Here is a 60,198-nt window from a genome sequence, read left to right as displayed (position 1 = left end):
TGCAGATCATTATTAATTCCCCCTTCACAGTTGACTTGTAACATGTAGACACTAATGATGATGAAATAATTTAGCTCTTTAGCACAAAATGCTCATTTTGTAACAAACCAAAAATTGAAATTGTCTTTCATCATGATGAAACTGCCGAAAACTAATTCCTTGAATCCGTTGCAATTAACAGTAAGAGCATTGCTCCAGATAAAAAGCTTTGAAAAGCTATTGATGTATTCATTTTAGCATTATAAAATTAATAATCATAAACGAATTCCCGTCAGCCGTTAACGAGAGGCACTTAATGTACCCTGGGGACTCATGACTTCTGAACGCTTATATTGAAAAGGACAAATATTACAATTGCACGTTAATGATAAGCCTTGGCTGTTTTGAAATTTGAACTATAATTATAGTCACTGCAAGAATATTGAAAAGCCAAAGAATGTCTTTTCAGCAAACTCGGGCTGTGCAGGGACAAAGGGGTAATTAAGTTAGTTTGCCATAAAAACAAGTGAAACCCTTTAAGTTCTATCTTCATGCAAAACCCGTTTGACATGCATCCCGCCCCCCCCCCCCCCCCTGGAAGTACGACTCATGGACTCGAAATATCCAATTAGAAAACACTTTCAACATTATGATTGTGTACCCCCAAAAAATATCTTTCACAGTATAATATCTTCATAATTAAACGGCAAAAGTTTAAACGTAATTTGTTTAATCTTCTTTTGGTCAAACTACAGCCTCTCGTAAGATTATTAATTAGCTAAGAAAAAAGATGACTTCAACAATCTAAATCAAGTGTTCACGTTATCACATTGTACTGCACGCTGCGGTAACCCCTGGCACCCGTGTTAAAACAGGGATGGGGCATCTCATGTTTTAAGAGTGTAAATTCTTGCAATTATTTCTGACAGTGTTTTTTACCCCTTTTGTCTGTCTGTCCGTATATCTGTAAATGTTTTTGTCTGTCTTGTCCTGTATGGTATTCCAATGGGAGATTTTCCAACGCTAGGTGGCAGCAGACTTAGCTGGTAAACTTCCATTGTTTACGTAGTTCTAAACATGCGCATAATTATGAGAACAATGACTTTACCCGGTAAGTCTGCTGCCACCTATCGTCCCAGAAAGTCTCATATTCAAGCAAACGCTCACCGGGGATTGTTGTAATGTAAATCGTCATTTTGTATGATACCGACACACATTATTATGTGAAATGGAAATAAATGTTGTTGTTGAAAGGTACAATGTTCTGAACGGAGATGTCAAACACACCAAATCCGGATAAGTCCGTACTTTTCCGAAAGGTCGTTTTTTAGTCTCTTGATCCGGGAAGCATTTTGCTTTTTACACAGTGCGGGGTTTTGTGCGCTGCAGTTCCTGTCTTGAGTATAGGAGACTACGCTGCAATGCTTATTGAATTAATCCTCAAAAGGGGCAGGTGTTCATAACGGCGTTCTAATGATATATTGAACTCAGGCTTTCTTTCCATTTTTGAAATAATCCTCGAGCATAACGGCGTCAAATAAACGTAGTCTTTTCTCAAGAAAGGAAGAAACAAATCATCAAGACATTTGAGCTTTGACTTCTTGGATGATGTCCTTCCTCTCCAGACCAGGTCTGTCTAGAACCTCAAGTAGATCAGCCACTCTGTGACATCTTCTTCCATCGACCATTCCTTGAGGAGATTCTCACTGGGGTTGGTCACCCTTCACTGTCTGAAGCAGCTACGAAGTCATCAAGACATTTGAGCTTTGACTTCTTGGATGATGTCCTTCCTCTCTATAGACAAGGTTTTTGTAGAACCTCAAGTAGATCAGCCACTGTGACGCCTCCTTCCATCGACCATTCCTTGAGGAGATTCTCACTGGGGTTGGGCACCCGTTCACTGTCTAAAGCAGCTACGAAGTCATCAAGACATTTGAGCTTTGACTTCTTGGATGATGTCCTTCCTCTCCAGACCAGGTCTTTCTAGAACCTCAAGTAGATCAGCCACTGTGACGCCTCCTTCCATCGACCATTCCTTGAGGAGATGCTCACTGGGGTTGGTCACCCCTTCACTGTCTAAAGCAGCTACGAAATCCACATCTTTACCCAATTCACCTGAGGAAACAGAAATATGGATACTATCAAGGAGACTCTCTGTGTTCATGCAGAGTCTCTGTTTAGAATCAGGACAGTGATTTGTTGTGATTTATTTTCTATGAGATATCGCCCAACCTTACTAGGCCGGACGACTTCAAAACAAGGGCTTCACTTTTAACCTGTTTTAGACGTCAACCCAAATCAGCTGTCACCAGGGGCGCGTTGCCACCTACCCCTGGGCCTGGAACAGGGTGATACCCCATTCACAGTCCGTAAGGATGTAGGAATGGGTTTTTATCCTCTATCAATTGCCTAGTTGGTAGAGCAAAACGGACTTCCTTCACAGGTGTCCGGGAATCGAGTCCACACCGACAGTACAAGAGTTCGGGTCATGTGAACTAGACGGCTCGGCCAGGGGATGTGATGATCGGGGGGAAAATGAATTGTTCTTAAAACCAACGATTTTCATTTGAATGTTTCCACGAGAAATTTTACACAAGCCACGACTGTGTCCTCACCTGCCAGTGTCTTCCAGCTCCTCTGCCCCCTAGTGTTCAGGAAACAGCACACCTTGTCAAACAGGTCTGGTGGTATCTTGGTGATGAGCGTCTCCGGGCCAAAGACTACCCTCTGTGGTGGATGGGAGGTACTTGGAAGGTTCTCCTAAAGTGGTGAATCATAAAACTTACCCCTGTCAGTTTGAAAAGTAATAGGTTCTATCAGTGGTATAGGTCTCAATGTTTTAAATTTAAATAAGATTTGAGGCATTGCATGTTGATGTTTGCGGTAACACCATGTGTGTGCGTGTGTGTGTGTGTGTGTGTGTGTCAGGTAGTACTGTCTGCTTTATATTCTTCTACCACGGAGTAGATTTTCGGAATCTGGGAGACTTCTTAGTTCTGGAAAGAGCCGCATGCTTTTTAACTATCTGAGCGGTAAGGTAGAACTTTAACCGGGACTACTACTTTAGCTTAAAAGAGAGCGTTGATAAACTACCGCGGAGTGAGCTCTTCTTAGGTTAATTTTAAAGTTTGCACTTACCCTTGATTTGCTCAGTTTCATTCTGTGTCGCCTTACTCCACAGAACATTACGGTCGATGACCTTGTGGGAAATGACTTATCGTTTCCCGCCATTATCAAGACATGGATTGCCTCGTCGTGTTCCTTGACGTCCGTCAGTTCATTCGATGGACGAGGTGTTTCACAGAAAGGACACCGGGGTCCAAATGTAAAGTTAAGATGTAAATAATCCCGAGCAGTGATGTTCCTCACAGCCTCTACAAAAAACCCTAATAATTCTTGCCTGGAGTTCTCAGAGTCAAAAGTTAAAATGGCGACGGAAAGAAGCTGTTGTTGGGAGGATCTCTTCTCCAACTGGAGCTTGAAGATTAAACTAGTTCCAATGTAGAACCGAGAACGATCTGCAAAGATGAGCGGTTTGGAGTGAGGCTCGTCGTTGTCTCTGTTGGCGTGTGCTAAGCATCTTGTCAATAGACGGTAGTAGATAGTTGTGGGATCGAAGAAGCCAAAGTCAAAGTAGAAGACCTCCTCCTTGTCCTGTGATTCCCAAAACTTCGACCCTTCACACTCAAAAGGAGGCAACATGGCAGGCACCAAAAATGAAGGATGTGAGCAGCTTGGGCCTTGAGTGGGTTCCAATGAGCCAATGAGATCAAATGCTTGAAGAAGATTGATTAGCAATGGAATAAGATGAGGCATATCGGAGTAGATGTGGTGCAGCAACTCCTCGGAAATAATTCCGGTATTCTCGTAGTTTCTCCATTCAATGGCGTAGCGATGTGAGCGATGATAGGCTCTTGGGATGTCAACTAGCTTCTTCATGACGTCTACCAGAAACTGAGGATCAAGTACAACATGCTACCTTAGTATTACGTCTTCCGCTCTGTAGATGATCTCTCCTGCCTCATTGAAGTATCTCAACATTTTTTGCAGCTGCTCCTCGCCCTCTATGTTGCATGTGAGATTTGCCAGGTCTTGGATCTGTTGTAGGCTGGCTACGTTCTTGTCACAATCCGGCCCCTGGGCAAGCTTCCGACGGTTTTGGATCTCACGGTAAAAATGCAAATACTTGATGGGATATTTCTCCTGGGCGTACTCTGCAGTCTCGACACGCCGAAATATCTCTGCTCTCAGCTGTCGAAAGTCTTGATCAAAGGCATCCGAATTCTCCACCAGAAATAAAGGTTTATCGTCGGCCGGGTTGAGAACAAGCCGGTCGCAGAATTTGGCCGTGATTAGATTGTGAAGATTATCAGTGAAGCATTTTCTTTCTGCCTCTGGAACGCTAGTTTTGTGGGTACCGACAATCATGACTACAGCGTCTGGGTGCCGGGCGTGAGCACAGACAGAGTGAAGCCAGAAGAGAAGTTTCTGAAGTTGTACCTCTTCGTCAGATACAGCTGCCTCTAGGTTAAAGACAATGACGTACATGGCTCTGTCTGGCATAAACACATGGTGGGTATTGTGGTACAAAGTATCACCTGCGAAGTCCCACAGACTCAGTTTGGTCTCGAGAAGAGGTTGTCTCTGGATCAAAGCCTTCATTTGGTTACGAATCGTCTTCACAGGGAAAGTAGATTTTGTGTTCCATATCCTGAAGGCTGTGTAGAGGTCAAACAATGGGAATACGATTACTGAGAAAGTATAAAAGGCTAGCGATTTTAAAGAGGTACCCGGTAGTCTAAGGGTCCATCCACACATGCGCACAAGGTAAAAGCCGAAAATTAGGCCAATTGTTTTCTTAGTGATATATCGAGCCTCAAAACCATACTTCATCACAGCTCTGTGTCCGAACATAAACCCCCAAGCCATCCCTACTGTCATCACAAACGCATTCATGAAGATATATAGAAGTAGTCTGCTACCACACTCAACGTTAACGTAGACTGTGAACAAAAGAGTCATAAAAAAACACGAGGCAATGGTTCGTCTTCTGTGCAACCGGTCGTTCACAGTGCAATACTTGTAGGTTACCCCTCCCGATAAGCTACCAGCAAGCAGCACCAGGCAGATGGACGCAGCGTTCCAAAAAGAGACACTTTGCCATGCCGTGTTTCCGGAGCTATCCTCCCACGGCGGCACACTCGCTGAGAAGGCGACAGCTACACCTGTCCGAAATCCAAGACCGCACGCCGTGCCAAACATGGCCGTGTTAAACACATTCAATACGATATTCTGTAAGATAAACCAGTCCAGTGCAACGTAATCGTCGTTCCCTGTACAAGAAAGCTCTTTCTGATGTTCATTTCCTCTCGCCATGGCTTCGAAGAGGGCGAACGACACTGAGACACAAGTGGCACACCTGAATGCGACGTTGTAGTCAAGCACCAGAGTCATTAAACCTATGCAGCCCAACGTAAATGTCGCGTAACCAAGTTGACTCAGGCCAAAAAAGAGAGAAACCAGCATCACCACAGAGATCTCGAAAAAAATTGAAAGCTGTTTGCAAATGTTGAGTAATCCAGTCTCGACGGATGCTGATGAGAAGAAGTTATCAACTGACGATGGAGATGCCTTGAAGAAACTCTTTGTGGCGTCTTGTTTTTGGTGGGGTTCCTCCGATGAAGCTTCCTCAAGCACAGCAATAGCTGCGGCACATTCTTGGATATCATCTACCTTAGCACTACCTGCCTCGTTCCATTGCTTGTCCACATTGGTGACGTGACACATACGCGTCTCAATGCCGTGTGTCGGCTGCTCGTTGCGGTCAAACTCTCTCCCGAGTAGACGGTTAAGCAAGCTGGTCTTTCCAGCACGTGGCTCGCCTAGAATCAAGACTCTTGCCCGGTTGGTTGGAAGCTCTCCATCAGCCATTGCGGTAGAGTAGGCCTTTTGTAGAGGCTCATCGTTCACAAGTACGCTCAAGTTGAGACTCCTTTTGCCGAAGTCCGACAGCCCCGATAAGAACCGCTCCATCTTGCTGAATTTGTCGACGTTTCGAGAGGTCTCCATGATTGATAACCTGACAATAGAAACATAATCAGCAGACGTGTAAAGTTTATTTATTTCAGAAATGCACTATAGCAACTAGATTTATAGGAGATGGAAATTTGCCTCGGGGTTTAAAGAATATTAATTTTGGTTTTACCCATATTAACCGGTGAGTTAGGACTGTACACTCAGTACTTTCCGCGAGCTCTGTGAAAAACAAAATCACCGGCACATTATTCGAGTGGAATTCGAACCCATGACCCTTGCAATTCTAGATAGAGCAGTGTCTTACCAACTAGACCACCGAGATTGCCCGGTAGCTAGAGTAGTGCGAATCCTATATTTTAGCAGCTGGTACCGCAACGATTTAAGGCAGTGGACACTATTGGTAATTACTCAAAATATTTATTAGCATAAAACCTTTCTTGGTGACGAGTAATGGGGAGAGGTTGATGGTATAAAACATTGTGAGAAACGGCTCCCTCTGAAGTGCCATAGTTTTCGAAAAAGAAGTAATTTTCCACGAATTTGATTTCGAGACCTCAGGTTTAGAACTTGAGGTCTCGAAATCAACCATCTAAACGCATACAACTTCGTGTGACAAGGGTGTTTTTTCTTTCATTGTTATCTCGCAAGTTCGATGACCGATTGAGCTCAAATTTTCACAGGTTTGTTATTTTATGGATATGTTGAGATACACCAACTGTGAAGGCTAGTCTTTGACAATTACCAATAGTGTCCACTGCCTTTAATACAGTGAAATTTGCATCGGGAATAAAGAGTATTATTTTTGTGTTTTTACCCATGTACACCGATTTGTGTTACTATTGTATACTCATTGCTGTCCTGAGCTTTGTGACAATACTGACAGGTATAATTATTTATAGTGTTATGTATTTATAGTGTTTGTAATAACAAACACTTTGTGTACGGGTTTACTTTTTAGCAGGTTAATAATATATGTATCCCAGCTATTTATTGGCTGAGAGTCGGGCGTAGCGCGTACACTTGTGCACTTCTCCACTTTTGTTGACATCAAAAGATGATGGTCAATGACGTCATGTTACGATCCATCTATACCATACCCATAGGGTATGTTCCCATATTTAACACACTCATTTCCTCTTGAACAGTAGTAAGCCCCCCCCCCCCACCCTTAAACCCTCCAAAGAAAGGTTTTCATGCTGTAACAGTTATTTTGAAGTAACTCACAATAGTGTTAAGGGCCTTTAATTGGGCTGGCGCTTTCAATACAAGTTCAACCCAACGTCCAGTTAATAACAGTCTTTCTCTTGAAGACGAACAGAGTATACTGTTCGAAACGTCAATACCACACCGGCTCTTCTCAGAGCCAACACTCCCTCACTTCTGCTTTCTCCAGAAGGCAGTCAGAGCATACTGATTGAAACGTCAAGTTGAAACCAACGGTTCTTTTCAGAACCACTCCAACTCATTTAAAGATAGTCAATACATGGTGTTACCTTAAACCTTTTCATATATTATTTCCACCATGCAAAGTTTCAAATCCAACTTAACACTCCCTTAAAGGGAGTTAGTACACTCCCTTAAAGGGAGTTAGTACACTCCCTTAAAGGGAATTAGTACATGGTCGTACCTGCAAGTCTATTGTTTATAGTTTATTCCTATCCGTCACACCATGCAAAGTTTCAAACATACAAACACTTACCTTCACAGTGTACACCACTACACAAACGGGAAAGAAATGCCTTGAAATGCTATGATCTGTTATGCTTGCTTTGGTAACAAATAGACACCTCTCCCTTTTTTGAAGCCTTCAGTCTGTCTAGCTTAATACTTCAACTATTTTTGCTCACCTGGAGACAGTCTCACTTGCAATGTTTAGTGCTGAATAACTGCTGGATTAGGCTACCTATATATGAACTTAATCGGCCGGTCAGCGACTTGTTGTTGAACGGTTCAATTGCGTAGGCTGTCATGACATATTATTCTTTAAAAAAAAAATGATGTAGGTGTTTTAAAGCGTACTGTGTGATGTGGCTTTCCAATGTGCCACAATTTTACCTTGAACTGTTCCATAGACACTGAAAGCCGTATCCGAATGGATGTATATGGCTACGGCTAATATTACAGTTGTTGCTAAGGACATCCTATGCTTCAATGCGCGATGGTGTGGAGATCCGGCGCGACGTAGCCGAAGCCGCTCAGACACGACCTGAAATACTTTACAGCGTCAGCTCTTTGTGGATATTTTGAAAACCCAGGATGAGGTCTCTAATTTGGCATTCAATCGTCGTCATACTTTGTACATAGTTTGTGATGCCTATTGGCTGTGCAAAAGGCATCATGAATAATTATTGCAGCTCATTCAAAGTCATTGAAATGAAATGCTATTTATAACTGACGTGTGACACTGTCGTACAGAATATGGGCGGATCCAGGGTGGTCAGGTGGGGGGGAGGGCACATAGTGACAGACAAGCACATCTCGCGTGTTTCGCAAACGAGAAAACAAGTTTAACGGGCAATGTAATCTTTTATGATATCAAATCTTATTTATATTTCATTGCTAAGGTTTACTTTCCTAACAATGTTAAATAATTGTATACCCATTAAAACCCTCAAACGAGGTAGGTCGCCGACACATGATGGATATTGATATTTCAACTGTCTCAACACATCGTACACATTGGTCAGCTTATATGCCACACGTCTAAGAGGGGTGTCAGGCAACGTAGGATAGTATTTGGGTCAGAAAGGGCAGGACAAAACACTGCCAGCATCTTTTGTGTACAAAATCGGTCCGTCAATAATTATTTGAAAAACAAAATCGCGCACACGCTCAATGTTGATGGGAACAACTTGGTGATAAAACAATGGCTTCAGGAGCAATATAGAAGGCCATAGGAAAGTGTCTGTATTCAAGTATAAGTAGAAATGAAATAAATTATTTCCCTTAAAAAAACTGTTTTTCAAACAAAGCGAAAAGGAAAATCATTAGTAGGGAAACTGGGTAAACAACCCCCACCCTTCACAGCCACTGGCAAATACAAAGTAGGCCTTATGTTATAAACAATTAAAGTTTTATTGAAAGTGCTATAAAGAACAAAATCTACCTGACAAAATAGGTTACCGCAAACTACCATATTGATACCTCACATTGCAATGCCTCAAATACCACTATCATATATACACAGAAAGGAATGGCTTACACCAAAGACAAATTCACAGAACAACACAGTCTGTTTACCTTGTATGTTTTGGTATTATTTGGTAACATTCATACGGTCGAAAAGGATATAAACTACTAAATCATTCATTTTATGGGAGTAGGAGTGGATAAATTTACGTTGGTGTTGGCTTTAACCAACAGGAAAAGGATGTTGTATGAAATGAAGGGAAGTATTGCTAGTTCACACGTACGTCGGCCTTGGCCTTACATATTAAAGGGTTAATTACCTTTTTGGATAGATTTTTTTTTGCCATGACATGGGGGATTGAATTCCTATACTCACTGTGAATAAAGATGTATGCAATACAATTTACCTGTACAAGTTTCAGCTTCATTAGCCATCAAGTTTTGCAGAAAGAAATGTGAAAATCACAGAGCAATGTTTTCAGGAGAGTCACGTAAATACGTTGTACATGCTAAAATACATTGGATACTTTTAGTAATTGTCAAAGACCAGCCTTCTCACTTGTTGTATCTCAACATATGCATAAATTAATAACATACCAGTGAAAATTTGAGCTCAATTGGTTGTCGAAGTTGCGAGATAATAATGAAAGAAAAACACCCTTGTCACACGAAGTTGTGTGCTTTCAGATGCTTGATTGCGAGACCTCAAAATCTAATTCTGAGGTATCGAAGTCAAAATCGTGGAAAATTACTTCTTTCTGAAAAAATACGTTTCGTCAGAGGGAGCCGTTTCTCACCCATTTTATACTATCAACAGCTCCCCATTACCCAGTACCAAGTAAGGTTTTATGCTAATAACTATTTTGAGTAATTACCAATAGTGTCAAGTGCTTTAAATAATGTTCCTCCTTAGACGGAAATAACTTATTTCACTTTGTTTTACTCATTTCTCTACAGCACCTCCACAGCAAGTAATATTCTAAGGGAAGCTTTCTATCATCACTATCTTCTAATCCGGGTAAGTTTAAAGTAAATTTGTGTGTAATGCGTGCGTTTTGTGTCGTACAAAAAGAACCTAAACCGTTTAAAAACATTGTTCGGTTTGGATTTTATAATACAGAATACGAATTTCTTTTTGGACCGACAGTTGACTACTAAAAAATTGCAACCTACTTTATTTATCATCCCTAATTCTTTTTCTTTTCTCCCGAAGTTTAAAAATGTATTAACTTCTTGAGTATGCAAATAAATATCTTCATTTGACCATCCAAATGGCTGTGACGGCTAAAAACCTTTAAGCAGCCGTGGGGACAAAATACACGCTGTACCCACACTTGGCGCGATCAGGAAGGCAGATTGTATTACAGGTAAATGTGTTTTGGGGCAAAAATCTTGTTCTAATGGCGGTCTGAAAAGACGATTAGGTATTCCATGGATCCTCACAATAAAGATTGAAGCATTCTGAAAATTTAAACGTTGGTTCATTACTTATTTATAAAAAATTAAAAAAATAAAAAATAAAAAATCCGATTTGTTTGTGCACATTATAATGGATCCATAATTATACTAATCTACCACCCCACACTATGTCTACCACCTCTGAGTTTACCAACCAATAAATCATGAAAGAGTGATGTTTAAAGAGCGTTAAAGAATTTGTAAGAAACGAAAAATCGTGAAGATCACAGATTTACATAAAACTTACACGGTCTAGATGATAGTAGAAAACATCCCTTGAAATATTTCTGTCTGAAATTTCATATTTGATGAGAAATAAATAACCTAATTTCGCGCTTGGAGTTTATCGCTCAGTGAGCGTTTTATTCATTTTTGTTCTGGCATCGGTGAAATGCAAAATTTGTAATCGGTTTTTCACTAAACCCAGAGGGCCGATCGATCTCAAACTTCTACAGGTTTGTCGGTTAACGTATAGGGTGGATTACATAAAGTGCTTACACTGCCAGCAGCGTTTTTGCTAGCAAAACCAATTCTGTAATGTTCCTTTCCAAAAATAAATCACTAGCAGAATTCATCAACGCATTTTGTAATTATTAATGTTTAAGTATAAAGTTGTTCCTTACGCCCAACCCTCGGCAGCTCCGAGGGTTATACATGGGCAGTTACATTTATTACAATGAATTTTTCAAATCTGGGCAACCAAACCCTCTCAGGGGCAAGTCAATCGCACCGTTTATTGGTACTGTGGATTAATATACACATAGAACTTATTAACGATGTCACTTTAAGGCCAACATACACGAACTCATTTCATTAAAAGTTTATTGAAAGTCGAATTGCAATTCTCAGCTGCGTTGAGTGATCCAAGGAAACATTACACACACAATTAACTGTAAAACGAAACCAATCCAAACCAAACATTGCATGAGTTTTCCAAGATGAAATCAACACTATATCAAGGGAAAGAATCGGGGATTTCCCCATCAGTTTTTAACGGTTATTGTTGACGCCTGAGCCCGGTATTGTAACGGTTTGGGATCAGCAGACCGGTTAATAGTGTTGTTTCCTTTAACCCACGCGTGTGTTTAGAACTTGTTTGAGCACTGTGTACAATAACTAAAATTTGTAGAGTGGGGAGAGTATTTCTGTAACATAGTATTTTGAGGAGATTGGCGATTTGTTTAAACTTCGAAACGATTTGAACTTTATTTTAGAAAGGGACAAGTCGGAGTTAAAGGAACACGTTGCCTTTGATCGGACGAGTTGGTTTTATAAGTAGAATATAATGATCCACACAAGTATCACTCGAAATTGCACGGGTTTTGCTTGTACGTCGCGAAGTAACACGCGGCCGTTTTTCTTCGTGACGTAAAAGGAAAACCATGCAATTTCGAGTGATACTTGTGTGGACTGTGGATCATTATATTCTACTTTTAAATTATCTATCTAACCATTTGTATTTCTTAACAAACGATTCTTAACGCTTTTCATAGACCAACTCGACCGATCCAGGGCAACGTGTTCCTTTAATATAGGTGAAGAATGGCCATGTTGTGTTCTCAAAGTTGTCACTGCACTTTGATGGGAGTTTTAGTATTGTAGGCTTTTGCCTTTTAATTAACACCACATATCCATTTTCATTCAAGTGTTTGTCAAAGCTGTTTTTGAATTGATTGGTTGTCCTAGCATTGACCACTTACTCGCTGTGTGTGAAGAATTGGTGTTTTCTGAGGTTGAGCCCTTTGATTGGCCTTTTCTTGTCCTATGGTACTACTTTTGTGAGAATGTGAAAAGACTTCTGGTATCTATGTCCACAAGCCCCTTTAGGGAGAATCTTGAATGTTTCGATTAGGTCACCTAACACTCTTATTACTTCCTGGGGAAAGAGGTCGAGTTGTCCCTCAATCTTACTTCATACGCCTTCTCTCTTAGACTAGCTGGCTTTGAAGCCACACGTCGCCAATATATAGACCATGTGAACTTTGTTTCACTAAGTGTGACCTTGTACATTCTTTAGCTGGCAGGCAAGATACTGCACTGGTCATATTGGAAGGTTGACATTTTGTCTCATAATTTCCACATAAATCCAAGAGTTATGAAAGTAAAAGCTGGACAAGTTTTGAGATGTGCCCCCTTTCATCATGTCAAAAGTTGATAAGAATTGGAAAGTGCAATCTCCATTAAATATAAGATTTTATGTGTCCTTCCATTGGGCTGTGACAAGTCGTGCCTGCAGGAAGTCCAGGCTTGGTGGCTCTTTTGTAAACATGTGATGTCACAGGTCACATCGTCTATTGACTCGTCAGTAAGAAGATACTGTTAATGTTTGTTGCTTATGTTTTGTGTGTGTTTGTTACGCGATGTGGTGACTGATTTTTGAGAACATACAACGGTCCACACAAGTCCGGGTATTGAAACACTCTGTGGCGACATTACACAACCCAAATGAGTGGTTCGTGTGACGTCAGATGTTCAGGCTATGACCAATACCTAGCGTGAATTACGCCAAAGATCTGCCGTTGAGCCATACACCAATCCCCCTACCTCCATAATCACCTCTCACCTACATTCATTTCACATAGAGACTAGACTTGACTCAAGTCCCAATCCCGTGCCAACCCCAGGAAACTACTGTTTTGTGATGCTCTGCATTTCAAACCTGTTCCGCATTCTCGGGACCACATTTTGACGGCGAGCGCACACTGTACTGTCTACGTGTTGTTTTACAGTAAGTTGGGGGTATATGCTTAGGGACCTCTCATACGAGAATGGGACTTGAATCAAGTCTATACATGGCATGGATACACGCAGTAAAAGCCTATGTACATTGTTTATAAAACATGCGCGCTGCTGAATGCAGACGACCGAGAGTGCCGCTGCTATAAATCGTAACCTCGGACCAATCAAAACAAGTACAGATATAGAAAGCTTACGTCACTACACGTTTATCCAATGAAATCAATGCATCCAATTAAATCACTGGTTCTGTAAGACCAGTATATCTGTATCATTGCGGATGGAGACAGGGGACCAGTCTTACCAGTATCGCGTTTCCAAAGAAATCAGCCAATGAGCAACTGACTTTCGAGGGTGCCCAACCCAAATGACGTCATGTGCATACAAAGGTCCATTGAGAACTAAATAATTTTAATCTTAATAAATACAGTTAATTTAGTCTAATACGTAGACCTTCACGGCGAAAACATAGTATCTCCGTCGTGTTTTCTTTTTTTCGTCTTTTCGTGATATACGTTTTCGCATTTATTTTTTTGAAGTTTACAAAATGTTTATTAATTTTGACAGCTATATTGAAATAAACTCTTTGCAATAACAACACTGCTAAAAAGCAGTCAGCCCACTTTAACAATATTAAAATATACTATGTGCAATAATAACATGGCTTTTGTTCGACAGTAAGTCTGCTGAAGCATTTGTTTTTTTCTCGGCCTAATAAACTAAACTACCGCCAAAATAATTTACTTCCACTTTAAAGCTGCTCACTTTACAATCGTTTTATAAGGACGTTATTGAGTTGTCCCTTTCAACTTCTTGCATGGGCTGGAATGCAGGATTCCTGTAAGCAAAGAAAAGAAGCACATATTAACTCAATTTTCATGTCAACGGCTTGAAACCAGTCTATATTACTCCGGTATACCCACTACCTGTGTGTTATTGATTGCAGATCTATAGCCTTTGCTCAAGACGAATAAGGGCACCTACGTACGGTAATTGACTAATACGTAGTCAATTGCATTTATCCGCATTATTTCACCGTTATGAAGGTAAACCATAACTTACTTAGAAATGGCTTGAAACCAGTCTATACTACTCCCGGTATATATTTGAATATTTCCCATTGATGTAGTGCTTCGAAGTGTAATGTTTCCAAAGATGGATTATACTATCCAATGTACTTCTTACCACGAAAGTTTTTATTGCCATTAACTTGCCGAGTCATTACCAAGACCCTGTAAAATAACAATAACTGTCGCTTACCACGTTCCATCGGAAGAGAAAGATGTTGGTGTAAATCTCTCATAGACGCTGCCACCAGCATATTCATCTAAAAAGAAAAGACAAATCAACATCGCTTAGTTTAAATTATCTTTTAACAGAGGGCGCCCTAGGAAATCGCCAGGTTTATTACATAACATTAATTGTTCACTTACTGTGTAGATCTATCCGTCTGTCTGTCTTTTTGTGCTTTGAACCACTGAAATGGAATGAAAGAATAGTAATTAAGGAACTAATATCGCTCAGCAGAAACTGCATACCTGCCAAAGGTCTATTAAGTTTATATTGTTTGTGACTGGTGCCCCACCCGTTGTTTGCTTATAGCATAGAAACTTCACAAGCAGTTTTTTCTGCTTAATTAAATTGGGCCTATATCAGTTTGTTTGTAGACCTGTATGCAGCATGCGGGTTGGCTACTATTTTGTAGTAATATGCACCGTGCCGTTTCAACGAATATAATGAACTAGCTTCATTGAGACAAATTCAAGAACTGACTCCGCGTGAGTACAGTTAATTACGATCCAATAAGCTAAAGTAGTAGTCCCAGCCTATTTCTATACCATCCGCTCGGGTAATAGTTAAAATAAGCAGGACAGTTCTTTTCAGAACTGAGAAGTTTCCCAAACACCCGAACAATCTACTCCGCGGTAGTAGCAAGCAATTCTCTAAGAACAAACTCTACCTGGCAAGCAGATACACACATGGTGTTACCGCAAACCAAACGTGATCTATGAATATTATTTGTTTTTACCCTACACCGATGTGTAAGAAGCATTGTATACACAGTACTTTCCCGAGTAGTGATAAAAATCCACAGTCATATCACTTGAGTGGGATCCGAACCCACGACCTTTGTATTGGTAGAGTAGATGTCTTTATTACCACTAAACCTGTTCTGCCGATTGAATAACATATGTTGTGTTATTTGTCACAATTTTAGAGAAAGCATTGACTAATTTTGAGAAAGTTTTGATGATAAAATAGTTTTTATATTTGTATGGCACCATACTATTCCTAATTGCTCAACACGCCTGATTAGTTGTAGTCTTGGTCCGAGATGTCACTATTTCATACTCGTGATAACCCGACAGAGGGGGCGTTTTTCTTCTTAATTTGATTTCGCTTGAAGACTTTCTGTTTGATATCGAAAAAGGAATAGACTTGCCCAAAGCTAGCGGGCGATACGGCGCGCTGCCCGTGGTAGCGAGAATAAACTTGTCAAAAGCTAGCGGGCGATACGAGGCGCTGCCCATGGTAGCGAGAATAGACTTGCCCAAAGCTAGCGGGCGATACGACGCGCTGCCAATGGTAGCGAGAATAGACTTGCCCAAAGTAGCGGTCAATACGGAGCGCTGCTTGCGAAGGTCTTGAAACCACGATTTGTTGTTGCTCACCATTTGAATACAATCAAACCTAGCACTATCACTACAAGAAGCGCCCCCACGGCAATCACCGCGATCAGCCATTCGTCCATGCCGCCGCCGGTAGGTGCCGCTGTTGTAGTAGGCGTAGGACTTGGCACGAGGCTCACTGCGTATTGAAACGTCGGTCCCATGAAGTCTTCAAAGTAGGTCTGCTCCGCCGAGAGTGCGCTGAGGACCTTGTTGGGGTCGAGGGGTACCCCTGGTTTAGAGGATGTGACATCTCGTACCCACGTCACAATGTGAAGATCACTCCCGGTATTGAAGATAGATATGAAGATGACGTCAGAGGGTCTGAAAGTCACGGGAAGTTTAAACAACAAAAGCTTGTTAGTGTGGTTTACTTTATCACAAAAAGCACTGTTATCAAAGTGAGACTTGGGGTCGATTTCACAAACAAACTTAGGACTTGTCCTAGAGATAGTAAAAACGTATGGCTAGTCTTAAGTTAGGACGAGTATTAACTCGTCCTAACTCGAGATAAGATTAGTCTTAATTCTTTAGGAAATCCACCCTTGGAGCTGATAAATCGTGACGTCGTCATGAAATCTGTCCCATTAGCCACTGAGGATATAAATGTAAACGCCTGTACGAAACGCCATTGACCATTACCAGAAAGTGATTGGACTTCCTTTGGTCCCAGTGAGGGCGCTGTTGATATTTACCCAAACTCTGCAAACGTATCTCTTTGTTGATTTGGTGTATATCGATTGAGTACATTCGCAATGCCTGTTGCTAACTGGACTTGCATCATTGATGTAAACTGCAAAATAAAACAATATTTATTTTAGAAACAACAACCCTGGCGGATCTCAAGCCCTGTAACCCGTATTGTGATCAGTATTATAAGTTATACCAGGATGATCTTATACACGGTGCCATACAAAACATGTGTATTTGAAGTGTCGTAGCCGAGCAGTAAAGAGCACTGACTGAATTCAAACTCTGGTGTTTCTGATCAGCAGAGTTAGGGTTCGAATCCCCAAGTCGTGACACTTGTGTCCTTAAGCAAGATATTTAGATATTGCTTCGCCATTCGGATGGGACGTAAAACTGTTGGTCCTGTGTGTTGTGCAACCATGTAAAAAACCCAGTGCACTTTATATCGAAAAGAGAAGAGGTTCGCCCCGGTGTTCCTGACTGTGGTTGTTGAATGCTCCGTAGCACCTTGTAAACCCTCGTAAAGGTGCTAAATAATTGGGTCTCAGAATCCATCACTGCAATAACCTATCTTTGTGAAAGTTTGTATATACTAGGCGCCTTGAGTACCTTGTTTGGTTGATACGTGCGCTATAAGACTTCGCTATTGCGCCTTGAGTACCTTGTTTGGTAGATACGTGCACTGTATAAGACTTCGATATTATTTGTATTATTGTTAAAACAAACCGAGACAAGCACAACAATCACTCACCCATCCAACTGTCTGATCGAAGACAATAAAGAGTACAGCATCGGTGGAGCTATAAGCTGGAGTACTGACGGGCTCTCCTGTGTAATACAAAAAAAAGACAAGATTGCAAGCTATCGTCATAAAAACTTATGAAGTACTAGTACTGTCGAAGTTTGGAAGATGTGGAGAACTTTGAGATTATCTCTTTCGGAATAAACACGCGTGTCAGCACGTTCGTTGCTCTTTAAAGGCATGGACACCTTTGGTAATGGGAGACTTTCTGGGACGATAGAGGGCAGCAGACTTACCGGGTAAATCCATTGTTCTCAGAATTATGCGCATGTTCAGAACTACGTAAACAATGGAAACTTACCCGGTATGTCTGCTGCCACCTAGCGTTGGAAAGTCTCCTATTGCCAAAGACCAGTCTTCTCACTTGGTGTATCTCAACATATGCATAAAATGGAAAAAAAGCACCCTTGTCGCACAAGTTGTGTGCTTTCAGATGCCTGAATTCGAGACCTCAGCTGAAGTCTCGAATGCAATTCAAATTTGTGTATTGCACACTTGTACTATGAGAAACAATACTGCAATAAATGATGAGAACAATATATGACAAGTTATTAATGTTACCAACAACGTGACTTAATACAAGTAATCCCTTTTTCCGAAATATTTATTATGGCTTTATTGAACACTTCACTTACTGATGAGCAGAGGGGATACGAAAGGGCCTTTTTACAGGCATCTAAATTTGTGCAACAAGGGTGTTTTTTCTTTCTTTATTCTCTTGCAACTTCGATGACCAATAAAGTCACAAATTTCAGAGGCTTGTTTTGTATGCATATGTTGGGATACACCAAGTGAGAATACTGGTCTTTGACAATTACCAAAGGTGTCCAGTGCCTATAACATGATCAATGGGAGGTGCCTTACCGGGATTCAGGGTGACACTGGCCGGGCCAACGCGCTCTAAGACCGTCACGGTGTTCAGTGCAGCTACGGTGACTGAGTAAGCAGTGCTCTCCTGCTGTACCATCGGAACTGTTACCTCAACTCTACTGATATTGCCGCCATTTACCATGAGAAATTCTAGAAACAAAATGTAAAAGAAATGTCAGTGTGTCAAACGCGTAGTTGTAGTGAACGAGTACCATCGGAACCGCAACTTCAACTCTACTGATATTGCCGCCATTTACCGTGATAAATTCTAGAAACAAAATGTAAAAGAAATGTCAGTGTGTCAAACGCGTAGTTGTAGTGAACGAGTATTATGCTCATTAAAATTAATCAATGAAAGAAACTAAATTGGAACCTTAACAAATGTTGTTCTTGCAAAATTAAATGAAGCTTAGAAGACGATTTCAAAACATACAATGGCAAAATACTCCAAACCACCGTTTGTCGAATGCGAAATTCCTTTTTAAAAGTTAAAACGAAAAAGCTATGTCTTCATCCTGTGTTTATGAGAGTTTGATTGTGTCCACAAACGCACCTGAAAAGTTGAAGTAGTTCTTTAACGTCGTGTAGGCATCGTAAGAGGGTAGTACTGACATTGTTGGAAATACTATCTTTAAAATGAGATAAGGGTCTAGGTCTCAAAAACCACAGCACCTCATCATTTAATATTTGAAGGGAAGCTTTCTACCATCATAATCTTCAAACCGTGTAAGTTTAAAGGCAGTGGACACTATTGGTAATTACTCAAAATAATTATTAGCATAAAACCTTACTTGGTGATGAGTAATGGGGAGAGGTTGTTGGTATAACACATTGTGAGAAACGGCTCCCTCTGAAGTGACATAGTTGTCGAGAAAGAAGTAATTTCCCACGAATTTGATTTCGAGACCTCAGATTTATAATTTGAGGTCTCGAAATCAACCATCTAAACGCACACAACTTCGTGTGACAAGTTTTTTCTTTCATTATTTTCTCGCAACTTCGACGACCAATTGAGCTCAAACTTTCACAGGTTTGTTGTTTTGTGCATATGTTGAGATACACCAAGTGAGAAGGTCTATCGGTTGTTTTCTGACTAATGATAGTTCAAACATTATCTGAGCCTTGATCTGTTGTTTACCCTCCATTGCTGATGGCGACTCCTTTTGGTAATACACGGTGTAACCAATGACGTCACAGTTGTCAGGAGAAGTGTCCCACGTGACCAGAAAGCTATCCGGTGTCAGTTCAATGGCTGCGACATTTCGAGCGTTTGCATCAGTTGGGAAAACTCCTGAAATATATAACGTTGTTTGTTAGTTTTGGTGCTTCATTTCAAACGATGGCGAATAATCTTAACAACTATTGTATAACATTGTCTAGTTGGTAAGACACTGCAGTGTTCAAATAGAGCAGTGCACTGCTCTAGAATTACAAAGATAGTGGGTTCGAGTCACACCGCAGTAATAATAGCCTTTAGTTTTTGTTTTCACAGAGCTCGGGTAAGTACTGAGTACACAGTGCTTACACACATCGGTGTAAGGGTAAAAACCGAAATTAATTGTATAAATCCCATGATGCAAGGAATGTGTGAGGATTGTGTATTAATATTTTCCAATCTGGATATGTTACAGTGTATATGATGTGTATACAGATGCGTTGAAATAGGATTGGCATAAAGGTTCTCCATAAACTGATCTAACTTTGCATAATTATAAACAAATGCGTTATGCTTGTAACTTCAAACAAATTTTAAGATTATTTTACCCTCTTGTTGTTTTTCTTTAAAAATATGTATATTTTTTTTTACTCCGACTGTAAGGCTCGTCGAGGCTCGTGAATTGCGTTAGAGATCTGCCTCGAGCCAAAGTCCAAAATCACCTTTGACCTCGTAAATACATGGCTCTCATGGTTCTGGAGATACGCAGTTCAATCTGACGTACATGTGTTTACATAATTATAAAACCAACACCGTAAAGACAGGGGACCAGTCTACGGTTCAATTCAATTTTTGCGTATTTCTCTTACTATTGTCGACGACTTCACAGATGAAATACTTCCTGTCGTCACAAACCGCTGGTCTGATCTCCGCCTCGCCGTCCCCTTGTACACCGACGAGGTACCCACAGTCCCCGGTACCCACCATGGGCTCTTCACCTGGCCAGAGGGGTTTCTGCCAATCAGCTGTCGGTTGGCAATCCAACCATCTCCAGACGCCCTCTACCGACACATCGTAATAACCTGCAATGGAAACAACTCTTGTTATCGTCAAAGCTATCGGACATTGCAAATAACCACAGTTTGGTCATGTGCTCGTCATCTGGCCAGAGGGGCCTCTGCCAATCAGCTGTCGGTTGGCAATCCACCCAACTCCAGACGCCCTCTACCGACACACCGTAATAACCGGCAGTGGAGGAAACCTGTTTTGATTATCGCCGTAGCTATCAGACACTGCAAAAATACACACTCGACCTACCTATCCACCACATTTGACCTCGATTGACCTCTTCCATCCTCCTAACCAGGTACTTCAACTCATCCTCGTCGTCGACGATGACAATATCTCCATCCTCGATCCCACGGCATCGTCCCCTTGCTGAGGCCCACGTGTCGGTACCATTATAAAAAAAGTAGCAAGAGTGATCACCGGGGCCCTCCTCGAAACCTGATGGGCAACCTGGGAACAAGGACAGGAATTAGCAAATATGGACACAGGGAATAGTTATAGTTATACAGTCTCAACGTTTCGTTCGATTGAACAATTTTTAAAGGTAACAAATTTAGTAACACAAACCGTCATCAGAATTGGTTCTTAAGTACATTGGTCTTGTCGACGTTTCGACTACCCTGCTCCAGCAAATATGAAGACCTTACATTGTATCTAATTAAAGTAAAGTAAGATGTCAACAAGCACCTTTTGAAGTGAATGATTTTTTAAAATGAAGACATTTTGATCTCGTGGTTTGGTTAGTTTACCCCATGGAGTAGTGATATCCACGGGTCCGATTTGTTCGAGTTCCTCCACAGTGGTAAGAGCAGCGACCCCGATGGTGTAGTCAGTCTCTTTAGCTAACCCTGATAGGACCACTGAGCTTACATCTCCACCGTTAATAAACACCCAGTCTGTTGAAAGAAAAATAAAACCAAAGAGGATATTGAGAATTCTTTGTTGTATTTATTCTGGTTGTAACGCCAAGGACTACAAGAAAAGCGAACTCAGTCACTGTGCTAGCCAAGAAACCAATGGAGATAAGACAAGGAAGGAAGTTTTAGTTATATGAAGAACAAAACCACTCAGTCTCTTGAAAGAAAATAACTTGTAACAAAGATTTAAGTTATACATTTCTTCAAATAATATCAAGTCTCTCCATGTGTCTCAGACAATCGACTTCTGTAATACGGAAAAGCAACCCAGACCTCAACTCGACAAAAATATTTCAGAAAGGAAAATCCTACCTAGGTTGTCCTTGTCAGACGTTGAGTTGTAGTTCACCCTGTAGCCAATGACGTCACAGGAAAACATGGAGACATCCCACATTACTTCAACACTGAATGACGTCACAGCAATGGCGGTCAAGTTACTCGGCTTGGTGTCTTCCTTGGTGAAATCTTAAATTGGGACGAAAAATAGACTTGTTAAGTTTGCGTTACAAAAAACAAAAAAAGCTTCTGAATTCTATTTTAAGTGTTTCCGTTTTATCTCGTGAAGAATTACCTTTGGGAGACACTTCGCAGATGAACAGAAATCTCTGGTCGCAGATTTGACCTTTGAGATGACCCGTGTTTCCTTGCAGCGTTGCGCAATCATCGGGTTCCGCTGGTTCCCCTGGTGCCCAGAGAGTACTTTGCCAGTCATTGGTGTCATCACAATCTACCCACTTCCATGAACCCTCGACAGATGCATCGGTGTAACCTGGGTTAAAACGATAAGCCGGTTATAGTACTGGTTTGAAAGGACAAGCCGGTTATAAAACCTGGTTTACCAGGTTACCGTTTACTTGTGGCGTAACCCTTAACGGATGCATGGAGAATAGCCTGGTTTAGGACTATAGCTAACTCCTATAAGAATACCTTGCGCGTAAAGTAACTTGTTTTGAAACGATTAGACTGGTTGAACGAGGTGAATTGGGTTTGTGGAATTTTGTTAAGCCTGAAATCTCGCTTGCATCATCCCCGGGACTGTGTCTGAGTTAGGATTACCCTTTAATGTTCACTTACCAATCCACCAAGTCTCATTAGGTGCGATTGACTCTGTCCGGTTCAAGATGTACTCTAACTCGTCTGGGCTATCAATGATCAACAAATCACTGCCGTAGCTCTTGCACCAGTTCCGATGGCTATACCACATGTCTCGTTCTTCGGACTGGAACCAGTAGCAAGAACGATTGCCAGGGCCCTCCTCGAAACCTGATGGGCAACCTGGGGACAAGATCAGAAATGAGCAAATGGACACAGGGAATAGTTATAGTTTTTTTTACAGTCTCGAAGTCTCGTTCGATTCCCCATTTTTAAATGTACTTACAGAAACCGTCATCAGAAATGGTTTTTATGTAACTGGTCTTGTCGACGTATCTTTTGAAGTGAATGATTTTTTAAAATGAAGACATTTTGATCTCTTGGTTTGGTTTAGTTACCCCATGGAGTAGTGACGGCCACGGGCCCGATTTGTTCGAGTTCCTCCACAGTCGTAAGAGCAGCGACCCCAATGGAGTAGTCAGTCTCTTTAGCTAACCCTGACAGGATCACTGAGCTTACATCTCCACCGTTAATAAACACCCAGTCTGTTGAAAGAAAAATAAAACCAAAGAGGATATTGAGAACTCTTTGTTGTATTCATTCTGGTTGTAACGCCAAGGACTTCAAGAAAAGCGAACTCAGTCACTGTGCTAGACAAGAAACCAATGGAGAGAAGACAAGGAAGGAAGTTTTAGTTATATGTTGAAAGAAAAAACCAACTCATAAGAAAATAACTTGTTACGAAGATTTTAGTCAAATATTTCTTCAAATCATATCAAATCTCTTCATGTGTCTCACACTATCGACTTCTGGGCGACAAAAGCAACCCATACCTCAACCCGACAAAAATGTTTCAGCAAGAAAAATCCTACCTAGGTTGTCCTGGTCAGACGTTGAGTTGTAGTACACCCTGTAACCAATGACGTCACAGGCAAACATAGAGACATCCCACGTTACTTCAACACTGAATGACGTCACAGCAATGGCGGTCAAGTTACTCGGCTTGGTATCTTCCTTGGTGAAATCTTACAATGGGACGAAAACAGACTTGTTAAGTTTGCGTTACAAGAAAAAAAACTTCTAAATTCTATTTTAAAATGGTTCCGTTTTATCTAGTGAAGAAATTACCTTTAGGAGACACTTTGCATATGAACAGAAGTCTCTGGTCGCAGATTTGACCTCTGAGATGACCCGTGTTTCCTTGCAGCGTTGCGCAATCATCGAGTTCCGCTGGTTCCCCTGGTGCCCAGAGAGTACTTTGCCAGTCGTTGGTGTCGCCGCAATCTACCCACTTCCATGAACCCTCGACAGATGCATCGGTGTAACCTGGGTTGAATCGATAAGCTGGTTATAGTACTGGTTTGAAAGGACAAGCCGGTTATAAAACCGGGTTTACATGTATACCATTTACTTGTGGCGTAACCTTTAACGGATGCATGGAGAATAGCCTGGTTTAGGACAGCATAGCTAACTGCTATAATAATACCTTGCACGTAAAGTAACTTGGTTTGAAACGATTAGACTGGTTTAACGAGGTGAATTGGGTTTTTGGAATGTTGTTGAGCCTGAAATCTCGCTTGCTGCATCATCCCCCGGGACTGTGTATGAGTTAGGGCTACCTTTGAATGTTCACTTACCAATCCACCAAGTCTCATTAGGTGCGATTGACTCTGTCCGGTTCAAGATGTACTCTAACTCGTCTGGGCTATCAATGATCAACAAGTCACTGCCGTAGCTCTTGCACCAGTTCCGATGGCTATACCACATGTCTCGTTCTTCGGACTGGAACCAATAGCACGACCCGTTAAGTCCAGGCACATGCCAACCCGGGCACGAACCTTTAAAGATATAGCACATACAACTTTTACAAAGCTCAGTAAAACTCCACCAAAATGTATGGCAGTACAGTGAATCTTTTATGGGGTCTACCCTGTACATCTATAATGGGTATTGGACAATCACATTATGTTTGTACAGCGAATAACGATGTTGCTTTTTAGATATTGGATGTTGGACATTCCTGTACGTTTGTACAGTGAATGACTATACCTTGTACATCGATATGGATATTGGACATTTACATAAAAATGTTTGTACAGTGAATGTCTACCTTGTACATCAACATTGTATATTGGACATTCCCATAGGTTTGTACAGTGAATGTCTACCTTGTACATCGATATTGGATAATATTTGGTCATTCACCTACGTTTCTACAAAAAGTTAATACCTGTTTATACTTCATGGAAAATAACCAAAATGATCTTACCTAACCATACTGATGATGGCCCTACCAGGTCTAACTCCTGATGATCAGTCTTCATTGCAGCTACGTATATCTGCCACCACATGTCCGGCGTGAGATGTAGATACACCTCCGTTGCGTTTCCACCGTCTATCTGAACGGAGCCTGATCAGTATAGAGGACAGAAGAAAACACAATCTCAGTGGGATTGACAATGTGTGCGGAGGTAGAAACTAGATCAGTACCTAACAGAACCTCAACGTTTAATCTTTCGGTGGGACATAAAGCCGTTGGTCCCGTGTGTTAAAACGCACGTAAAATAACCCCGTGCACTACTCTCAGTGGGATTGACAACGTGCGAGGGTTTACCTGTCTAGAAGAAGCTAGAAGTGCCTGACACAAAACCTCCACATTTCGTTCTCCGGATGGGACGTAAAGCCGTTGGTCCCGTCTGTTGTGTAACGCACGTTAAAGAACACAGTGCACTTATCGGAAAGAGAAAGGGATCACCCGGTGTTCCTGGTCTGATCGGCTGCACACTGCGCAACAGAATCTTGTAAACTGGTAGTTTTACAAGTGCTTTGTTAAGGACGTATGTATCATACTTCAAATATAGCCAAACATACATTACAAGTATTTATTTCTCGATTTGTGCAATTCATAATGATAGACGTTAAACGTTAGAGAGATTGGCTGTTGTTGCCAGTTTGGCATTCGTATCCCATTGTGGGAGTTTGCAGAGTTGTGACGGGAACATTACCTAAACAAACAAGCAAACGGTGATGCCATGGTTCACATTGTCTTTCATACATTATCTCTTAAAGTCCATTGTTTATTAAATATTAATACTTATACATGCACCTTCGAAGGATTTGTGAACGCTTTGAAACAAATCTCACCATTTGTTTGTGAGTTGCCATAATGTTCATAGTAAACTCTGTAACCAATGACGTCACAGTTGTACTGCGAAACGTCCCACGTCACGTGAGCTATGGTGTCATTCACTTTCGTTGCGGCGACATTTCTTGCGTTGGTATCATCATCTGAAAATCCTGCAAAGATCGGTAAAAAGTCAGTGTTGAGGCTTTTTGTGGCGGTAGATGGCAGTAGACTTACCAAAGGAGATGTTTTGCAACCTTGACAAAAGAAACTGTTTGTGTTTTGAGCTTTGCGACCAATTTCATAGATCTTCTTAAGCACACAAAGTAGCTATTAAGCACAACATAATTCTTCACAGAATATGGTTACCAGCCCAAATACTATGTCGTGTGCACTATATGTGATTTTTGGCCTGCCCATTTTTTGGCTAAGCAAGACATGTTTAAAGCATTATTTTTTAGCTATAGCTGTGACGCTGCCAAAGGGCTAGGCCTATGGTATTTTACTTGTTCCAATTCTACACGATACACTATGGAGCTGATGTAGCCACAGTTTAAATTGGCTTGCATGTCATGGCCTAGCTTAAGAGCACAGGACTCAAGCTCTGGCGTGTCTGATCAGCAGAGTGTGGGTTCGAGTCCCAGTCGTGACACTAATGTCCTTAAGCAAGAGACTAAACCATGATGCTTCGTCCTTCGAAGCCATTGGTCCCGTGTGTTATGTATGTGAAGCAATTAAAATAACCAAGTGCAATTATCGTAAAGAGGAGAGGTTCGCCTTGGTGTCCCTGGTTTTATTGGCTGCATATTGCGCCACAGCATAGCACATTGCAAACCATAATACTTGGTGCTATTTAGTAAGGAGTTGATCCCACAAGTCAAACGTAAAACCACATAAGCCGAAATCAAAGAAATTGTTATTTGCCTACCTTGCAGGAAAATACGGAATGTTGAAGCGCTTGAGCGTCACTAAGTGACGGATATGAGCGCTATATATAATAAGTCACTATTATTATACTCTATAATAACCATTAGGTTTGCCTTTTTACCTTTGGCAGATATTTTGCATATGAATTTATATTCTCGGCTGCACTGATAGTCCGCCAGTTTCTGCGGGACCGCTTGGTACGCACCGCAATCTTCAATGCCGTTGTTGGGCTGGTTTGGAGCCCACAGAGATTGGTTGAAGAGACCGGTGCAGTCGATCCACTCCCACGTTCCCTCGACGGACAGGTCTGTAAATCCTATTACAACAAAACACAATCGTAAGAGGAATGTTTTGAAGCCTCAAGACAAAGATACAGTAGGCATTTCTTTACGGAACTGAACTCGTCCTTAGTCAAGTTAGGAAGAGTTTGGTGAAAACGACAGCAGGAGCTTCACCAAGTGGCGGATATGCGCGATATTTGATGAGCAAATAGTCACAGATCTCAGTTTCGACAAATAATTGATTGATTTTTGGCAAGCAGTTCACAGCATGTATATACTTAAATCATATACTTCATTAAAGGCAGTCGACACTTTTGGTAATTGTCAAAGACCAGTCTTTCTCACTTGGTGTGTCTCAACATATGCCTAAAATAACAAACCTGTGACAATTTGAGCTCAATTGGTTGTCGAAGTTGCGAGATATCAAAAAAATTAGAATGAAAAAAAGTTATGTGCTTTCCGATGCTTGATTTCGAGACCTCACATTCTAAACTTGAGGTCTCGAAATCAAATTCGTGGAAAATTACTTCTTTCTCGAAAACTACGTCACTTCAGAGGGAGCCGTTTCTCACAATGTTTTATACTATCAACAGCTCCCAATTGCTCGTTACCAAGTAAGGTTTTATGCTGATAATTATTTTGAGTAGTTACCAATAGTGTCCACTGTCTTTAAATCATGTTTACTTCTATTATCAGCAAGGCATCATATTGGCTGGTGAAGTACCCTTCAGTGTTTTTATTGCAGTTTTTATTGCACTGATGTGGCCCTTTTATCTAAGCATTCATATATATGAGTATTTCGGTCTGAATGCAGTTTTGTTTTATACCTATAACTAAATATATAATCATTTACATTACGAGCAATCTTGCCACATCATGCAACAAGCACATGAAAGTTTTTCAGATTTCATAGAGGCTTTGGTAAAGAATGTTCAAGCCAGTGGACACCATTGGTAATTACTCAAAATAATTATGAGCATAAAACCTCACTTGGTAACGAGTAATGGGGAGAGGTTGATGGTACACATTATTGTGAGATACGGCTCCCTCTGAAGTGACGTAGTTTTCGAGAAAGAAGTAATTTTCCACGAATTTGATTTCGAGACCTCAAGTTTAGAATTTGAGGTCTCGAAATCAAGCATCTGAAAGCATACACCTTCGTGTGACTAGGGTGTTTTTTATTTCATTCATATCTCACAACTTCGACGACCAATTGAGCTATCTTATGGATATGTTTAGACACAGCAAGTGAGAAGACTAGTCTTTGACAATTACCAATAGTGTCCACTGTCTTTAGAAAACACTGTCTCGATCACGGATCAGCACACTATAAGGCACTGAACTATTGTTAGCATAAAAACTTGCTCGGTAACGAGCAATGGAGAGCTGTTGATAGTATAAAACGTTGTGAGAAACAGCTCCCTCTAAAGTAATTAAGTTTTTGAGAAAGATGTAATTTCTCACTGTTTTTGGTTTTGCTGCGGTATCGAATTCAAGCATCTGAAAGCACACCACTTGTGTGACAAGTGCTTTGTTTTCTTCCATTATTCTCTCGCAACTTCGACGACCAATTGAGTTCAAATGTTCACAGGTTTGTTATTTAATGCATATGTTGAGATACACCAAGTGAGAAGACTGGTCTTTGACAATTACCAAATGGTCTGAAACAAACTGACAACATAAAGGCCTTCAGCTTGTAGGCTACGTCTGCTACCCGTCCATAATCACATTTGATACATATATTATGCAGGCTGCATTATGCAGACTTAACTTATTAAACGAAAGTGCAGCTGCCAAACACCACCTCGGACCAATCAAAACACAGAACGTTTGTCCAATGAAATCATTGAATCCAATTAAATCACTGGGTCTGTAAACCCAATACCTGTCTTTCAAGGACCAGTCTACTTTGTGACAACTTGACAAGCAGGCATAGGCCCCTTTCGAAACCACGGCTTCGGCTCCAGATTCGGCTCGGGCTTGCTTGGCCCCGCGGTTGTTTTGACAATTGCAGATGCTTGGCGTACGTGCTTAGTCTGGGCTTCAGATGAAAGAATGGAGCCTGAAGCCGAATCCAAAGCCGAAGCCCTGGTTTCGCAAAGGTCCTTAGTACCAAACTTACCTATCCACCATATCCCACTTGTGATACGGTTCTTAATGTACTCCAGTTCGTCACTGTTGTTAATAACGAGCAGATCAGAGTCCGGTGTATCGGTGCAGTTATTCCTAGCGATGCTCCATGCTACTGCATTTGTCTCGAATAAATAACATCCCCCATCGTAGCCCATTTCGTATCCCTCAGAGCAAACATCTATAAATTGAGTCACATTTGTATTACCAAAGAGAGGGGGTAAAATTGTGGTTAATTTAGGTTAAAAACAATACATAATCAGTAATTGTTAAAAATGATTTGAGGCTTTGCATGGTGAGGAATCAATATATATTTGGTTTGCGGTAACACCACGTATGTATCTACTTTGCATGTGTGGTATCAATATATTTTTGGTTTTCGGTAACACCATGTGTGCCAGGTAGAGTCTGTTCTTAGAGAACTGTCTTGCTTTAATAATATTCTACTACCGCGGAGTAGATTTATCGGATTGTTCAGGAGACTTCTCAGTTCTGAAAAGAAAAGTCCTGCTTTTTTACTACATGGGCGTAATGTATAGAAACGGGTTGGGACTACTACTTTAGCTTATAGGGTCGTTATGAACTGCACTACCGCCGAGACAATACTGGAATTTGACAACTACCAAAGAAATCCAGTGCCTTTAATAAATCGAGGTAATACTCTAAAGTCCACCAGGAAAACCTTCATTAAAAAGAAGGGTGCGTCTAGACAGAATTTGATACAAGAATCATTATGTGTTCTACAAAGGCATTCATAAAACAATACTTAAACAGTAGTTAGTCCAACTAATCCACACTATAAATAAATATAAACCAGTTATGAATTCAAAAGAGTAGAAACTTGTTTCTTACCCGAGGTGTCTACAGCCGAAAATCCATTGCAGAATACCAACATGCATGTTAAGACGCGGGCCACAAACAAATACATTGGTTTAATTGAGGAAAGATAAATCAAAGACGACAGTAGGCTAAACCAAAATACAAAAGTATCCTAAAATCATGCTCTAAAGCAATCACAGACGGTTGACTATACCTTACTAGTTCATATAAAGCAAGTAGTGGTATAACTATATCAGCATATATTTATGTACATATCTATTATTACGATGTGTTGGTATTTTGCATGGCGTGGATTTTGGACTTTGCATTCGGGGAACCAAATCTGCCCTTATCGATGAACAAGTTTACACAGAACCTTGATAGCGTCACTTTGCAACCATCCTCGTTATTTGATAACGTAAACGTGAACTTGGTAACCTATATATTTTTCAAGAATGTTGGGTTTATCACTGACATATCTAATAATCACTGATTTTCTTGTGTTAAAGGCACTGGACACTATTGGTAATTACTCAAACTAATTGTTAGCATAGTAACTTTTTTGGTTAATAGTAACGGGGAGCTTTTGGTAGTATAAAATATTGTGAGAAGCGGCTCCCGCTGCAACGAGGTAGTTTTTGAGATAGAAGTAATTTCTCACAAAATATTTGAATTGAATTCGAGAGCTCAGCTGAGGTTTCGAATTCAAGCATCTGAAAGCACACAACTTGTGCGACAATTTCTTAAATTAAATTTCTTAAATTATTCTCTCGACAAGAAAGAGGCAATTTCTTACTCAAATTATTAAAAGGCTCTAAGCATCTGGAAGCACATACATGGTTCTTTTGTTGGTTGCTAGCTTTGTATTCCTTTACCCACAGACCCATTTCTGGAAAGCGTAACGTGGCACAACCCATCAGTGCAGAGAAAAGAACCGGTGGTCACAATTTCATCTACGAGGTGAAGCCCTTTTTTCTTCCCGTGTTTGAGTTGACATCTGGTTCGTGTCCAGCCCAAGCTCCCTGCACCTCAAGTCTCATGTTAAGTCTGATTTCTATTATCCCCTCTGCTCTTACTTATGTATTCCATAATAAGCTATTACATCAGTATTAATTTGTTGTTTTACCCATATACACCGATGTGTGTTAGCACTGTATACTCGTACTTTCCCGAGCTGTGTGAAAAAAAGTCACTCACGTGCGGCGCGGACTCATCTACTGTGAAACGAGCACATCACAAACTGCATTGACATTTTCCTTGCTGATTTATAACAAATTGGTATTAAATAATGTTGAACATAAATTGGTCTGAGGTAACCTCGAACGACCAATCAAAATACAGATGCGTCTGTGTGTGTTTCACGTCTGTGGTATTATGTATACAGTACATGCATGTGGATGAACGTATAATATAGATGTTGGTGGAGAATTTGTGCGTATCTCTATGTGCAATCAATGTAGGTCAAAGGTGAATGTACACTGCCGGTATTGAGGCCGGTCTCTGGCGTTTCATGAGCCTCGAAATGTGGCGTCAGATGTTCAGGATAGGGCTGAACCAGCAGCTAGTGGGGGCGCTGTTTTAGCTACTGACGCCAAACTGTTTGATTTGTGTACCATTCAGACCAACAATTGTCTTTTGTCAAAGCTCAACAACTCAACAAAATCTATCCAGCTAGTTGAACTATTATCATTGTTTGATGTGCGTTTAGGCTAACTACTCTTTTTTTGTTTCATAACTGTTAAGTTTTCCTCGATGTAATTTGATGAAATTTGATTGGGAAAACCAGGCCACCTTCGAATTTTTACAAATTGTTTTTTTCTTGCCGTTCGTTGGTGGCGCCGTGCACGATTCCAGTAAAGAGCCATAGACCTTATCGCAAATACCAATGCGCAAGCGCAGACTGTTGAATGGGGTGCATTGTGGGATATATATGGATCAAATTTGGATACCAGCTAGACCACAATGCACCTAATTCCAAGCTTTACGCGCGCGCCCCGGTATTTGCGAAAAGGTCTATAGAATAATATTACAAAATGCCGGTGTCACATGGAATTCTGTTCCATTGGGGGAGGAGGATTCAAAAGAGGGCGCTATCAGAAGAAGTTTGTACACAGTTTGCCATATCGGGGAACAGAATCTCCTACACACCATCAAAATCACACCATTTATTGGAAAAGATATAATAACCTACAGAAAAAGCAGCAAAGCTACTCCAGTTAAGATTAATTAATAAATTAAACGCATTTTACATAATTTCAAAGGGTAACCTTAGATATTGATGCTCTTGATTTGTTTTAATGTTATTTAATATATAGTTTCTCCTCGTTTTTCTACTTTATTTAGGCTAGTTATAATAATAATAATAATAATATGGATTTATAATGCGCACTTTTCAAGAAAACCGATCAAGGCGCCTACACAAAATGAAAACATTATACAATAGAAAATGAAGAATAAACAAAACATAATGAAACCCAATGAAAGTCTAAGTGAACAAGTGTGTTTTAAGTTCCTTCTTGAAGTCGTTGAGAGATGTTGTTTGGCGAAGTGAGACTGGGAGCTTATTCCATAGGGCTGGAGCAGCTTTGGCGAAAGCACGGTCTCCGTAACGAATTGTTCTAGACCTTGGCTCTATAATTTTATACTAACTTTACAGTTTCCATCCATGTAATTTATTGAAATTGTTTGAACCAGTGTTTTTCCCGCCGTCGACATTCGCATTCCTGTAACTATGACGTCACGACCAATTTTTAACCATGACATCGTGTTTTTCTGGACCGTGGATGAAGCGCAGATTATGACACATTTAATAGTTGAATTGTATTCATATTGTTTTGAGATGTTTTTGTTTTGTTTGTTTAGGTTCCACAGTCTCCAATGTATTTAATCATATCGAAGTCTTATATGTAGCGCACGTATCTACCAAACAAGAGACTCGAGGCGCCGAGTACATAAAAATATTCACAAAGATAGGTTATTGCTTTTTTTGAGTGAATCATAAACGCCTGTTCGGAACAAACTTCGAGAAGAACTTGAACATATCCAATAACCACATTAAGTTTGTGTTCGTTTTTTTATTTGTCAAATTGAACTTGCTTCAATTATCAGACTACAATAGCAACAATTTTGTACAACTTTCAACTGACTATACTGTCTTTTCATTGTGATGGCACAACCTAGGATGCCAACGTTGGGGGTGCCGTAGTTTTACCACATTGAGCCAACGTTGGAAATAAACTTGTTTTCTGCAACGTCGGGAAACCTTAATCCAAGTTAAGTTGCCCCTATCATAACTACGTTGTGAAAATGTTGTAACTAATTATTGTATTTCATACTCTTCACCAATGTTCGTACAACGTTTAAACAATGACTCCGACCTCCACAACCTCTATGTAACGTTTGTTTTGTTGATGCCGACTTTGCCGACTTCCACCGACGTTGGCCCAACGTTTGGATGTTAGCTGGAGTCCTGGGTACATCTTTATGATAATCAAAAGTTACAAACCAACCAATCAAGGCCGCGTTTGGCTTTTCATAATATTGTGTACCCTCGTTTGTTTGCAATAAAATACTTGGCAATTATTTTACGCTACACGGCGAATTTTCATGCTACATGTTTTCATTGTGTCTGAATTAACACGGTTCCCCAAGTGCAGTGTTATTCCATCTGCAGCTTGCCTTGCTCCATTATAATACACGCCGTTTAAGTTAGCATTATAGCAATTGCTATACCACCAGCCTCCTTTTTGCAGTTGGGCGCAGTGTCCATTGGAATTGACGTCATTGTCCCTGTCCCTTGTGCTGAATAACATACCATCCTGCACAGAAAAAATACGGCTACCGGTTTCTGTATCGCTATGGACCGTAAAGTTCTCACCGTGGACTCGAAAAACACCAGACTCTGACCAAAGTTTTGCGCCATTCCAATCTTCAATTTCGGCGCGGAACTGCCATGTCCCTTCCGACTCGGTCAAGGCGCGTAAGTTATCGTTTCCAAGCCAAAACTCACCCGCCAAGTTGCCAAAACCTGCCCGGTAGTCCGCCCAGTCCCGGTAGAAGCCAACGCTCCCATCCAGGCGCCTTTGGATGACGATCCATCCTCCTCCAGTGGTTGTCATGTCACAGTAGACCCTGAGACCCTCCGGGAACCCACTGGGAAAGATAGTGTAGATACCGCTCTCAAAACCTGTCTCAAGGAGCTCGTTACAACCGAACATGGAGGAGTGAGGGGTGTTCACATCATCGTCATAGTACACCTTGCCATACTCGACGACAAAGTTATCAGGATACTGGTCTTTGGTGGCATTATTCAGCTCACATCGTTGATCTTTCAGATGGTAGTTCACTGAGTTGCAATCATGTTCAGAGTGACAGTAACTCACACAGAGCACAGCTGAGCTGAAATTCTTCACTGAGAAATCGACATTCTCGAGAGACCGATGGTTAGCTGCGAAAAATGTACGGTCGAGATGGGCTTGGGAGCCGTTCAGTGAAACCAGTCCAAGAAGTAAAGAAAGACAGATTCTAAATTTCAATCTTTCAAGATAAATGAGAACGTTCGTTATTTTCTCCATGATTTAGAGATAAGGAATCTTCTAGTAAGTTGTGTTCTCGAGGCGCTCATCAAAACCAGTGTGGAACGTATCCGTTGTCGCTGCAAGATGAGTGCCGCCGTCGGGCGACGTTTAGCAATTGACTCACGTGTACACACCTTCAACAGGTTTCGACCTATCACAGACGGAGCTCTTTGTCATCCAAGGTATGGTCATACAAATATTCATCAAAAAGAAATTGGCCCCGGCTCAGATGATGATGACCAAATAGAATAGTAAAGGTCTGGTGCCCTAGCCTGCGTGCCAGCATCGTTGTCGACATCAGCGACTGTGTCTAGTATCCAGGCACGCGCCGTTTATTAAAATATTTTCATTAGATTATTGATCGAGCCTTTGTCCGAGAAAAGACTTATTTTGTTCAAGTTAAGATTGATTGTTAAAACCTTCTGTATTTAGGACCATGCGTGTGCGGGGGTTTAGATTCTCGTGACCTAAAAGAGGATACAAAACGGCATAGACCCTTCCAAGGACGCCGTTGTTTGCTTTTCAGGAAGGGTGTTATTGATTTTGTTAATGACGCTCAATATGGCTGATTTTAACTGAAAGATTGGTAAGCCATGATTTTACTTAAACGCTATGTTCTAATTTTTTATTCACAAACTGTCCTCGGACGTGCTTGACCATGTGCGACTGCGACAAGGATTGATTGTTTAGCAACGAGGACAAAGATCAGCCTCGCTATCCTTGGCAGCACGTCCAGCCTTGCTACCTCGGGCAGTGGTCTCAACCTCGCTACCATGGGCAGCCCGCCAGCCTAGCTACCATGGGCAAGTGGCATAGCCTGGATACCATGGGCATTAGGCCCAGCCTCGCTACCATGGACAAAGCGCCCAGCCGTGTCGAACTGTGTAAAACTTTTACGATAGCGCCCTCTTTTGAAGCCTCCTCCTTCAGAGAATCTCCGGGGGACAGATTTCTCTATACCGGTGTGGCAGGATATTATTTCCCTCTCCATTATGGCAAAATGTGTACAAACTTCGTCTGATAGCGCCCTTTTTTGAGTACATTGATAAAAATAGACATAACTCCTCGTATGAATGATCAACTTTCATTCTTGTTTTCTAATAAGCAGGAAAGAGTGTTTGTTCTGTGTTAATGAAGTTTGAGTTTCATTTGTTTGAGAAAAAAAATCACCAATCGTCATCTTCTCTTTGACTCACCCTGCACAGGCTACAACATGACATGGTACAACAAAATCACACATACAAACGTATTAATGTTAGGATGCGTTTTATTTCGATCCATATAGTGAACATAGAGTTAGTAAAAAAAGAAGAAAATACCCAATTATAGCATGGAAACGGAGCCTTGTTTGTTTATTTTTCAGTAGAGTAAGTATCCTGTGGCTTATCTATTCAATTAACCTACGCAGTACATGTACTATGAAGCAATATTGCGCAGCTAATAGACGATGTGACATATGTTTACATTCAAACCGCCCTCTGTTGAAAAAACACTGTATACGCCATGCTCCGCCGGGCAAAAAGACACGTAGTCATGGTATTAGATTGCGTACACTTTCTATAGCGGGCTGCCAACACACAAAGGTTTTGCCCGGCCGTATGCGCGCGAATCATGTTATGGTTTTCGTGTGACGTCAGAGGTCACATCGTCTATAAACGCTCGTTGTAAAATTGAATGTGAACAGGCCTTCTTGTAATTTATCTCTGATTAGTAAATTTATATAAACAACAACATTTATCGTCTTGAAAGGTCCTTTGTAATGCATTTTGGTCCCGAAAGTCCCAGAACTCCCATAGACAAAACTTAATAATATAAAACAAAACTGCCCGCCTTTTTTAACGCCACTAGCTCTAATTGAATGAGAGGATGACTGAACAAAATTAGCATAAACATCAAAAGCCTTTAATTATTATAATTTAGCCTAAATAAGTGCAAGCGTTATCATGCCCAGCTGTAGCAGAAATGTCCACCCCTATAACACACCTTTAAAGGCACTGGACACCTTTGGTAATTGTCAAAGGCCAGTATTCTCACTTGGTGTATCCCAACATATGCATAAAATAACAAATCTTTGAAAAGTTGGGCTCAACTGGTCAACGAAGTCGCAAGAAAAGAAAGAAAAACACCCTTGTTTTTTGATGCCTGAGAAAGACTTCAGCCTGAAGTCTTTCTCAGATTTAAATATTGGGGTGAGAAATCACCTCTTTCTCAAAAAACTACATTACTTCAGAGGGTGTTGTTTCTCACAATGTTTACTATCAACAGCTTTCCGTGACTCGTTACCAAGAAAGTTTGTTATGCTGTATTCTGAGTTTTGTTACCACACGTGTCCAGGGGTGGATTTCACAAAGAGATATATAGGACTAGTCTTATCCCGAGTTAGGACTAGTTACTCGTCCTAACTTAGGACTATCCATGCGATTTGTATATCTCCTAGGACTAGTCCTACGTTAGGACTAGTCCTAACTCTTTGTGAAATCGACCCAGTACCTTTACCAACTGACCTAACCCCCACACATTTGCAAGTGCCTTCTCTTTGGTCAGTGTGTAAACCATGGGGTCGAACTAACGGCTCAGAAGCACACTAAGGACACAGGAAGCGAAGCTCGTAGTTCAAGCATGATGACCCTCTAGGTTGGTCAGCATTTAAGCAGACGAATCCTTCGGATGGGGTACATTTGGTTTTGATCTCTTGTCCGGCATCACTCCAATTCTGATTGGTTCCGCGGACGCGGCATTGGACGTCAATTGGCTCTTTACTGGAACACTGTGGGGAAGAATCAAATAATTCGACAAAGTAAGAGACCATGACAGGACCGATTATCTCTAGAAGAGCAAAGTCAAACTGTCGCGAAATTTCTTTAGTCATATTGCAAGTTGATCAAAGCAAACAAAAACTGAAGGTGAACATTGAACTAAACTACAATAATTGCCAGAAAGTGACACTACAATACAGAGATAAATGACCCGGCTGGGAGTGAATCATTTTTTTTTTATTAATAAAACTTTTCTTCCATTATTCTCTCGCAACTTTGACGACCAATTGAGTTCAACTTTTCGCAGGTTTGTTATTTTATGCATATGGGATACACCAAGTGAGAAGACTGGTCTTTGACAATATTACCAAAGGTGTCCAATGCCTTTAAGTGTCTTTAAAGGAACACGTTGCCTTGGATCGGTCAAGTTGGTCTTTAAAAAGCGTTTGAAACCGTTTTTTATAAAATGCATATGGGTAGAAAGATGTTGTGAAAGTAGAATACAATGATCCACACAAACATGCCTCGAAATTGCACGGTTTTCCTTTTACCCCGTCGACTAACACGGTCGGCCATTTTTGGGAGTCAAATTTTTGACTGCCATAAATGGCCGACCGTGTTAGTTCGCACAGTAAAAGGAAAACCACGCAATTTCGAAGCAAACTTGTGTGGATCATTGTATTATACTTTTAAAACATCTTTCCAACCATATGCATTTTATAAAAAATGGTTACAAACGCTTTTTAATAAACCAACTCGTCCGATCCAAGGCAACGTCTTCCTTTAAGCAAGTTGATATCTACCTTCAAAAAACCTTACTCCTTGATACTTACAGGGTTGTGTCCAGTGGTTGCAACATGCTCCCAGTCACCACTGCCAGACGGATAGTCTCGGTTAAGCCAGGAAGTCCATCGTGCGCATCCGCGACAGTCACCTAGTAATGTGATAGATGGTGAAACAAAATGAGTTGAAGGGTATGTATATGTTTGGTAATGACTCTGAAAATTAATAGCAATACAAACTTGCGTGGTAATAAGTACAGCAGCATTGGATAGTATAATGCATTTTGAAAACAAAAAAACTTTCACCTCGAAGGACTGCGGTTATGAAAAAAATATTTATCCCCCCCCCCAAAAAAAAAAAAAAATTCGCAACCATGCACCTTTTGAAATGAAGTTATGTTATGTTATAACTACATTTATATGGGATTATAACAATCGAACGGTTACAAAAACAAAGGTATAAAATGCCTTAAAATGCACGTCATGATTGTGAGGAAACGGGTTATTATTGTATACTTTGTACAAAAATAAGCTAGAAGAGGCAATGGACACCTTTGGTAATTTCCACAGACCATTCTTGTCACTTGGTGTATCTCAACATATGCATATATAACAAACCTGTGAAAATTTGAGCTCAATTGGTCGTCGAAGTTGCGAGAGAATAAAGAAAAAACACCCTTGTCGCAGAAGTTGTGTGCTTTCAGATGCTTGAATTCGGACCCTCAGCTGAGCTCTCGAATTCAATTCAAATATTTTGGTGAGAAATTACTTCTTTCTCAACAACTTCGTGACTTCAGAGGGAGCTGTTTCTCACAATGTTTTATACTATCAACAGCTCTCCGTTTCTCGTTACCAAGTAAGGTTTTATGCTAACAATTATTTTGAGCAATTACCAATAGTGGACCAGTGCATTTAAGTATTTACTTTTGAGGGGTTTCAGATTATTTATAAACTGAATGGTAAACTTGCACTTACCTATGTTTGGGCATTTGAACCTGACGTCGTAATCCTTGCATACTTTGTTGTTGACCTCTGTGGTACAAACTAGACCGTTCTCCCAGTTGCAATCGTAACCAGCATTGAAAGCGTCCCCAGTTGTGTAATAGTTGTTTTGGTTTGACACGTCACGACACTGGGTACACATTGGGCGATTACCATTGCAAATATTGTCGCCATCTCGATTCTGCAAAAACAAATTAAAAACCGTAGTCAAGTGGTCAGACCGCACTTGTAATCACAATATATGGGGTTCGAATCACCAGGCTGGCCGCTGATTTCACATTGACTAGAATAAGCGTAGTCGTCTAGTAACGGAATCACAGGTTCTTGATTTGTACAATTTATATATACGTTAAACCAATATTCATAGATACCTAAGACAGTTTCGCTATTCCTATTGTTGGAGAGCGCGTCACGTGGGGTGTTTGAACCTTTTACTCGTCGAGGTAAATTATCAAGAACCATGCCTCGGTGGGTTTAAACCAATCACTAGTTGAAAACCTCTTGACCACACATTGATTCCCTGGTATGAGAGAGATTGGTTGTTACCAGCTTGTTGTTTATATTCCCCTGTGGGAATTTGCCGAGTTCCCTTGACGGGAAGATCATACAAACAGACACACAAACACACAAACACACAAATAAACAAACAAACAAATTCATGGAGGTCATTTATAATGAACTTGTCGTTGTGGACATTAGCCGAGTTACTGTCTGACTTTGTGCAGCTAATTAGTGCATAATGCTCACCCTAAACGCCCCTACGTTTTCCCAGTCTCCGGATGCAGAAGGATTATCTCTGTCTTTAAATGCCGTCCAGGTAGAGGCTAAAATCAAGAGGGGACACAAATATAATCGAAATTATTACCCTCACTTAGTTCAACTTATTTGGCTCATCTGGGTATGCGTTTTACACACACTTGCACAGTCTGACAGGTTCGGGCTGGTCTAATCTTGCATAGTTAAAAATCTACACATAAAACCCCCCTAGTACCGATGCGTAGTGCCGCTGCGTACTGCCGACACATGAATAAACAAAATCCCGCTCTTATTGTGTACGTATAAGATAATTATTATGTACGTACACAATAACGTACACATGTAATTATCATGTACGTACACAATAATTATGTACACGATAATTATCATGTTTGTACACAATAATCGTGTACGTAAACAATAATTATCGATACCTTGGGACTTACTGTGTCGTACATGATATATATTGTGTACATACACGGTACATACTAAGAGCGCATGTTATGGCAATTAGCATTGGCAAAGGTAGTAACGCTGAGCTTGCCTAAATAGGCGATGTTGTACATTGTGTAACATTAATAATAAACATTTACCTGTAGATGGACACTGATATCTGATCTCGTAGTCACTACAGTAGCCGCCTGATGGTTGGTCAGCGTTTTTGCATACCAGGCCCACCGTCGGTAAGCACTTAACGGAGAGGGTGTCAGGTGCCGATCCAGTCCAACGCGTAAACACGCTCGATGTCCCCTTCACCCTACATTGTGCGCCGATTGGTTTACAACCACCACAGACATAGCCTATTTTCTAGAAAGAAAAACGAGCAAGGAATTTTAGAAACTCAACTTGAACATGATCTTATATCACTGTATGAACAACACAGATATGAATTATGAACCTGTTCACTGTTACTTTAAAGGCAGTGGGCACTATTGGTAATTACTCAAAATAATTATTAGCATAAAAAACTTACTTGGTAACGAGTAATGGGGAGAGGTCGATAGTATCAAACATTGTGATAAACGGCTCCCTCTGAAGAAATGTAGTTTTCGAGAAAGAAGTTATTTTACACGAATTTGATTTCGAAACCTCAAGTTTAGAGTTTGAGGTCTCGAAATCAAGCATCTGAAAGCACACAACTTCATGTGACAAGGGTGTTTTTTCTTTCATTATTATCTCGCAACTTCGACGACCAATTGAGCTCAAATTTTCACTGGTTTGTTATTGTATGCATATGTTGAGATACACCAAGTGAGAAGACTGTTCTTTGACATTTACCAATAGTGTCCAGTGTCTGTAAGGGTGTGCCTTCACCCAGTATCGAATTGATGAGAAGTATAGACCTTTTGCCCGAGTTTTTGCTAACCCAGGTTGGAAAACTATGGAAAGCCATAAATGCAAATCAAAAACATTTAAACACTGTGTTAATTTGGCTGAAAACAAAACAACTAATCATGGGAGGTATTCTATTTAATAGAAAAGTTTGCAGAGAATGTTGATTTGGCTAAAACATCTGGTATACGCATACTTTTACGCATCAATAACATCGTCCAATGAGCTGCCTAGTCCTTTTTGCCTCAGAGAGGGCGCAGTTTGAAAATGTGATGTCATAACAATTATGGCTATTTATAGAAACAATTACCTTTTGATCACGCAGGGTCTCCCAGTCTCCGGAACCCGAAGGATTATCGCGATCATACCAAGCTGACCAATAGTGACCTGTATTAGTAGTAACAACAAATTAATGTTAACCATTTCATTATGACATGTTTACACTTTATATTAAACTTCCATGCGTGTTTTTTGTCGGCTCGCTCTTCAACTCCAACCCATATTTACCAAACAATAAGCGGGTACAGCTACGCTACGGCTAGAATTTCGCGTCATAGTGCGTTGAGGTATAGGACATCCTGATAAAGCAACTCACATAGCAATAGTTTGTTTGTTTGTTTGTTTGTTTGTTTGTTTGTTTGTTTGTTTCGTCTTTGCATTGTCCCATGATTGTCCTAAGCATCATACCTTTAGTGTATGTCTTTTGTTATGTAAGGCAAGCCGCTATACAAGCTACAAGCTACCTGGCTTATTTTGGGCCTTGCCTCCACGCGCTTCCAGTTTGTTCTTTTTGTTCTGTCTTTTTTATATATACATGCATTACAATGTAGTTCTGGAATATTGTGGAAAAGTTTTGTGGAAAGAAATGTGAAATGAATTGAATTGAACTGAAGTGTGCGTTCAGATGCAGTGATATTTGAGGTCATGTTAGAGCCGGGTGAAGATAAAGTGTACGTGGGACACATACTGGAAACAATGAACATTGAATCAGTGATAATAAGATAAAATAAGTGGGGTCTTAATTGAACTGACCTCGAATTGATTCCACAGCCAGCATACAGCAAATCACAAATAATGCAGCCTTCATCTTCAGTTCTACAAAGAAAATAGAAATGACAAGCAAACTGGTGAACAGTAACAACAACAACAACAACTACACCAACAACAGCACTAACAACAACAACAATTACAACAACAATATTTTAACACTAACTAAACACACAACCAGCCAACCCAATAAACTGAATTAATATGTTAATTATTCTCGATGAAGGAGAATGTATTCGTGTAAACATGGAGGAATAATATTGGTAGTCAAATTTAACCAAAGTTTTCTGAATTTAAACTATAGCTATTCGTAATATACCCAGCTAGGGGAGGCAAACAAAACATTTAATCACAGTGACAGTGTGTTATAAGTTTCAATTTCAATAACAAACTTTGCGCTGCATAATTTTATAAGACAAATTCTAAACGAAAATCAAACCTTAAAAAGAATTAAACAGTGAGATACGAAACAAAAGTCTAAAAGTGAAGAAAGTTTACCTGTTGGAGATGTTCTTCGGTAACCAGGTGGTCTCTGTTTCTCTCTCTGATGTGGAAGTTGGTTTCCTCAGCTTCGGCGACGACTTAAATACCTTCAAGCCAAATTCATTCTGCAATCTGATTGGCTAAACGAGTAGTGACGTCAAACCAGGATACGCCGCGGGTCAAGGCTGCTCAAGCAGAAGCCCCTCGTGCAAGGCCACACGTACTGTCAACACTGACCCACCCAAACCTTGGGGTCTCTTATCGCACATTGGTGACCTAGAATAACAAATGGCGCACTGTAATGGGACAATGGTCTTAGAATACCCACACGTACTTTCCTAGAAGCATCTAGAAGTATATAGATGTTTTTGTAATCCAAAATCCGAAGTACAAACAAACAAAACAGATGGCCTTTATTATTGATCAATTTTCAGAATGAAAATCTGTATTACCCTCCTACTCATCAGCAGTTCTGCCTAGTAGTTTTCACACCACAGTGTGAACTTAGCAACTAGTTACGAGTATACATATAATAGAAAGGTTTGACTATGTAATGACTATCTCTAATGAGTTGGGGTGGTTCTGAAAAGAACCGTTGGTTTCAACTCCTGGTCATCGAAGTTGCGAGAGAGTAGTGAAAGAAAAAAACACAATGCATCTCTAATAAAACAATTCAGGCTGCAGCCGAGCCGATATTTGTGTGCGAAATGACCTTTTTCTCAAAAATTACTTCAGAGGGAGCCATTCTTACAATGTTTTATACAGCTCAACAGAGTATAATATAATAATTGACCAACCAGATCACAATCCAGGCAAACATTTGCAACTTATTAAATGTCTAACCATCTCTTCCTTGCTCTATGGTCTAACCAGGTCCTTGCTCTGTCCTTCCTCTATGGTCTAACTATTCTTTTACTTTGTGTTTTTTATTCAATGAGTGAAACGGCAGCGTAAGTGCCTCATAAACACCTGGGGTCGATTGGCTTGCTGAAGTATTTAACAACACCACTTAAAATCCAAGATTCTCAAATATGGTTGTATTGTCAAACGTGACCTTGTAACTCAACAAGTGTTCATGTTAATTTGCTGTCCTGATAAGTAGGTCCACGCTCATTTATTCTCACGCCATCTGGGTGACGTCACGGTTCGAGGTCGATTTCTACTTATTCTACCTGCATGGTCCTAGAAGATATTTAAAAAAAAATAAGGCTACTCATGGAGAAACTCGATATATGAAATCCATGGACACTCGACATTCTCAAAGTAATTGGTAGCATAAAAAACTTACTAGGTAACAAGCAAATGGGGAGCTGTTGAGCTGTATAAAACATTGTAAGAGCGGCTCCCTCTGAAGTAGTTTTTGAGAAAAAGGTCCGCCTCACACAAATATCAGCTGTGTTTTCATAAGTGTTTTATTAGAAATGCATTGTGTTTTTTTTCTTTCACTTTATATTCTCTTGCAACTTCGATGACCAATTGATCCCAAATTTTCACAGGTTTGTTTTTGTATGCATAGTTGGGATACACCAAGTGAGAATATTGGTCTTTGACAAATTACCAAAGGTGTCAAGAGCCTTTAAATGCAACTTGATTTTTGAAACCTTTTTATTTTCCATGACATAGATACACTTAACCCACGTGATAAAATTACATAAAAGGTGCTTGCGTTATATTGAGGTATCGCTGACAATGAATGAATGAGTCCACGCAGATAATTCTTAACTGGAATACAATCTGAGAAGGGTTACTTACAGTAACGCTTCCCTAAGATTAAAACTTCGGGCTTTAAAACTTATATCATTTTACATAATTACATTACCTCGAAACTGAAATGTCTCTCAAAATGCTAAAGCTGATGTAGGTTTAATAGTTCATACCTAAAGTTTTATTGACATCTATACTATTAAAAGCGTAACCCGCGCCATCTTGGATTGACAATTAGAAGGTCCAGTGGCATGGCATCCTTGTGGAATCCAACACGGTTGTGTCTTTCATACAAGCCTTTTTAGTCGGATTTCTCCTTTGCTATTTATTAGCAGCGGTGATAATTGTTGAGGGGGAGACCAGACTTAGACCACTCAAATCCGTGGCTATCGGTGACTATGGATTTGTTGCTAAGGGAACCAAATACCACTGCTGATTCCACATTCAGCGTGTTATACATTGTCCGATTGGCCCATCTCCATATAAATTAACCAAACTGGACGTACAGACCCTCAAAATAACAAGGCAAATGTTTCACAAAGTTCGTAATAATAATGAAAGCAGTTTGGGCGGGACTCAGGATGTACATTTTGCCAAGTTTAACTGAATTATACCAAATGTGCTCAACACAATAAAATAAGTGTGTCATTGGAGCAGTGTACGTGCTATATTTTTGGTCGACTAAGCATTATAACCCTTACAGTCATAGCTGGGAAATACTCAGTGCAGTGGATAAAATTGACACAATGACAAAAGCCGATTGAATTAAAACTATGCGTAAAAGAGGCGAAACATAATCCACATTACGGATAATGCGTTGGCCCGCTCGATCAACACTAAAATATAACGAAACAATCATGCCAAGTACCATCATTGCCAAGTATACCCATCCCCAATATTAAAGCTCAATTCCAGAAACAAACACCAATTCCTTTAGTTGGAGAACGCAAGAGAGAAGGTGAGGAGGAGAGGCGACGCGTCGCGACGTTTCACAACTAAGTTGTGCACGCTCAACAGTTATTTTTTATCAAAATACAACATTAATGACAAATTTCCACACCGATTATAAATACAATTTCTAATCCAATCCTACGAAATGATTATTACCTGTAAGAATACCTCCCTTGCCCCCACATTACCTTTTACAACATTTGTTTACTAGAATCCTCCTCATCTAGCGCGCGGCATCCCGCTAGGTTATTTTAACAGTGAGTGATTACCAAACAGCTGTTTGACCCGCAGCAAGTGACCTGGGGTCTCCCGGATGAACGGACGATTTCTCGGAAACTCGTATAGGTCCTTGAAGACGTACATGTACATCCGGGTTCAACTTTCAAGACGGATGGAAAATGACAATTAAATTATTCTTCCTGCGTGGACAACGCATGGAAGAAAATAACCAGCTCCAGATTTTCGGCAAATAGGCTACTACCATATTCTCCATGTAAACACCACTCTTTACAGTTCGTGCTGTCCCTCCTCAAATGGTTCTCTAAAAAGAGTGGTAGTTATTTAACTTATTCCATTCTTTTACAGGGGTTTCACTCCAGGACACAGTGCAAAATCACTCAAAAAGATGGAAACTTCAATCTAAAAGAGTGGAAGACCACTCGAAAAAAGAGCTGTCCCCCATGGCTTTTAAAGAGTGGTTTTTCACTCCTTTACATTTAGAGAGATACTACCTTTTTAACTGCAATTTGGACAGGTTTGTTTTATGGTATACTATCTACAATATTGAAACAAGCACTGGGATCACATTTACAGACACGTACACCTTTGGTAACTGTCAAACGCCATTCTCCCCGGCGTTTGGTGTATATCAACATTGAACTTAAAAGTCATCGAAGTTGCGAGAGAATAATGGAAGAAAATACAAGTACCAATTGTCGCACGAATTTGTGAGCCTTCAGACTCACGAGAAAAGATAACGGCCTGAAATTTTCTTAGATTCTGTCTTGACTTTTGAGACCTCAGCTGAGATCTAAAATTTCAATTCAAATATTTTATTGAGAAATTACTTCCTTAAAAACTACGTCCAGAGAGGGAGCTGTAATTGGTTCCTCACAATGTTGTTTTACTATCAACAGCTCTCCATTGTTTTGAGCAATTACATGATAGTGTCCAGTGCCTATAAATGTTTATTTAACACTTTACTCAAAAGTATAGAATCTCAAAAAATATCCAGTAAATTTGCAAGGATCAGAAAAAGGTTTCAATAGTTGAAGGCCGCGCCCCTTGATCAGGACACACTAAGAACAAACCATTAATCTATTATAAACAAAGGAAAATATTGATGAGGGAAAATTAACCAAAATCTCAAAACTAAACCCTAAATAATTAAGTACTAAAATAATCCAGCTGTACCAAAAGAAAAATTTAAGAAAAAAATACTTTAAAAAAGTTAACAAAAAAAGATACAATAAACTGTAACAAAGGCTTGAAACTAAAATTGTGTGTCTTAATAACTTTTTTTTGGCAGGTGCAGCTCGTAATGCTCATAAAATCTCAAAATGAGGTAGTCTTGATCATTAAGAGCTGTTATAGTGCCCCCATTACCCATTATGTCCATCCATGGGGGATACAAAACTCTCCCCAGAGTGTTCAAAAACACAGAAATCACATCCTGTCACGTGTCTCTCCATTGGCTATCCACGTTTGGGGGGGGGGGGGGGGGGCGTATAAAGTGTAGATTCGTGACTAATGTACTCGCCTTTCGTACATTCTACATCTACACTTTCTCTTCTATACCGGTCGCCTGATGGGTTGGTCCATAGAGATCCTGCATAATATCCCACATCTCAAACCTTTGCACTAGATATTTCATTAAACCCTGCTGGGCTCCCGGACTTACAACCCAGCTAACACACGACCTTACTGCAGCGTTGCCTGCAGGTTGCGGTTTCGTCATGTTACCTAGTAACGTTCACACAATGTTGCAACAACGTTAAATGGTGACGTTGTATCGCAACATTGCTAGAAAGTTCTGCCGCAATGTTGCTGGAAGGTTGCGCTTTCGTCATGTTACATGCTGACGTATATACAACGTTGCAACAACGTTTTAGTTGTACATTGCTTTGGAACATTGCTTCCACGTTTTGTCGCAACGTTGCATGAAGGTTGCAGTTTCGTCATGTTACATTATAACTTATACCAAACGTTGCAACAACGTTACAATTGTCTGTTCCCTAAACATCTCCCGCACGTTTCTTCGAAACGTTGCCTGAAGGTTGTGGTTTCGTCATGTTACTAGAAACGTTCATACATTGTTGTGAAAACGTTAAATGGTGACGTTGTGTCGAAACATTGCCAGAAGGTTTGGCCGCAATGTTGCTAGAAGGTTGCGCTTTCGTCATGTTACATGCTGACGTATATACAACGTTGCAACAGCGTTTTATTCGGACATTGCTTTGGAACGTTGCTTCCACGTATTGTCGCAACGTTGCATGAAGGTTGCAGTTTCGTCATGTTACATTCTCACCTATACCAAACGTTGCAACAATGTTACAATATTGTCTGTTCCCTAAACATCGCCCGCACGTTTCTTAGAAACGTTGCCTGAAGGTTGTGGTTTCATCATGTTACTAGAAACGTTCATACATTGTTGTGACAACGTTAAATGGTGACGTTGTGTCAAAACATTGCCAGAAGGTTTGGCCGCAATGTTGCTAGAAGGTTGCGCTTTTGTCATGTTACATGCTGACGTATATACAACGTTGCAACAGCGTTTTATTCGGACATTGCTTGGAACGTTGCTTCCATGTTTAACATTGCATGAAGGTTGCAGTTTCGTCATGTTACATTCTCACTTATACCAAACGTTGCAGCAATGTCACAATTGTCTGTTCCCTAAACATCGCCTGGACGTTTCTTAGAAACGTTGCCTGAAGGTTGTGGTTTCGTCATGTTACTAGAAACGTTCATACAATGTTGTGACAACGTTAAATGGTGACGTTGTGTCGAAACATTGCCAGAAGGTTTGGCCGCAATGTTGCTAGAAGGTTGCGCTTTCGTCATGTTACATGCTGACGTATATACAACGTTGCAACATCGTTTTATTCGGACATTGCTGTGGAACGTTGCTTCCACGTTTTGTCGCGTTTTGTCTGTTCCCTAAACATCGCCGCACGTTTCTCATAGAAACATTGCCTGAAGGTTGCGCTTACGTAAATACAACATTGCAACAATGTATCAATATTGGACATTGTTTACGAACGTTGCTTCCACGATTTGTCGCAACATTGCAACGTTGCAACAATGCTACAATTTTCTGTTCCAATAACATCACCCAGACGTTGTTTTAGAAACGTTGCGTGAAGGTTGCATTGTCGTCACGTTACTGAGTAACCTATATAAAATGTTGCAACAACGTTTAATGGTGACGTTGTATCGCAACATTGCGAGAAGGTTTTGCCTCAAGGTTGCCTAAAGGTTGCACTTTCATCATGTTACATACTGACGTATATACAACGTTGCAACAACGTATCAGTTGGACGTTGTTTTGGAACGTTGCTGCCACGGTTTTGTTGCAACATTGCCTGAAGTTGCAGTTTCAATTTCATGTTAGATTGTAACTTATACACGTTGCAACAATGATACAATATTTTGTTCCCTGTTTATAACATCGTCCAGACGTTTTTCTAATAGAAACGTTGCCTGAGGTTGATGTTTCGTCAAGCCAAAAGTTATACATACTTACTGAGTTTTGAGAGCACAGTGACAAGATGCTAAAATTCAACGTTTTGGCGGGTAATTTTGTTCTTGTTTTTTGGATTGAAAAATGCTTTTAACCCTAAGTTTAGGTAGCTGATGGGACATCTCAAACTAAATTTTGTGCAAATCCCATGTTGCATTAACATTTTACAAGCAAAAAGCTATACATACTCACTGGGTTTTGAGAGCACAGTGACAAGATGCTAAAATTCAACAAATTTACTGCAGTAAAAACTGCATTCAAACCCAAGTCAAACTATAGTGAATCTGCAGTATTTAAGAAGTAATACTGTAGTATTTCTACTCTTAGTTTACTGTAAATTCACTTTAATTTTACTGCAATAAAAACTACAGTAATACTGCAGTATCCTTGTAGTGAAACAATGGTAATTTTTTTGATAATACTACAAATTTACTGCAGTAAAAACTGCATCCAAACCCAAGTCAAACTATAGTGAATCTGCAGTATTTTAGAAGTAATACTATAGTGTCTCTACTCTTAGTTTACTTTAGATTCACTTTAACTTTACTGCAATAAAAACTGCAGTAATACTGCAGTATCCTTGTAGTAAAACAATGGTAGTTTGTTTGATAATACTTTAAATTTACTGCAGTAAAAACTGCATCAAACCCCAAGTCAAACTAAAGTGAATCTGCAGTGTTTTAGAAGTAATACTAAAGCATTTCTACTCTTATTTTACTGTAGATTCACTTTAACTTTACTGCAATAGAAATTGCAGTAATACCGCAGTATCCTTGTAGTAAACAATAGTAGTTTGTTTGATAATACTTTAAATTTACTGCAGTAAAAACTGCATCAAAACCCTAGTCAAACTATAGTGAATCTGCAGTATTATAGAAGTAATACTGTAGTATTTCTAACCATGGTTTACTGTAGATTCACTTTAACTTTACTGCAATGATAACAGCAGCAATTCTGCAGTATCCTTGTAGTAAAACAATTGTTTTTTGTGCATGAAACTATAAGCTATGGTAATACGAAAGTATCATTGTCGCACTTAGAATGTTTTCAGAAGATGGATGTTGTCAGTACATATTGTAGTCATGTAGAAAAGTTTATTTAAAAATTGGCGTCCCCACTTTTCTATAGAATGTTTAAGGTTATTGTCTATAGAAATCAGTTTCCTTCGCCGCCTGTAGAATTCTAGTTTTCTATGGATCTAAATTCTAGTATAAAAACTTTTATTTTCAAAAGAGTCCCATTTCAGGTTGTCTAATATTCTATAGAACTTAGACTTAGTTTCTTTTATAAATATATCCATAAACAAACAACAAAACTGTTCAAAAGAAGAATCCCAACTTCTCCATTTTATAGAATTCTAAAAAAAAAAATAAGCTTTCTATTATGGGTCTGTTTCAGGTTGTCTATATTCTATGGAACTTAGTTTCTATTGTGAACATTTAAAAAAATTAAAACTTTTCAAAAGTAGAATCCCACATTTAATACTTCCCATCCACAACCCCTGCCCCCCCCCCCCCCCCCCAGGAGCTAGTTCCCAATTCTTTGGTAGCTTCGAAAAATAATGACTGGACATTTTTCCATCAATAGAGGGCGCTATATGATAGTTGTGTGTAAAACGGTCGGCACCCAGACTTCGCGCATGTAAACTGAACAGCTATGTTATGCACAACATGTGGAGCTCCGTCTATCTATCACTCAGAGCCAGTTTCAAACCGTTTCTAACGGCCGGCGGACCAACGGATTCTAATTTCTGTGATGATGATGTTCATTGTTGTATGTTTTGGCGTATGATTATTGTACATTTTGGAGGTATTTCCAGTGAATAAAGGCTGACCGTGTGGGGCTGATTAGATGTGAATTTTACAGTGAAAATTAAGAGCAAGAGAGAGTCGACGTCCGTCAGGTACCGTCGCCGTGATGATGTGGGTGATCATTTTTGTTTGGTAAGTAACGTACGTACGTGTTTGAAACTTAAAGATTTTCTTTTAGAATGTTCTTCTTCAATCCACTTCCTTGTAAATTGTAAATAAATAGCTTATTTTTTACTGAAACTTCCGCTGGGGAACTTGGCAAGGAAGTCAGGAGAACTGTTTTTTTCTAGCCTAATGGTTGTATAGATATAATTTTTTTGTAAATAGTCTACTTTACTTGCTTTGGTTTGGTTGGACTTGGAATGGAAATCTATGATGAGGGAAAGGTTAACCTCCATGGTTAAAGATTCATACATACTTGATACTCTGTCTGGGTCTACCCCGTACATTATAATTCAGAAAGCACTGCAGTGAGGTTAACTAACTTTTATTTAATTTTGTTTTAAAAAAAACTCTATGGTATGTTTCAATTTTGTTTGTGTTTATAAATTTTATCCTTAGTTATTTTTGTTGGCCCTGCTTTACTTGTTTTCTTATGTAGAAAAAGAAAACGACAATGGGTTTGACTTGCCTTGGGTCCGACATTTAAACCCAAATTATATATAACAAAAAATTCAACATTAATTGTCATGTTCATATTAATCATGACAGTATGAAGTACTTAGAGGAGAGGAGAGTAATAATGGATATTCAAAACCTTTTTGCCTCATCTTGACTTTACGGACTGGAGAGCTGTGCAAACTTAAACCATTGAAATTTTCTACAAATGTTTCATTATTTCTGACACATATTTTCCAATTTTTTTCTTTTATAGATCTTGTGCTTCTCTGATAAAGACAACTCAATCAACATCACCATCAACAGAAGGCTGGCAATGAAGCATGGCGCGGTGTTAGGGCTACGTCTTGCTCAAGATAATTATTTCAAAAAGAGATTAATCCTGTCCTGTGGTATTGCAAAAAAAGGTGCTGCATGTATTTATTTACACTGCTTTCTCTCTCATTATATTTTGTACTAATTATAATCGTACAACCGTCAACTGCACAAATTTGTAAAGACTGCATTGAAACTGCAATAAAACTAGTAATTATGTGGTAGCAACGGGTTATTTTGAGGTAAAATAATGCTGAAACTACAGTAACAGTGTAGTTTTACTGCAGTAAAGACTGCATTGAACATTTCGAACATTTTGGGAGGTTGCAGGAACGTTAATTTTGCACATATTGGGACGATGCTGGAACGTTTATTTATAACATTGAGACGTTGTAGCAACGTAAGTTAACAACATAATTGGGAGGTTGTCAGAAGGTTAATTTTGGATGTGGTATGGACGTTGGCTTACAACGTTAGAGACAACGTTGTCACAACATCAAGAAGAGTCCACACAAATTCGTTACCACAACGTTACACATCAACGTTGCAACAACAGAAAATGTACAGATGCAACAACGTTCTCGCAACGTTTTTTTAAGACGTTGCTGGAACGTTAACTTACAACATTGAGACGTTGTAGGAACGTTAGTTAACAACATATTGTGACGTTGTCAGAAAGTTAATTTTGGATGTGGTATGGACGTTGGCTCACAACGTTAGAGACAACGTTGTCACAACATCAAGGAGAGTCCACACAAATTCGTTGCCACAACATTACACATCAACGTTGCCACAACAAAAAAGTAACGTTGTAACAACGTTCTCGCAACGTTTTTTGGTTAGCTGGGAAGTCCCCTGAAAACCAGCACATTGGTATAACATGGTTACATATCATTCTGCACGTAGGCCCTTGAGGGTACATTAATCAGGGATCAAGGTCGCTTACTAAGAACGCGGCTGTACCCATGGGGGTAAACAGAAACAGGGTCAAAGTACGGTTGTTGTTGTTGTTTGTTCTTGCTGGCGTTGTTGTTGTTTTTGTTCGTGCTCTTGTTCTAAGCTAGATTAATCACTAGTTTGATATTAAGAAGAAAAAACCCATAAACATTCACAAAATAACCAAATAGAATTAGTTACCGCCAAATACCGCCCCCCCCCCACCCCCACCCCGTCCCTGAACCGGGAAGGGGGTGTGCCAACTTCCAAGAACTTCACGTGGGATTACGTTTACCGTGTCCACAAGGTCACGGATGCGACACATCTGGGTCGTACTGCTGAGAAACACCGTATTGTTTATCAGTCATGGCGGAAATATTCCCAGTGTTAAAGTCCACAGATGGTTTTCCAAAATTTAAATTTGTAGAAACGACAGTACTATCAGCTCTTTTCTGCCCCTTAGGGCTGTACCCCCCCCCCCCCCCCCCTCCAATAATCGTATGCATGCAATCGGGATCGCCCGGATGCTGCTGCATAATGCAATTGTGTCCGCCCGGACACATTTGCATATGCAGATGTGTCCGGCTACGTGCAAAACCATCCTTGCATTTCATGAATGACATGGGAAATGTTCGGCTGTTTGGGTATGTATGATAAATTCGCTGCAATCATAAAATAGTGAATATTCATGCTGCATATACGTAGGTTCAGTGCATGCCATAGATACAGAATAGAATTTATTTTCTGTATCTATGGTGCATGCACGCTCGCTCAAGCGCGCCCATGTACAGTCGTGCACATGTCCGCCGAACGGTTTTTGCATAAAGCGGCCCCCGGACACGATTGCATTTTGAAAAAGTGTCCGGTGCGCATCTGACACCACTGCAGCATTTCACATACAGTGCAACGTGCTAAATATGACAAAATGACAAATGATGACAAAATGCTTAGAATAGAAGTCTCACAGCTTTTTACAGTAAAAAAGGGATATTTTTCATCGACCTCTCGGCTCAATTTAATAATGCGAGTTATTCTTTCAGACTGTATTGTTGATATCCCCCTAATAAGTCAAAACACCCCAAAACTTCAAAACGTCCGAGCATCAATCTTGAAAAATTTATTTACAATTTTGGTCAAAATTTATACACTGAACCCCCTCTGTTATTTTGAGCTCGACGCTTTAGCGCCCTCTATTACAAATGTGCGGTGTGCACAGATCTGAACGTTGGTTGCCTCTTGTAAGCAAGACTAGCGTTTTATGAGCCTGGAAGTGTGACGTCATCAGATGTCAAGGCTTTGACAGCAAAAGGTGCATCTAGATCACAGAAGGAAGTTTTTGCAAGAAAATCGGGAAAATCAGCTAGAATGGGTGTGAATAAAGAAGACGAAGACGTCACTCTGCCTGAGGAATCTAAGTAGGTTCATTATATGTTTGTTTCAACTAATTTGAGAAAGAAAACGAGGTATAAAGACGGACTTTATTATTTGTGAATTTGTGTACATTTTGTCGTCGGATGGGTGAGGGCGTTTTAGAAATGTTTTGTTATGAATTGCATAAGTAAGGTTGTGCAAGGGCGGACCAAACAAACACAATAAATTGATGCTCAATGTTATTCTGCAGTAAGTGTTTTAGCTACAAATTAAAAGTTGAATTCAGGGCCAAGAAGACTTCGTATTAGCTATAATTATACTATAGTATTATTAGTATTATAAATATTAGGTATTTTATTTTGTAACACAGACGTAAGGAAGTGGGTTGGTGATGACTGATGTTTGTGATGAATTGAACATGATTGAACTTAAAAAATTAATGAACAATTTATTTATTAACTTATTTATTTTACTGAATGAGTCTGATTCTGACCCCACCAAACATTATATCTGAACACTACCGGACCCATCCAGGTCACCAAAAACATAATTGTATCTGGATAAATTAGGTGCCAAAAACAACTTAGGCCGTATCTGAATTGGCGGCTACAGCTACGGCTGGATCGGTGCGTCGTCATGCATTGAAGTATAGGACGCCCTTAGCAACACCCCAGGCAACGGTCATAGCCGCAGCCGTAGCCACTAATTTGGAAACGGCCTTAGTTTGATAAATAATAGATGTACAGTACAGATCAGAGACGTACAGTATACATAAATTTTAAGCATACATATAACCCTAGGCCTAGTATAGCAGGACATCATTGCAACTGCACTGTCTGACATATACCTTGGTAAAAATCTTCTTTACAATATTGTAAAGAAGATTTTTACAATGCAAACAAAAAACAGCTGCAATTCCCTCGATTTATTCCCTCATTATAAATTAGTCCGCATTTGAGTTGCCGGCTACAACAGCTTTAGCTACGACTGTTTCTAAGGGTGTATGCCCTATACTTCCAATGCATGATGATACAGAAGGTTCTAGCTGTAGCCGCTAAGTCAGACACCTCCATACAGTGTAGATGTATTGCACATGACGGTATTGACCGCCATCTTCAATGAAAAGGCACTCCTGAAAAGCTATCATTGGCTGAGAGTTGTGCGCAGCATATCACGCATGCACTTTTCCATCGTTTATCATCAAATATGGCGGTGGATGGCGCTTTGTGCAATCCATCGATGATCTATTTACATTGAACAAACCTTGTTTTTGATCAGGTTGATTTTGACGGGCGATGATGTTGTGGAAACTAAACCCGATGTACACAAGAAACCAAAGCACAAACAGAACCGTCACTGCTGCCCAACCCTGCAGCCCAAGTCAGCTGGTCATAAGACTGGTGGTCAGAAGCGTACCCGCCGCTATGAAAACAGTGAGTAACTAGAAGTAAGCCTGGGAGACTAGTGGCGAAATAACTGATTGCTTAGTTGTGTTGCCACTACCATTTTTTTTACTACTCTGTAATTGTGCCACCTTGACTAACAAAATAGGCGCAACTACCTGCTTGGTGAACAAATTGTGTTGCTTAAGTTACGACTATTCATGAAAACATAATTCACAACTAAAAAACTAGTGTCAAAGTCACAACTATTTGAGGAATGACTAGTCGAGTAGTAAGTTCCACTAGTCGCCCAGCCCTTACCTGTAGTCTGGCAGTATAATAGACCTTATGCGCATGACGACATTTTTTATAGTAGAGCACTTTGGCCAGAGGTCAAATGAAGGTACATAGCTCATTGGCTGATCCTGTGCGCTGCGCGTATTGAGCTGCGTGTTTTCCATTTCTTTATCATAGTGTCACCTCTAAGATGGTATAAGGTCTGTTTTAACAGTAATATAACAATTGAAATACAATTTAACCAATGAGCGCTTTTAAATGTGATGTGCTTTTATAGCCGGCTTCACCATGCTACAGGCTTTGCTCTGGCAAGCATTTGCGTTCACAAACTTTTGTACTCGCAAGTTTCATAGTTTCTTTGCGCTCATACCAGCTAGTTCAGTTTAATTTTTTTAACAGTGACAGCCTATTATTTCCCTGTATTTTAAATTCCACCTTGGCATTTCTTTTGAAACGGTAGCATGCTTCCTCCTGAGTCTGGTGGATGAGAATGATTTTGGTGAAGTGACTATTACTGATTTTGTGGAGTCAAGCCAGTCTGTTTTTGAGCAGCTTCTAGCTGACCGTGACAGCCTTGAGGTACGTATTAATAATAATGACGCAGTTATAATGCGTAAAAAACATACCCACCCAAGGGGTGCTCAAGGCGCTAACAAGAAAAAAGTTATTACAAATAACGTGTCATGATGAGGTGTGTTTTCAGTTTGGTTTTGAAACTATTAACTGTCCCACATGTCTTCACTGAAATGGGAAGCTTGTTCCACAAGCGATGGGCGGCGGCCGCAAATGCTCGATCCCCCTACATCTTTTCTGTTTCGGGACTGTTAGAGATAGAATGAAGACCTGAGCGAGATGGTTTAAGGACGTTGATGAGAGAAGCGATGTATTTAACATTTTAGAGCCCTAATATACTGAAATTCTCAGATCAGGGGCAAATTGCAATACAAATTACGGGATTTTTGTTCACAGAACTCGGGTAATACTGAACATACAGACATCGGTTTATATGGGTACAAACCAAAATGAATTCTTTATCCCCGATGCAGTTTTAACATTTATAAACCTGTGTTATTTGTATACTTTTTTTTTATCCTTACCCTCTCCCTGAGCCAGACAGCACCAATATTGAACTAAAAACAAAACCAATTGCAAATCATCAGATATGGAATGACTTTATGAACCGTCCTGGGGAAGAGCAAGAAATCTTCCTCCAGAAGGTTGCTCTGAAGGAGAAGTCGAAGGATGAAACGAGGGAGGTAGAGAAGACTGATGGCACTTCAACTCAAGAACATCCCGTGAACAAAGCAGAAGATCAACGGACAGGTAATTAATAATAATAATAACAATATTAAAGACTTGTAATGCGCACATATCCACCCTGCTGGGTGTTCAAGGCGCAGTAAAAACAAAAACAAAACGAAAGAAAAACAGACACAAAAAAATTAGTCCTTGAAAACCTGTGGCATTAGATAAATTTTGAGAAGAGATTTGAATTTTGTGGTACAAAGACAAGATCTAAGATTAAGTGGTAGAGAGTTCCAGAAACGTGACATAGCTGAAGAAAAAAAAATCTACATTGCACAATCTACATTGCACGACCATGATTGCTTCAAAGAGTTGGGGAGGTAGTGCTTTCTGCTCTACCAGCCAGGCTTTTGATGGATGATACCCAAGCCTACATCCGTATGGACTGTGAAGGGGGTAACCCTGTTTCAGCGCCAGGAAATGGTGGCAACGGCTCCTGGAAAAAAATAATTGTAGCCCACACCTTGAAGTGGCCTTCAGGCCTTGTGTCTCTGGCGACTTGCATACAAAAAAATGATAAACAAAAATTTATTACCGTAGCACCTTGTAAACCCTTATAAGGTGCTACATAATAGTGTCTCAGAATTCATCACTGCAATAACGAGTTTGTACATACTCGGCGTCTTGAGTACCTTGTTAAGTACCAGTGATTTATGCTTGTTGGTTTTTAGTCCATCCGGCCCATACCCCAGAGGAAAGCTTCATGAGGATTAGTACTCGTCTGCGGACCATGCTGCGAAGGAAGCATCTTCCTAAGGTACAGTAACTCCTATTAACACAGATACTTTTCCCCTTAGAGACACTGGACACTATTGGTAATTGTCAAAGACCAGTCTTCCCACTTGGTGTATCTCAACATATGCATAAAATAACAAGCTTGGGAAAATTTGAGCTCAATTGGTCATCAAAGTTGCGAGATAATAATGAAAGAAAAAACACCTTTGTCACACGAAGTTGTGTGCTTTCAGATGCTTGATTTGAAGACTGTCAAATTTTAAATCTGAGGTCTCAAAATCAAATTTGTGGAAAAATACTTCTTTCGAAAACTACATCACTTCAGAGGGAGCCGTTTCTAACAACGTTTTATACTACCAACCTCTCCCCATAACTCGTTACCAAGTAAGGTTTTATGCTAATAATTATTTTGAGTAATTACCAATAGTGTCCACTGCCTTTAAGTTTACGAGTAAAGGCACTGGACACATTTGGTAGTTACTCCAAATACATGTATACATTAGCATAAAAACTTCTTTGGTCCTGATCAATGGAGGGCTTTTGATAGTATAAAACCTTGTGAGAAACGACTCCCTCTGAAGTATAGTTTTTGAGAAAGACATCAGGTCTGTAGCATTTCTCAGGAGTCTGATGGCACAAATTCTTGCAACTTCGATGACCAAATGCGTCCAAATGTTCACAGATTTGTTATTTTATGCATATGTTGTGATACACCAATTCAGAAAACAAAGGTGTCCAGTGCCTTTATAAGTTTCCTATATTATTATTATTAGAGTGTTGATTTTGCTACAGTAGAAAGAGCCATGGCATTAGGTCCCAGACTGCATTTATTGATTTCTTTCAGGGCATGTTGAAGAATCATGAGGATGATCTGGTGCCGTGGTTCACTGATGATCCTGGGGCGGTCTTCATATCGCATATTAACTGCAGCTTCGATCGTCTGCTTCTTCATGCTGTCTGTCAGTACATGGACTTGCATTCAACAAGTAAGAATAGTCACCAGAAACATTTTGTTAAATAATAATAATAAAATAATAATCATCATTTTATATATCGCTTTACACACCCATCTCAGGTCGTCTCCACGCAGACAGAACTTTTTAGTTTCCTACATATAGTTTGAGGCAGTGAACATCACAGGGCAATTTGTTTTTCAGAAATAATTTACTTTGAATGCTGATGCTGTCTTTGGTTATTGAAAATATTCAACATCAACACCAGAAACACACTTTTTAACCTCCCCTTTACCTAGGTTACGACTGTGACGGACGACGTCAGACCAAAGTTGAGAATTGTCAGGACTCTTTTACCCCTCCGCCGTTACTTCTCTCCCAGTATTTGGACACCCTCGGCAGCTAGCACCACATTCCTCGAGTACCATCAGTGCAGATTCAAAGGGTTCGCCACAGGAACAAAATTGAATCTGTTTCTGCGTCCAAGTCGGAAGATGTGTGTAGACCGTATTTACAAAGCGTAGCGAATATACACGCATGTCTCCTGTCCGCCATTTTGTGTGTCAAAAAGTGCACAAAAGGAATGGACTTCCCCACACATGTACCATACCTTTTTGCTCGTTTTGACACCAAAAATGGTGGACGGGAGATGCGCGTGTGTATGTGCACTGCCCAGTGTGAATAGGGTCTGTTGTGCAGTTTTTAACTTGTGTGGTGTTTGTCCGACTTTTTAAAAAGCTTCCTGCCAGTGTTTTTGGTGATCAGCCTTTTTTTAGCCGACCTTAAAAAAAAAAGGTTTGTTCATTGATCTTTGAAATGCACGAATGCTCAGGTCTAACTGAACAATGGAAATGTACCTGGGCCCAATTTCAAAGATCTGCTAAGCACAACAAAATTTTGCTTAGCAGAAAAAGGTTACCAGCCAAATTACCATGCCACGTGTATAATATGTGACCGGTATCCTGCTTATATTTGCAGGCAGAAAATGTTAAAGCAGTAGTAAGTGCTTAAGCAGCTCTATGAAATGGACCCTTCCCATGAAATATGCTAATTACATTCACGCATGCGTACAGACCCTGTTGGTTGGCAAACGCCATAGAGTTGTGCACTAAGCCGACGCGCAGTCACGTCTGCGTCACGCACCCATTAGCCGTGTACAAAACAGCGTGATGTTCCGTCATTTTGCCAACCAAAACGTTAGTGCGCACGCGCTACGTGCAATTTACATATTTCATGGGAAGGGTCTTTTGGGCCCTGGTAGGTGTACTTGCAGCTTGCATTCCGAAGTCTCTGAATAATAACACCAAGCTTCAAAATAAGATTGCCGAAAAACACTACAAGAAGCTTATCATCAGGGGCCCAGTTTTATGACTTTGCTTGCTGCGAAGTTGTGAGTTTACAGCCACTAGAATGGCGTGTTTTACTGAGCACCATAAGCACATAGTTTTGTAGCAATCAGT

The 60,198-nt window shown here is 40.2% G+C and overlaps 3 protein-coding genes and 1 pseudogene across 3 annotated transcripts; 1 reads left to right on the top strand and 3 right to left on the bottom strand.

Annotated features, from left to right (window-relative positions):
• Positions 1-588: 588 nt before the first annotated feature.
• On the bottom strand, positions 589-7,879 carry LOC117297365 (annotated as a pseudogene).
• A 6,236-nt stretch (positions 7,880-14,115) lies between these two features.
• LOC117297681 lies at positions 14,116-35,451 on the bottom strand. Its single transcript, XM_033780829.1, has 23 exons — positions 35,259-35,451; positions 33,698-34,228; positions 29,057-29,245; positions 26,775-26,969; positions 25,747-25,899; positions 24,872-25,012; positions 24,240-24,440; positions 23,731-23,928; positions 23,475-23,627; positions 23,001-23,147; positions 22,585-22,785; positions 22,082-22,279; positions 21,823-21,975; positions 21,343-21,489; positions 20,843-21,043; positions 20,395-20,607; positions 19,508-19,660; positions 18,364-18,519; positions 17,449-17,525; positions 16,011-16,363; positions 14,772-14,815; positions 14,599-14,665; positions 14,116-14,176 (listed from the first exon to the last, which is right to left on the bottom strand). The coding sequence occupies exons 1-23, from the start codon at positions 35,449-35,451 to the stop codon at positions 14,116-14,118; spliced, it is 4,125 nt and encodes a 1,374-aa protein (XP_033636720.1).
• A 1,420-nt stretch (positions 35,452-36,871) lies between these two features.
• On the bottom strand, positions 36,872-42,738 carry LOC117297794 (mucin-5AC-like). Its single transcript, XM_033780941.1, has 8 exons — positions 42,634-42,738; positions 42,121-42,183; positions 41,399-41,475; positions 40,350-40,563; positions 39,748-39,824; positions 38,974-39,181; positions 38,050-38,150; positions 36,872-37,227 (listed from the first exon to the last, which is right to left on the bottom strand). Exons 2-8 carry the CDS (start codon positions 42,173-42,175, stop codon positions 37,045-37,047), a joined length of 915 nt encoding a protein of 304 aa, XP_033636832.1. The 5' UTR covers positions 42,176-42,183; positions 42,634-42,738; the 3' UTR covers positions 36,872-37,044.
• Positions 42,739-53,990: 11,252 nt separating this feature from the next.
• Positions 53,991-59,623, top strand: LOC117297832 (R3H domain-containing protein 4-like). The gene is made up of 7 exons (XM_033780985.1): positions 53,991-54,110; positions 55,345-55,499; positions 56,206-56,324; positions 56,906-57,068; positions 57,722-57,807; positions 58,630-58,771; positions 59,038-59,623. Exons 1-7 carry the CDS (start codon positions 54,061-54,063, stop codon positions 59,142-59,144), a joined length of 822 nt encoding a protein of 273 aa, XP_033636876.1. The 5' UTR covers positions 53,991-54,060; the 3' UTR covers positions 59,145-59,623.
• Positions 59,624-60,198: the final 575 nt, after the last annotated feature.

This window comes from Asterias rubens, chromosome 12, assembly GCF_902459465.1.
Source record: "Asterias rubens chromosome 12, eAstRub1.3, whole genome shotgun sequence".
In the NCBI taxonomy this organism is placed as follows: domain Eukaryota; kingdom Metazoa; phylum Echinodermata; class Asteroidea; order Forcipulatida; family Asteriidae; genus Asterias; species Asterias rubens.
The sequence above is the reverse complement of the archived record's forward strand: the minus strand, read 5'-3'. Positions and strand labels throughout refer to the sequence as shown.

Excerpts from the sequence above, each read along its gene's own strand:
- LOC117297681 (XM_033780829.1), bottom strand. The coding sequence starts at position 35,451 with ATGGAGAGGGAAATAATATCCTGCCACACCGGTATAGAGAAATCTGTC. Across the intron at positions 25,900-26,774 it reads ATGCAAAATATCTGCCAAAG|GATTTTCAGATGATGATACC; the intron begins GTAAAAAGGCAA and ends CGATCTTTGCAG. Across the intron at positions 19,661-20,394 it reads CTGTGAAGTCGTCGACAATA|GAGTTTTCCCAACTGATGCA; the intron begins GTAAGAGAAATA and ends TATATATTTCAG.
- LOC117297794 (XM_033780941.1), bottom strand. The coding sequence starts at position 42,175 with ATGAAGGCTGCATTATTTGTGATTTGCTGTATGCTGGCTGTGGAATCA. Across the intron at positions 41,476-42,120 it reads GGCTGTGGAATCAATTCGAG|GTCACTATTGGTCAGCTTGG; the intron begins GTCAGTTCAATT and ends CTACTAATACAG. Across the intron at positions 38,151-38,973 it reads GTTCAAATGCCCAAACATAG|GTGACTGTCGCGGATGCGCA; the intron begins GTAAGTGCAAGT and ends TCACATTACTAG.
- LOC117297832 (XM_033780985.1), top strand. The coding sequence starts at position 54,061 with ATGGGTGTGAATAAAGAAGACGAAGACGTCACTCTGCCTGAGGAATCT. Across the intron at positions 57,808-58,629 it reads GAAGGAAGCATCTTCCTAAG|GGCATGTTGAAGAATCATGA; the intron begins GTACAGTAACTC and ends GATTTCTTTCAG. Across the intron at positions 58,772-59,037 it reads CATGGACTTGCATTCAACAA|GTTACGACTGTGACGGACGA; the intron begins GTAAGAATAGTC and ends CCCTTTACCTAG.